The following is a 72089-nucleotide window of genomic DNA, read 5'->3' on the forward strand; positions in this document are numbered from 1 at the left end:
TGGCCTGTAGAAAATTTGCGTCAAGTTGTAATTACACTTGTAAAAGGAATCAAGAACCACACCGAAGGATGAATTACGTAGCATGTTGATGAATTTGTAATATGTGCATAATAAGTAAGCCAATTTTAGCTTTTATTCGGGTGATTAATTGTATGCATTGTAATTCATGGTATTCATATTGCAAAATATAAAGCCAAGAAACGTTCAGAAATCAGTCTATTAGGATATTTAACCAAGCAATTACTTTCTTTTATAGTTAGTGGTCTCTCCTATTTAGATTCTAGACGCAGATATATAGATATGTTTGGCATGAAAAAATATCTCATTACGATTAAAGTGGAGATTCGTAAAATTCAATGAAAGTGATAGTAGGGCTCGTTGTTGTAATGGACTATTTACTTTAATAAGAATGTAAATACCGAAAAATAAAATTTGGAACCATATCATTTCGTCATCTTGTCTATATGTTAGGGTGCATTTGATAGGTTCCGTTCTGTTAAAAATAAGATCGTTAGAGGTCGTTTTAAACGGAAGGAGATATTAAAATGCGTCAAGATTAATTGGGTTGATTGACGCCGTGGTGCATTCGTGTTTTCATTTACTGTCAAGCGCAAGCAGAATTTAACATAACAATATATTAGTTTGTACTAAAATAAAAAGTCTAAAATACATAACGATGAAATACATATGTAAATGTCAATTTTAGAATGTTACAATCGGAGCATTTTGTTGCAAGTACATAGATTACGTGTGCACGCCAGTTTATATAGACTAGGCATCAACCAAATACACTTGGTCACACGAAAAACAATGTAATGCAAAAGCTAATGCAATATACTAGTTTACCAGTAACTTGTTCGTACATGTACATAAATCTGTGTTATTTTCAAAACGTGACTTTTACAATATATGAAGTTTCTATTGTTATTGTTATCATTTTATTATTATTATTATGCATTATTCTATAAGTCGTTTCCAAATAACAATTTGTAACCAAAACAAATGTGTTAAGCAATAAGTGCATAGCCCATATGGACCAGTGAAACAATAGTAATAGCAAGAAAATTGCTAAAATGGCTATGCAATACACTTGATATATATAAACCTTGAAACTGATCACATATTTATGCTATAATTAAAACAATGTATAAGTAAATAACGATGTTTAATTCAATTAACAGATAAAGTATCACTGGCCTGATTATCTATGACAGCAATAACTAGATTAATCATGAGAATGACGTCAATTGCTCATTTTGCAAATTCTACTTAATCTTGATTTTAGATTGGTTGTCACGCTTATTTACGAAATATAAATGATAATTAGAAAAGATATGAATATAATTCGTTCCGTGTGCTTACGCCAAGCTTTAGTTCACGTAGTAAACGCATTCCAAAGCGCAGTCAATGGTGAATCAATGATATGAAAGGCAATAACATTTGCAAAGATATAGTATGGCATCATTTAATCATTATTCTATGTTGTACATTTTAATTTAGTTATATGGTCACAAGTTATATCAATTTTGCGTTAGATTTTTTTATATTGCGATTAAACTGTTATACGTCTTACCTGATTGTATCCCTTGAAAACTTTGCTGAAAACACCAGGTTAATTAAGCAGATTATAAACACCTTTTCAAAGCTGGCTTGATTTTTTTTCTAATAACAGGTTTTAAGAATACATGAATGTTTTAACAACAAGCTATCTAAGATTTATACAATATACCCCCAATTTGCTCAAGACTTTGTAAAATATCTGGATATGGAGATCCTTCGGTACTACCTACATTGTACATTTTGTGTAAAATAAACAGTAGTTCAGACTACATGCTTTTGTCTCTTAAAGCTTCAAAATTTATGTAATATGTTCTACCCTCTAGCTGAATGAACGAGCATTGCGTACTTTTGTAAGTAATGATCAACAAATCTACATTAAGTAAATGATGGAATCATCTAGTGCGTATTTTAATTCATGTACTAAACACGAAAGGACATATCGTTTTATATCGTTGACCTGGAAGGTAAATACTATAGAAGAACATTTTTTAACCTAACGTCAATTATATGAATTAAGGTCATTTATAAAAATATCGGTTTATATTTTGGTCAGTTGATGTTTTTTATTCTATTTAATTTATTCCAAAATGTGAATTAAGACTGATTTACGATGCTAAACATTTTATTGTGAACATTCTGAGAAAATTTGTGTCATTACTTGATGACACTTAAGTGAAAAAGTAAAGAAAATGTACGATAATGAGATTTATATAATTTATAAAACCTAACATTATAAGTATAATAACAACTTCTTTCTTTTACTTCTTTTTTCTTGCTGATAGTATTTGTTTACCGTTTATCTTGAAAATAGTTTTACAATAATTACATTATCGCATACTTGTATCAACCGTTATCCTTTATCTTAAAGTGATATTAAATAAGTTCACATTTTGCCATTGTTACTTTCAAATATTCCTAACAATGCAGGGGTATTTGATTCGGCGTTATTAACAACTTGCCCTGCGTATACTTCAACTATATATTGCAACCGCTTTTTGCTGTATTATTGCATCCTTAAGACTGGGTTAGTTTGAGGCAGGTATACGATGATTGATCAAAAAGTTCTCGGTCCGATGTACTTCCGGTAGTCAGAGAACCAAACTAATTGTCTTTCACATTTTAATACAATCGTCCTCTACATCAATGCACTTTGATCACAAGTGATCCAATTTGTTTAACCCTTCAAAATAGAATTCTCTATTTTGGTCCTCAAAGAAATCTACCACGAAGCTTGGTTTTCAGTTTCGGAAACAGAAAAAAGTCAAAGGGGGCTAAGTCCAGAGAATATTGGGGATGGGAAGAATTTCAAAGGCACAGTTTGTTGCAGCAGCCATTGCAACTTGGGATATGTGAGCTGGAGCATTGTCTTGCAGGATCAGAACGCCTTGAGTCAGTATGCCCCTCCCTTTACGCACGAATTCTTGACGCAGATGTCTCAATTCGTCTGCATAGTACGTACTGTTTATAGTACAACCTTCCTCAACTTATTTTTACTGATCGAAGTGTGTTTTATGATATTTATTCTTTGTAAAACCGCGTGTAACTTGGACAGTAATCTTCAATAAGATATCGGTATCGACGTACCGTGCGTGCGTAAATGTCAGTGTAGTGGCTATAACTATATCAGGCCGGAACGTTTTGATCATACCTCGTACATTTCTGTTCATTCTAAAAGCACAGAATATGTTTGAATAAATTATCGTCTGAAATGGAAACAAAAGACTTATTGGCACTTAAATATTAGTGTCCATTTAAATAGGGATATTTATTTGCTTTGGTATAAAAGATGCATAATTATTATAAATATTCCACAAATGACTTTATTGACACAGTGTAATGGTATTACAAAAAGGTAATAAATTGAATTTAAACGGGTTTACATCAGAACAAATAATACCTTCTCTTGCTTAAGAAAAGAAAAAAGATATAAATTCGCTTTTGATATTGTTTTGTAATAATTTTTTAAGCAATAATTTGAACATTTTTGCCGGTACATTTAGAAAAAAAACATTAACACTCGTAATAAGCACCGCCTGGTGGGTTATTGGGGGTACTTAAGGTTAATTTATATCCTCCTTTATTCTGACTGAATGGCTTTTCCCAACAAACATGCATTTTTAGCTTTTACTGTCTAAATTCTTGATTAAAATGACTTCTCATGAAAATTAATTGGCATTTATTTCTTCTTTCTGTTAGACTAAGAGATTACAAAAATTGAGTTCAAGTAAACATTTATGATCACTTCAGCCTCGTCAGCAGGCTTTTTTTTCTCAAAAATATAAACACGTCCTTGTGGGGTGGAAAAATTCCAACTTTAACCATTATCATTGCTAGCCTTCTCGATAATATGCACATGTGTGAAACTGAAACAAATTTATATCAAATGTTGTCATGCTTTACCTTGTGAAAATGATAAGTCATTTTTTTTATTTACAATGAACTATTCCAAGAAATAAGAATTAAAGCCTGATCCTTATGATCACATGGACGTTTTGCATACAGCTTGACATGTGAAAAAAGCTGAGCATTGGGGAAACCATGGTGTAGTTATTGTTTGGAATGTAAATTTTGAACGAAATGAAGCTTACATTGTGCCAACATTATTCAACGCTATATCAATATTGCGAGCCAGTTACATATTTGTAACGAGATATGGATGAGTTCCCTGTTTGTTATAAATTTAAAACATTTGACAAAAACCAACATAATGGGTTTTTGCGACCAGCATGGATCCAGCACCAGCCTGCGCTGATTTCAGGACCCATGCTGTTCTTACATACCCTATAACAAGTAGAGAAACTGATAGCGAACAGCAATGGATCCTGATCAGACTGCGCAGATGCGCAGGCTGGTCTGAATCCATGCTGGTCGCCAACAATTATGTTGGTTTTGTCGTTTGCGCGGCTCATTTGTAAATTATAATCCATGTAATTCCCTTGATTATTTTTTTTAATGGTAAATGTGCTTTTTAGTCATAAAGCTTGATCAATTTTATTTTCATTTTGCAAGCAACCACGGAACTGCAATTATACTAGCAGTGACGTGTATGTAACGTACTTCTCTATCTTAGATATCACGAATTCCATTGCTTTCATTTCGAATGTCAAGTTTTTGATATCATGAAAATACTATTATAACTAATGGCCTATTTTTTAGATTATTGTTTGTAAATACCAATTGTCATTTATTGTCAATTACACTGGGTTAATTACAGTTGATTCTTTTCTACTCAATGGGCATAATGTGAATACCTTAATTATGAGGAACAATATGTGTACTGTTTCTAAACCTTGGAAAAGTGCTTAAAACACATTGTTTTTTTAGTTGACATGTTTTTTTTTTAAATAAAGACATGGTTATCATCTCAAAATAAACGATCATAAAATGCTGGGCATTTGAAGCTTTTTCGAGACCTACTTATTGGCTTCTTGTAAAATATTTTTTAAGAAGTTGTAAATTAACATGACGGAAAGCTTTTGACAACGGACATCAATCGAAAACAGATGTTATGATCAAACATTTCTTTTTATGTGCATCTGTTGTCAGATAAGCAGAAAAAATGTGTACTAGTATGGGGAGATCAATAAAAACAACTAAATTTAAAAATGGGCAAAATTTTATATGGCATTAGAACAAATATCTATTAAGCAAAAGGATATTCCCATATCTGGCTGAAGAAAAATTCGCCATTGCATTAGCAATATAAAATACAAAATAAAAGACACATAGGAAATAATTTTAAAAAAGTTCAAAATAATTGCCAAACAGAAACACCTGTTATGTGAAATTAACGAGGAGGTGGAAAGGAAGGTGGTGGATGAGAAATTAGTCAAAACTCAAGAAAATGTCTAGCGATATAAAACAAATAAGAACTTTCTGAAAAATTTCTTTGTTATGAGGAAGCTGAACGCTGATTGGTCGATAATGATCACGTGTAAGCAGATCACCTTCTGATTGGCTATAGAACTACATAATAAATTAACAGAAAAGCACAATTGGTGTATAATTACCGAACTGATTACTTATGTTAAAGAAAAGTAATAAGCCACAATGACATAAAAGATTGTATCTAGCTATAACATATATATCTGTTTCACGGGAAAGAAAACATAGTAATTATCTTTCCGTGAAATTTCTTTCAATTAGGTTAGTAGACGCAAATAAATAGGTATATGGTCATTTCTTTCACTTAATGCTAGACAGAAAATGGCCTTCTATTCGATAATGGGGGTAATTAAATCAAACATAAGAAACTTAATCACTCACTAGAGGGTATTCCTTATTAACAATTTCCCAACGGATATGCTTCAGAACATTACTATATACTCCTATTTCTGTTCAGTTCCTAATCATATGATATTGATTAATCAGTATTGTTTAGATGAACAAAAAAATCGTTGATTTGATTTTTATTACTAATCTTGTTTATTACTTGTCACTCACTTATATGATGATAAATGACACAAAATATATGAATTGCTTACTTTAAAGCAATATATATAATATCAACGGAATATTTTAAGCCTGATTTTAGGCGACACGAGCGTCGGCTTACGACAAAACGTATGAAAAATGTTCGGTAAAGCTCTAGTTACACTTAATCTTGAATCGTTTACATTCATAAAATGATAATTGTTATGTCGTATTTAAAGCATATCACAAGTTATGCAAGCATCAGCAAAGTGATCGTTTTTTTTTTAATATGTTCTTTTACGTGTTCAGGTACAGTTACTCATTTTTAAACATTTTAACTACTGAAAGTACATCTGTAGAGATTTTAAACGGATACTTTGTTATTAGAATATTAAGTAATTAATAATCTTTTATATATTAACATTAATCTTTAAGTAAATGGTTTATTTTGCGTCGTTCATAATTACGATCTTACAAATGCATAAACAGCTTCAAATTTCCCCCAGTAAATAGGCATCAGAATTTTTGATTGAGTCAAAGCTTATTAACTTATCCAGCTCAGTTTCTGTAATAGACATGTCATGCTTTAATTTTTGAAATTGTCCATTATTATACTTTGGGGGATCACGATTAACCATCTAAGTCAATTAACAATCAAACCATGGCCTGACTGCGCTGATGTACATGATGAACTGATTCTTTAATAGTGGCAAAGAATCTTTCGAGTTATTCATGGTAAGTCTTAAATACTAATGATTTGTATGTATTAACTTAAAAATAATGCATCACTATTTCGAAATCTTGCAAACATATTAAATAAGATCTTAATGAAATTTAAACAATTACGGAAATGTCTACAACATTTTTGTCTGATAATTGGATTCCCAACAAATAACCAAAGTGTTTGAAATGAATTAATGTTAAGAAAAAGGTCAACAGACTGATAAATCAAATTTAATCATCAAGATCTGACAGAAAGTGTTCTATTGGAGATGATTTGTTCTTTCTATTCGGCATATATCACTTATTGGTCTTGAGACGATGTCAATTATGTCTGTTTTTTAGAAGTGTTTTTCCTTTGGTGTGCTTAATTTGTTATTGTAACACTTTTTTTAAGCAAATGAGATTTGTTGAACAAGTATTCTATATTATTGTTTTCATGGTGATTAGCTACATTCTTAGCAAAATGGATAGTGAGTTAATTCGTTAATTAAGGTAAAAGTTGCTGTGCACTATATATAAGTAGAATACTTATTTTTTTATTTCTGCTAGTTTTACATGCTTTGTTTCTGAAATCAGTGTTGGCGTTTTTGAAATTTAGATAATAGATCTAGTATTTAACTGAAAATAACAGTATAATTTACAAGGAATGACAATGTTAATTACATATAAAAAATAGTTACAGTTTATTTTGTCAAAACTTGACATTCGGAAATATGTATTATTTGTAATTATAAATAACCACAAGTTATATTCATTTCTTGCTTACATTTTTCATTTCGGACTTGAATAAAGTTTAGATGATGAACAAATAAGGGTTCAAGATAATTTAGTTACAAAAAAAAATAAAGGCTTATCAATGTGCCTCACCAGCACAAGAAGTTTTAATTACCAAATAGAAATTTAAAAATAAGTAAATGAACGCGGAAAAGTACTGTGTTCAGCAACATCACATTGATATGTCGTTAACACTAAAATCTCTCCTACTTTCAGTTTTGTTTTTTGAACAGTTTTTTTTACAATATTGATTTAGAAAATAAATTTTTAATTTTTGAGGAATAATAAGTAATTTGAATAATTCGTTAGGTTGAATTTATCAAGTCGCCAATACCCTAAATAAAATCCGATGAGCATTTTTGTCGCATTTTTTTTTTTGGATCTTAATATTAATTTGGTTGTGTTTAAAAGTCTTATTTAAACCAAATAATGTCATAAAGGGGACCCACCCGCTTTAAAAGGAAAGAGAGGCCCCGGCGATCCCCCGTTTCTTATTTAGGGGCCCAAGGGGTAAAAAGAAAAACCATTTTTTCCTAGCAAGGGTGGTTGGTTTCTTCATCAAAAAAGCCCAAAAGCTTGTCGCTTTAAATAAAAAAAATAATAAAAAGGATTTGGGTTAAAAAAAACTAACAATGGGAACATATTTAATTTCGTGGGAAAAATTTTTTGATTTAAAACTGCAATTACTTTTTACGGGGGAAAATCCCTTGAAGCAAAAATGACATTTTAGTCTACTTAAAAGAAAAATGCCCCTTCAGAAAAAAAGGGATTCAAAAAGGATTTAGGATCTCGGGTTTGACCTTGAGAGTTACTTTGATTGATCGTCTTTACGATTTTAAGCCTTTTGGGGGAAAACGAAACATTTGTGTTTAAAACATTAAATGTAAACGAAATATGTTGTTTCTATTCTGAACATTTATGTTAATTTACTACTTATAATTGAAAATACTTTTTTGTGATATGTAAGGTATTCGACTTTTCTTTTATTAAATTTATTAGCGTTTCCCAAAAAGATGCCTTTTGATTTGTTTATATAAATTGGTCATATAATAGGGAAAGAAATTCACATAAAAATTTGAATGTTACCATATTAAAATTTTAAAGCTTTTTTGTGTTTTCGTATTAGTTAAGTGTTTTTCCCCCTTTTGTAAATTTTTATATGTACTAAGGGGTAAGGGGTATTAAGTCCCTAAATATTTCATCCTTTTTTGTTTGTAGTGCTGTTCTCCTTTTTCGTGTTCCATGAATTATTGCTTTAGGTTTTTTTTTTTTAATTATCACTGAAATGATTTTCATGATGATTTGATTTTAAAACCGTTTTTATTTAAAAAATTTTGTGATAATTTTTTCATTTTTACGGGGCCCTGATGTCCCTTCTTTTTTCTGCAATAAAAATTCGAATTTACTGCATTTTGGTCAGTAAAAAATAAAAAATTACTTTAACCAAAACTTAACTTAAAAACCCTACCCCTTTCCAATTTTTTGGGGAAAAAGGGGGGGGAAGAAAGATTTTGGGAAAAATTTCATATAATTGTAAAAAATGATCCCTTTTATGATAATTTTAAAATTAAAATAGTATGTGCCCAAAATTCTGCCCTTTCGTTTATCATAATTAAAAAAAAAAATGTTTTGGTTGATGTACGTAAATTTTTTAAAAATTTTTGCGAACCTACTTTGCTTACTTTCGTTAAATGTGCAAAAAGTACATCATGTGTGTTTTTAATTTTTAAAGGAACATAAAAGTTCTGTGATTAATTGGGGAATTTGTGGTATATTTTTTCATAAATTTATGTTTTCAGGGTTTTTTTTAACCCTTTTTTTTTCCCAAAAATATGCCCATCCAATAGGGTTGTTAGCTATAAAATATTTAAATGCAAAACCCAATCCCGGGGAAAAAAGTTTTTAAAAAAACATAAAAGGAACTTCAGTCACAATTGCCAAAATTTTAAAGAAATTATTTTTAAAAAAGAAAATAAGTCTAATTTATTTGGGAAGCATATCTCAATTTTTTTTCCATAATAGACCAAAAAATAAAGTTTTAAAAAAAACCAGCATTTGGCAATTTTATTTTTCTGGAAAAATAACGCCCCTTTTTTTGCATTGCTCTTATTCCCCCTTGTTTTTTGGTGCCTTACTTGTCCTTCCCTTTGTTTTTTGTTGCTGGGATTTTTTAGGAACTGTGTTTTAAAATTCTGTTTTCCTTGTTTATCTCTGTTCTTTACGGGAAACAAAAAAAGTTTCATGAATTCGTTTTTAGCTCGTAAAAAAAGCAAACGGGGGGAAAAAAATTGAAAAACTAGAAAATTTAGCATTCGGGTGTTTATTTTGTATTAAATTTTTTGCGCAATGACGTCTATATAACATGTAAAAAAATAAAATATGTTTTTCTTTTTTTCATAAACGAAGGCCTGCCCCTAAAAAATTTTCTGGTTTTGAATATTGGAAAAACGATATATTTTACCTTTTTTTTATTTATTATGTTCCCTTTTAAATATTGTTGGGCTTCTGTCCTGAAAGGGGGAAATTTTAAAACATAAAAAACTGTTCCCATTTGCCTTTTTGTTTTGGGAGCTTAAAGACCCCAGTTGGGGGCGGAAATTTTGTTTAAAATTTATTTTAGTTTACTCAGACGGGGGAAAGAATTTAAAAGAAATTTGGGGAATCTTAATAAGAGGAAAGTTAAACTTGGGGGTCCCCTTAGATATGATTATTATTTTTAGTTTATTTTGGGAAAACCCTGTTTTTGTATTAGGGGGATTTAGTTCTTTAGAAGTAGAAACTGCATGATTGTTTTTAAATAAAAAAAAGTGTTTCTCTGTTTTAAAAAAAATGATTTAAAAAAACCCCCCGGAAAATTGGGGATATTCAACGTGTGAATTTTCAAAATTTTATGATAATGGGCGTTGAATTAAAAAATATTGTAAATTACATCCTTTCTTAAAAGGGTTTGGGTTTTTTTTTTTTTTTTCTTAAAATTCAAATTTTGCTGTAATATTTGTTGTTCCTTTTTTATTAAATGTAGAAAATGAAGCAAATGAAAAAAAGTAGAAAAATTTGATAAATATGCTTTGTAAGTATTGTTCAGTTTGTATTAACCTGCCAAGGGATTCTGATCATCGGTCAAGCATGCAAAAAAAGGGGCAAACATAAAGAAAAAAAAAAAGAAATAGGAAAAAAAAATTTTACCCTTTAATTAAAAGTTGAAAAAAAGTAATTTAATAAGAAAAAAATTGACTAAGCAGTCTTGATTTTCCAAATTTTAAAAAGGGAATTTGGAAAATTTTAAACCCTTTTTTATTAAACCCCCCTTTTGCTATTTCAGTGGTCAATTTTAAACTGAAACAAATTTTAAAATTTTAACAATCTTAATTTAGGGAAAATCTCACGAATTGATGCCCTAACAGACGGAAAAACGGGTCAAATACCCTTTTCTAAATAGCTTATATCCGGGGTAGAAAAATTTTGCAGCCCTTTGGGCCAAATTTTTTTTTTTTAAAAAAAAGATAATAGGGCTTTAAAAAGTGCAAAGGGAGGGAAAAACCCGTCAGAAATTCCCCTTGATAAGGTAAACATGAACAAAATATTTTTTATTGGGATGTAACGGGTGACCTCATCGTCGGTACCCCCGTTGATAAACATGTACTAACATTCAAAAATTTGGGATTGGTTCGGCCCTTTGGGATCCGACGATGCGATGACTATCGTCAAGTAGGTACCTTTTCCAAACAAATTTGTTATTTTACTCCATATTTAGTTTAGTAAACTTATACCCCAGAAACAGAGTGGGATCGAATACTTAAAATTTTTTGTTAACAGGGTTTTTTTTAATTCAAAAATTTTTAAAGGGTTTAAAATTAATTTTTTTTATATCCCTTTTGTATGCTATTTTTAAGCATTTTTTTGTACGTTAAAAATTAAAAAAATTTTCATTATTTGGTTGTATATTGGGTGTGCTCCGAACACTGTCGCGGAGTACGGGTGCGTTACGTTTTACATTGTTGAAGCGGTCAAGTTTGTACAAACGAATGTTCACCTGTTTGCGTATAAGTCTAGTTTGTGGTGAAATTTGATGAATTTGAGCACTGTGCATTGAAAAAGATGGGGGGGGCTTTTGTTCACTACCCGTTATTTTTGATGGGGGGGGGGGTTTTGTCCTATGTGTAAATTTCATGGGGGGGGGCTTTTGTCCCCTTGTCATTTTAAGGACGGGGGGGGGGGGGGGTTTCGTACTGAGGGGCTTTTGTCCTACACTCCTCTTGTATACATTAAACCTTTTTGTGTATGCTCCTTGCATTAAAGCCGTAAATTACATTCACGTCTAATATGAAATACATTTTAACTACTAGGATGAAATAGGACCCAGTTTTAAAAGTACCCAATAATGATTTTGTAGGGTGCAAAAAATACGAACACACAAAGACACGACATCATTAGCCAACTTAGTTATATGATTTTTATCTCATTGAATGTTTTTCTGTCTATCACAGGAAGTTTCAAAAGGGTCCTTGACGTCAAAGGGACGGGGAATTCCCTTGATACGAAGTATGCCAGATCTATCGGCCAGTGCTGTAAAATATGTTTCATAACACAAGACTGTTTGGCAGTAACGATGGACAATTTTCAATGTTCTTTACTGGACTCGGATAATTACTCGACTGCACTCGGACAAACCTTGTATGTTATCAACTGATTGTTTTAAAGGGGTGATGTAACGACAGTGGTCGCACTGCGTGCTTTGTGACTTTTCTTAATCACGGGGGAGGAAGTGTTACACGAAGGATGGAGTTCTTATGATAACTTGTTTGGTTCTTATGTAACTCTGTCACGGAGTTCCTGGAAAATGTTACGGATTTCTGTGGAAAACTTTTCTATATACTTGGAGAACTCGCCTAAAAAATTGGTTATTTTTAACTTTAATGGGGGAGTTTGAGGTGCTAAATTAAACTTTGATAATTTAAGCTTGCCCTACATATTGTATTTTGTTTCAGAAAAAATCTTTTAGTCCATATTTTGTCGCCTTTTTTAAAAAATCTGCATGTTTTGAGAAAAATTGCCCCAAATTACTTGCTAATTCGTACATATTGACCTTTTCATTTGTGATCTTCTTCGTTGCTATACTTAATTACCTAATTATTATGGAGAGTTTCAAAAATACAAGCCCCGGGCTAATAAATTTATACCCCGAATTTTTCAAATGTTACGCAGTTCTTGCCGATAACCTAAAATATTTCCCTGGAGTTCTTATCGAAACTTTGTTACTGCCAGCGTGTTTTTGGGTGCTTAATCACGGGCGCGTTTAACGCTGTATTTTATTAAGACAATAAGTGTGTAAATCATTATGAAGGCATAGTACGCTTTATCAAATTTGCCACAAACATTGGGTTATATAACGTTTTGGGTTTTGATCGTGCTTCAGTTCAAGAGATATTTTTCTTCCTCCGTTTTTTGTTTCTTTTCGTGTTTTGTTTTGGTCCTTTTTTTTGTTGTGTTTTTTATACTTTTAATTTTGGAAATGTACTGTAAACATTACTCTGTGATTTAGAGCATTTACTTACAGGATAAGAAATGCTTTGCAATCCATGATTTCGTCATATATAGATTATCTCCTGGCAGTTTTATGAGACAACATTAAAATAACTATTCTATTCGGTCAGCATGTATAATGCGTTTTTCCAGACAAAAAAAGGAGGTGTATGCACTTTCCTTTTTTCTAAATTAATGAGGTGGGGTGGGCGTCTTTAAAGTTTAATGGGGGTTTAATTTTTAAAAAGGTATCCCGTTTTTTGCATAGAAAAGTATAAAGTTTTTATGGGCCCAATTTATTTAGGTTTCCCTAAAAACCCAAAAAATTTTGGGACCCCTTTTTTCGAAAACTGCTCAAACGGTACCTCCCGAACCCTGCACCCGGGGCATTCTCTGCCCAAAAACAAACCCAGCGATGGATAACAATCCAGTAAAAATTTTTTTTGTTTTAAGGGAAAGGAGGTAAAGACACGTAAAAAAAGATGTATACCCCCGGAAAAACTTAGAATGTTCATTTTTTGTGCTGATTTTGCCATGGGCACCCTTTTTCATGTACTGCCAAATTCCCCAATAAAATAAAAAAAATCCCAAAATATCTTGCCTCGCCCATCACATCGACATTTTTTTTTTTCGGGCCTTAAAAAGAACCCATGGCTTGATTTATATTGGGATCAAAAAATTTTAATAAAGTTTAAAAACATATCCCCCTTGGAAAAAAGGGAGTTTTATTTGTCAAAAAAAAAATGGAAAATTCATTTAAAAACCCTACTTTCCTTTTGGGGCCCCCCCCCCCGGGGTTTCCTCCCCTTTATTTTAATTTTCATATCACAGGTTTCCCCTTTATTTTTTTAAAACAAGGGGACCTCCAAAAGACGAAAATATTTTTTATTTTGTTAATCGCTAAGTTTTTAAATTTTTCATTTTAAAATAAGAAAAATTACTACATACTTTAAAAGATTAACGCCCAAAAAAAAAGCAATATGTTACATATATTGTGTTTTCTACAGCGCTTTATAATTATCAACACAAGTTATGAGGCAAACACAAGTGACTTTTGACTTTTGTGCACCACAAAAACAAAATTCTAAAAAATCACCGATTCTGGTTGGCATTTTTTAAAATATCTTTATAAAAAAAACTCAAAAGATATTTTGAAATGAACCTACGTACATATCCGTATTGCATTCGAAGTAACTCTGCTTGCTATCATTAATTATTTATTTCAGAGTTAGCGTTCTTTCAGAGCTATCGGCAACAATTTCTACCATTACATTTCCCCCGATTCCAATATAATCATTGCACATATTCTATATTTTTTCTTATTGATTGTCTATGTTTTTACAAAAATGTAGTTAACCATGGCCCAAGCTATAGGTTTTAAGCCTCCGCTCCGCCCCATTCCGAACCCGAAAATCTATGTGTGATAAGAAATTAAACATAATTTACCGTAGAAAAGACTTCCCCGCATTGCATATTTTGACTTTACCGACCTCATCGACCCACCAAATATCCCCACGCATGAAAATCGGAAATTAAAACCATTTGCTAAATATTTTAGACCCCACAAGGAAGGGCATGTATATAGAAATACATTTTAAGATTTTCAGAGGAAAAATTACACCTTAGAAATTTTCCATTCAAAATTTGGAGGGAAAAAAAAACCAACAAATAATGTAATTGATTTCATAAAAATTTTTTACTGATTTAAAGTTTAAGATCTATAGGAGTTCATACGCGAGTTCAGCCCCGGGGGGAAAATACCAACTTAAAAGACCCGCCCCAGAGGTCCCAAAAACCTATTTTGCAGTTTTTGTCCCGGCTTTATTAAAAAATTTTCCCTTTTAGTGCTCAAAATAAACAACTCTTTATTAGCAAGTGTAAACGGAATAAAACCCTTTTTTTTTTAAAAAGCTATTTTTGTGAAAAACCGCTATGATGAAGTGTACTTATTAAATTTTTAAAATGTGGCTGATGGGGACTCGAGCGAATTATCTTAAATTTCCGTAAAGCCAATGTCGTAGTTTGCGTAAACGAATTTTGATAATAAAATAGTTCTCCCTTAAAAAGGTTGGGCACGAATGTCGTAAAAGAATGGTAATAAACAACAATCAATTGACCTTGTACCCTTCTCATTTCATTTTGTGATTCAACAAAGTTGAAAATACACCCATAAACGTAAGAACTACATGATATAAATGACTGCCTGATAAAATTTATATGACCATATGTAAGATATAAATTTCTCCGGGATAAGAATATAACACAAAATTTTTTTGCGCTCCTGAAATGTTAATTATATTCCACCCAAATGTCAAATATCACAGTTATACGAACAGATGTTCTGTTCCCAGACAAATTGACCACTTTCGTCTTCCGTAATAAATATTTATCTTCTTAGGAAAAGACAAACTGCCAAAATTCGATGAGGAAAATTTGATTGATACCTCTTTTATGTTATCTTTTCTAATAAATAAAACACACGTTTTGTCATATTATGGTTGTTCTACTACTACTTCTTGGCAAAATAAACATTAAAGTTATCTTTTAATACTGTTTTGGTTTTTAAAACAAAAACCTTCTTAAACAATGAAATTGAACGTAATTAGGGGGAAATTTTAAAATTTATTTTTTTTACATGGGACAACAAAATTTGGCCCCTTAAAGTCATTTCCAGATGCTTCATTTTAAATTATCCAAAAGGTAGCCGAATTTCGTTATAAAAATTAGAGGGTAAAATAAAAAAGCTTAATCTTTTGTATGGTTTTAAAATGACTTTTTTTAAATTAAAAGGGCACATTTACTTGAAACAAATAGATTTTTCCTTCTCTAGAAAGTGCAAAGTTAACGTGAGTTTGATCGCGTGAAAAGTTTGTCAGATGTATATTCTGGAGAAAGAAGCGCTGAGTGTAAACTTATTTGTCATAAAAATACCCAAAAGGGTAAAAAAAGGGTTAGTAGTTTGATTTTCCCCAAACCCATCCCATTTAATAAATTAATGAAAATTTATTAATTGCACAATTTTGGTTCCTTTTTGGCCCCTTTGTGTAACTTTTAGGAAATATAACACCAAAAAAATTTAAAACCCCTTTGTGAAATCCCAAAGTAAAACTTTGACTTGACCTTTTTATTCCTTTTGATTCGGGAAATGTCAATATAATATAAAATTTAAATAAGAAAATTTTCTTTTCCCCTTCTTAAAATTTAGTTTGTATCGAAGTTTAATACCATTTATTTTTTTTATTCAAAACATGTCCGAAACATTAAATGTGTTTTAAAATGGGCGTACAAGTAATTTGGACCTTTTCCCAAAAAATTACCCAAAAAATTTCACCCTGATATTATATTGATTTTTTAAACTATTATTTTTATGAATCAAAATTTTACCCCTGAAATTTTCTCTTGGGCCCACATTTTTTTCAACAGAATTTTTTAAAAACTCAAAATTCACGGGGTGAGTATCATATATTAAATGGCTGAATGGATTTTCCCAGTCAAAAATTTTGATTAAACCCTCATATGATGTAAATTTTACCGGCCAGAAAGTTCATATTGCCCCGGGGCCCCTATCCCCCTGGGCCCCAATATTTTCATCCCCCGGTGAATATCACATCATTTTCAATTGGTTTCATAGCCCAAAAATTTTGGTATAAAACCCCCAGGAAAAAAAATTTTTAAAAATGCAAAGGGATGATTAATCATCATAAAATTATGTTCTCTATAGTCCCCCCCAAAAAAATTATCTTCACTGAAATTTGCTTATTAAAAAACTTACTTAACTTTTTATTTTTAAAAATTTTGGGTTTTAATTGGCAAAAATAATGGATAATTAACAAAATGGGAAATTTTTCCTTTTTGGCCCAGCATTTTCGGGCCCAAATTTACTACGCCACAAGTTTTAAAAGTGCCGTGGGAAATTTACCTAAATTTGTAAAAAAATCACAAAGGGATTCCTTTCGCCCTTTTTCCTATATATTCCGTTTAAAAAAATTTCCAAAAAAGTATAAAAATGTTTTGAAAAATATGGGGGGAAAAACATACATCTCCATTTGAGAGATCCCTCTAAGAGAGGAAAAAACTTTTCGAAACATAAATTCAGGGTCAAGGGATGTATGGGAAAAGCTTATGAATGACCCCCCAATAGCTTTTTCATTGAAATGCACGTAAATTCGGGAATACATAAGCTGATTAGCACCCTTAAAAATATCTGGGTATTTTAGAATGAAACCCAAGCATTTTAAATTTAAAATAAATAAAGGTTTTGGGTAGAATACCAAAATTTTAAATTTAAAATTTAAGTGTTTACAATGAAATCTTTATCTTTAAAGGAGCTCCACTGAGGCATGGCTGTAATTAAACCTTGACTGAGGTTAAAAAGTCTAAAAATTTGACATACATCAACTGAAGCAGATAAAATGGAATATTTGGTATAATTTTACTCAATACAAATGATTATTCTGATAAAACGGGATGAAGGAATTGTCTAAAAATTTCCACTAAAGTATTTTGTTTTGGTCAGAACTACACCAAATGGTATACAAAGCTCCGAAATGTTCCCAGTCCCGTCATGTAAAAAAAATCTCAGTGATGCCCCTTTAAAGGGGTTTACGCATGCACCCGAAGTACCTTGATGTTCTTAACCAGTAAAACATCTTCTACATTGCACATATTGCAGTTTTTTTCAATTGTCCCCCAAAAGGAATAAAAGAAAAAAATTTGAAAATATATATATATACATGAAACATGAGTTAGGGGGGGTGGAAAAAGGGAATATCTCGTACTTTAAACGGCCATTGACCCTACAACCCGGGCCCCATGCATTTAACCGTTTTTGGGAAATTAATCAAAAAAAGTATGTTGCCCCCAAAGATGGATGCAGTCCCCAATTTTCCCTCATTTTTAAACCTTTTTATACATGTCGGAATTTCCCTTCCAGTTTTCCAAATTATTTAAACATTCCATTTCCTTTCCCTTTTTTTCCTTTGTCAAAATTTAAGGGTTTTTGGTGTATTAACATTAGCTTGATAAAAGTACAGAGACTTGCATCTTTTATGTCATGTCTGGCAACTGATACATAGGTCTTATTGCATGACCTGAACTTTAGCAGTCCAATCAAAATTAAAGGAATTTCAATATCAAACTTCAGACATCAGGCTACCAAAAGTTGAAAACCTGGTCAGACTTCACTATGGCATGGCTCAGCTAATTAGTTTTGGTTATGCATCAACGGACAAAAAGTAATTAAAAACAAAAAAGATTTTTGTTGTTGTTTTTCATATACATTTTAATACAATAGAACAATAATAGAATGTAAAGCTATAAAAAAATCATACAAAACTTGTTGCAAAGAACTAAAAAGTCAACCAAAAATCAAATAAATATAAATATTGCATCCCTAACAATTTGCATCTAACACAATTTCATTGGAACACTACTTAATCACAGCTAAGATAGCATAGTTAACTATTATTATGGTTCAAAAGTATAAACTTCACTGGTTCTAAAACTCTTTTAAAATAAATAACATAGGGTGTTATCACTTGAATGAGGAAATATTATAGATTTAAGACAAATGTAACTTTAATAAAAATAATGTACAAAATATGATTAACAAGATCAACAAGGAAAGGCGGCGTTCAATGAACGCAACCCCCACATGACCCAAAAAATTGCACACTTTTTTAAAAGGTAAGTCACAATTATGGGACCTGTGCCTGTCATGTTGGATCATCATAGAGGTAAAGTGTGTAAAATTTCAGCTATTCACTCCAGTACTTTGCAGATACCAAATCGTGTGGCAAACCTTAACCCAAAAGGTGCTGCTGATATTGACACAGATGTCAACTTGAGTACAATAACTTTCCCTATTAGTCAAATAGTCGAGCAAACAACTTATATCGTTATTATGTCAATATCTAGAATGGTACATTATATTAGTAAATTTATAAAAATGCCACAAAACAGCACAACAATGATCAGCAAATGATAAATCAATAGTTAGATTATAAATTATTAAATAGATGAAGTCAGAAGTTTGAACAAAGTACAGTTCAAATGTGACGGTTTCACAAACCACCTGACTAAACCTTGCTATTTGATAGGTTCAATTCAGTTTATCATTCAAAGCTACATACCTTCACCTAATTATTAGAGTAAAATGAACATAGCAAAATTAGAACCTAAATCTAGTGTACAGTAACGACATAATTACTCATGATTCTAGTAAATGTTATATAAAGGTATACTTGATAATAAATGTTTTGGTTTTGGTGCATGCACATTTCACTTGTTTATGAAACATACCAAATGAATATAATTATTTCTTTCATATGGGCATTTTGGAAGTATTCTTTTCACATTATGTTTTGCTGCAGATATAATTTTACACACTTTAAGGTGGAATAAAAATTTATGTACATCAATTTAAAAAAGACATTCAAATATGGCAGTGACACTTAAAAAAAATATGTTTATAATTTATGTAGTATTTAAATCAAACAAACAAGACACAAAATGGCTAGTTATAAAACTAAACACAATTTTCTGTAAAAAAAAACTTTTAACTTTTGAAAACAAAAAACTGCAGAAAGGTAATGATTGTAATAAAATGTTACATATATTTTTCAGCACTTTTAATGCAAATTATTTATATTTCATATATTATAACAACAACAACAACAACAACATTCTTTTATTTCGTCAAGGTTACTTTTGTAACAACAGACATTACAATAATCAAGTAAATAAATACATGCGTGGGTATCAAATAGAAAACAATTACATGTTTCACGTCAAGTATGATAGATAATCAAGCGAAAATTAGTACATGTAATACAACAAGAAACATTTTTTTTTTAACCTTAAAACTTAATATAAATTTAAGTATGGGGACAGCGATATTTAACTGTCTAATTTCTATAGGAGATAAAGTGGAGCACGTGGAAAGCGTGTAAAACTTATTTACGTCATTCATTAGTGTTACTATGGAATGTCATTGACGGAGTAAAATATACTATTTCAAAAAGTAAAACTAACGTGTAAATGTGTTCATGATGTGCGCTATAAATATACTAAGATTTTTTAGGATATCGCTGTTACTACTTTTAAGGAGTTCTTGGTATTTAATGATATTTGGATATCTGTGAAAATAATTTGGAATAAGCTGCTTTCTTTTTTCGGTGAAATAATTACAAACCATCAAATAATGGAATTCATCACCTAAGTCATTTTGGCATAGTGGACACTTTCTATTAACATATGGGATATTAGACCAACGGCCAGTTTCAACAGGGAATTTATGATTTGCAGTCCTAAACTTGAGAATAGGTAAGTATAAGTGTTTTGGCAATGATGTCAAATAGTCTTCACGCTCAAACTGATATTTAAACAAGTTATAGAGTTTGCCTTTATTTGATAGTTGCATTCTACTAAGCCAGTCGGTAATAAATTGATCAATCAGTGTTTGTTTAATTAACAAATGAACGTTACGTAACAATTATATCCTAGTTAGACAATAAATTTAACATTTAAACAAAAAAATTATTTCTGGTCCATAACATTCAATTGAGAAAACTGCTCGGCAGTTGACAATATTGTAAGACAAAAAACAGCATATAAAATAAATTGTTATAGAAAAAATGTAAATGATACCTATATCAGAATAATTGTTCAAGAAAAAAAATTGCAAAAGGAATGTATGCATACATGAAATATAAATTAAACAAATATATGCAGCTTTAACAATATAAAGATTGAGTGAAAGTAAGTAAATAGTGTAAAGCAGCATGCCTCCAGTTCATTTTCATGAAGTTCATGTCATGAAAAGTTTGAAATGAAATATTTTTAAGTAAACAGAGAAAATGGTTCATACATAACAAACAGAAATTTAAATCTCTACGTAAATTACAAAACAAACACCAAAATGTGCCAAAAGCCTTTACTACATTAGTCACTCAGTACAGTAGAAAATATGGTAATTAGTACAGCAAAATCAGCCATTCATTGCATGTAACGTGTAATTTATTACCGGAATTGTAAATATTTTTACTTTTCTTGAAATTTGAGTACATTTTTCATCAAGTTGATTTTCTTAAAATTTTTGGCTCATCTGGAGGTGTGCAGCTTTAACCTGGATCGAATATCTTGAAGCATTTTAAGATAATTTTATCTTACAGATATACCATTTTGACTTTGAAAATATAAAATCAAAACTTTAATAACTGGTATCAATAAACATCTATAAAGTTAATTCATCATTTTCACAAATTATTAGAAATTGATAGTTATGTCATAATTAAACTAAATTGTTTGAAATCAAAAGTTACAGCATAATTCAACCATTTTGCTTAGATATCGCTTGTTAAGGCATAATTCAACTAAATTTTTAGAAATTGATTTCTAACTTTTAGGCATAATTTAACTAAATAATTACAGTTCTACAATATCACTCATCTAAAAACTGATCACAAACGATATAAATATTCTATCAAAGTATTGAAATACCCTATCCTTTAACTGGATGGCAGATCTTTATCAAAGTTCAAAATTGCGCATCCCTTAATGCTGTTGACGTAGATCAAAACCCATTAACATCTTTGCAATTGGTTCACAAAGTGAGAGCAATTTAAATGGATCATGTGTACATATATCCACAGCATGGGGAATCGAGTCAGTCACCCAGAAATTTTTAAACTTAAACTCTCCATCGGCGAACTTTTTCCAACTTTCCTTGGGAAACACTGCATGTGTAACGTAAGCGCTCACTCCCACTGCTCCTTTTTCAGTCAGTGCCTGAATGATAAACGTTATAAACAAGAGCTGTCGGTAGGACAGCAACGCTCGACTATTCTTAGTGCTTTGTACAGTTACCTCCTCCTGTCTACAGGTTGGGGTCATGATGGTGAACAAGTGTGCAAAGTTTCAAAGCCATATGTCAATGGACTTTGAAAATATTTGAACTATTACAAAAACTTTAACATAAGTGGTTACGCCGACGCTGACGCTCGGGTGATTACAATAGCTCTACTTATTCTTATCGACTAGTCGAGCTAAAAATGAGGTTCATACCAACACTGCTAATAACTAATATGGTGACTACCAAACTTTTCTGTTGGAGGCAGATCTCTTGAGTTCCTTCATGTAAGACCTCGCTCCAAAGAAGAACAATCAACCTTCAAAATGTAAGCAGGATAGCTTGCTCACATGAAATAATCCAAAGTCCCTGGCAGGATTTGAACTCTCAGCCTTGAGGGGCAAGTGGTTTTAAGTATACACCCTGAACATCTTTGCTACAGAAGCCCGAGAGAGATTATGCTTATAGAAGCCCGAGAGAGATTATGCTTATAGTTTTGACAGAACTTTTGAATACTCAAATCTAGATATTCAAGAATGAAATTTCTTTTTCACACGGAAACTGTATAAGATCATAATTCACTTTTACAGCTTTAATGGTGGAAAAAGATTGCAAGCCCCCCCCCCCCTTTCAAGGATTTTTTAAGACATGAGTGGGCATCTAAGTAGAACCACAAAAATTCAGTATGCTGACTGAATAGCCTCTATACATGAAGGATTTTGTTTGTTTGTTTGTTTGTTTAATTTTACGCCTTTTCCCAACAGTATTTCAGTCATATAGGCGGGTAGTTTCCTAACCATCGTTCTTTAAAAGTTACACCAGTACTAGACTACCTTCCTCCGCGCTAAACTACCAAAGCATCTCCCGGGGATAGAACCCATGCCAGAGAGGTAACTGGATTAGAAGTCATCGACTCTAACCCCTAGACCACGGAGGCGGTCCTATACATGAAGGAAACCAATATCTCTGGCAATATATGAACCCACAGTAGTAAGGAGCAAGGGGTTCAGAGTCAATGTCTTTTATCAATCAGCCACGATATGTACTCTATAATATTTCAATTATCACAAGATGGAAGCAAGATTGTTCTAGTCATACCCCCTGAGCAATTATTTTAAGTTTATATCCCATCCATTTCAATACAACAATTATAGAAATTCTAATGCCTCTGCAAGTGCACTAAAAGTTTCAAATTAAACAGATCATTAAATCAGAGTTTGACTTATTGAATCAATTGTTATGTGGTAATCCACATTAACCAAAATAATGCCAATTAATTTGCTAGTTTATGAAGATGTGTCATAATTGTCTCCAATCGCAATAAACAAGTAGTAATTGCAAAAGCAATAATTGTTTATCATACCACAAATACAGTCATGGTACAAAAATAACATAAGTTTATGTAATACCATGAACTAACCATACATATATATGCCATCCCTTCCTACAAGAAATACCTCCCAGCAATCATGATAAACATAATATACAGTACATGTATGTACAAGAAAATTTAAAAATAAAATAATATAATTATGCTCATCAGATGCTCGCATAATATGATTTTATTCAACTTGTTCAATAAATCAAGTATTAAACCTGCACTCATCCAATATTCTTAATGTATGAAATATCTGCCTGCATTTATATCTATATTTTGTTAAGAAGCTAAGGAGGATACCATATAGAGTAAAGCTACATTTATCAATTTCATCAGATTATACCTATATCAATATTACATAAATTAAATAAGTTCAGAATGCAGACAGACTTGACAAAGTCATTGCAAATAAATAATATATATACTCCCAAAGGAAGACAATTCATCCACAAGTGACTGATTTCTGTCAAACCTTGATTATAAATATTGTTGAATCAATCTGTTGACCATTTGAAGTTTAGACAAAAACAAGAGCTGTCGGTAGGACAGCAACGCTCGACTATTCTTAGTGCTTGATAGTAAAAGAGCCTTGATAATGTAAAATTTTCAGAGTTAATAACAAATTTAAAGGACAAATTTTTTCTTTAAATCCATGTTAAAGTTATAGGCCTTGGACAGAGTCCTATTATGTTCTCAAAGTATAAAATATCAACTTGTTTCAATAGAATATGAAAATATCTGAGGTGGAATGTAAACCTAAAAGTAAATTCTTAGTTGAAAAAGGGGTATAATTCTGTCAAAATGCCTGATACAGTTACCTCCTCCTGTCTACAGGTTGGGGTTATAATGGTGAACAAGTGTTCAAAGTTTCAAAGCCATATGTCAATGGACTTTGAAAATATTTGAGGTATTACAAAAACTTAAAACATAATTTCTAAGTCGAAAAAGGTGCATAATTCTGTCAAAATGCTGGATACAGTTACCTCCTCCTGTCTAAAGGTTGGGGTCATGATGGGGAACATGTGTGCAAAGTTTCAAAGCCATATGTCAATTGACTTTGAAAATATTTGAGATATTACAAAAACTTTAACATAAATTCTAAGTCAAAAAGGGGCATAATTCTGTTAATATTGTAGGCAGAGTTATCCAACTTGTCAATCTGATGTACCTTGTTACTATAAATAAGTATTGTAAGTTTCAATTGAATATCTCAAGCAATAATTGAGATAATTGACTTTACAAAAAACTTTAACCAAAATTTCTAAGTTAAAAAGGGGCATAATTCTGTCAATATTGTAGGTAGAGTTATCCAACTTGTCAATCTGATGTACCTAGTTACTATAAATAAGTATTGTAAGTTTCAATTGAATATCTCAAGCAATAATTGAGATATTTGACTTTACAAAAAACTTTAACCAACGCAGACGCCGACGCGGACGCTAACGCCGACGCCGGGGCGACTACAATAGCTCTCATATTCTTCGAATAGTCGAGCTAAAAAGCAAAAACAAAAACAACCATGCAGTCTGACCTGACTAGGATTGAAATCGATTTTTTATATATTGAAATCCCTAAATCTTTTAATAAAGTCTTCCTAATTCAAAGCTGGTCAAATACATTTATACCAAATTAGCATGGTAAGGCTTACAGAAACTCCACTTAGGTCCAAAAGCCTTAAAACATAGAATTTGAATAGCCATAAATTAGCTGGGTCACTTAAAACAGAAAGACAATTAAAAGATTATTAAGAAATATACTCAAATAAATTGAAAATTGTATTTGTGTGCTACTATAAATCCAATCTGAGTGAAAAGCATTGCAACGCTTTTCAATTTTGTTGGTCATTTTTCAGAATAGGAATAATCATTCTGGAAAAACAGAGAGAGTGAATGATTTAAAAATTTGCATACAAGTTATTTATGTAGACCTTCATCAAATAGAGCATTTATCTTGAAAAACTTATTTCCAGTTCTGTCATGTCAAAAAAACTCAGTGGAGTCCCTTTTATGTCTATTTGAACATCCTGATTTAAGAACCTGATAAATCAATAAATACTGCTATGAATAAGACTTGATGCTAATAAGTTATTGAACCAAATGTAGCTGACTGCATGTCTATAGGCAATTAATACCAATAATATTTTCATGGAAGACACATTAAATTGAGATTTGTCACTCACTGTCTTATTTCTATCACACAGTTTCTGCAAGGTCAAATGCAGTTTTTAATATTTTCAGTACTTTTCAAGTTACCGCGGGATCCAGTTTTGTGGACGGACAGACTTACGGACTGACAGACGGACTGAGGGTAACCTTAAGTCCCCTCCGGTAAACCAGTATGGAACTAATAATAGACATAAATATTAATTGATCTTTACATATTATTTGATAGACACATCATAGCTCTAAGAGATGCAACTCTTACTATTGGGAATTATTATCTTCTTTAATCAAAGGGAGACAACTCAGTCACCATACAAAAAGCATTTATAAAGAGTAACTTACCTTGCCACACTGGATAAGTGTTCCCCCTGTTTGAACGAGATCGTCAACAATTACAACATGCTTGCCTTCTGGATCGCCTATATTAACAGAAACATTAATTTTATGTTTACAAAAACTAATGGAAAGTTTTACAGATACATAATTCATGTACAGCCATATGTTATTTATCTTTTTGATGATTATAAATATCAAGGCACAAAACTTTAAACAGAATGACTTTTATAAAAATGCATTATATTATCAGCTTTTCTCGAAAAAAAATGTTTAAAGGACCATTTGGCTTCAAAAAAGTTATAATTTTTATTTTTAAATAGCTTTTTATATTTGATGCTTAAGAGTTTTCAAAAAATAATTCTTTTAAAGCAGAATGATCAATTGCTTCCTTGGCCTGTTCTTTGGTATTTTGTACAGTTGTAAATTTAGTATTTTGTATTAATTATCCTTATTTCACATTCTGCACTTCTTTCAACCAGTGATGTGCACCTAACATGTGTTAAATTCATTATCAAAAAACATTTTAAATGCATGTTTTTACCTTCTGAAGTATAGTTAATTATTTATTTCTAAAGCATTATGTGCCTTTAATGAAATCAGAAATTAGATATTAATCTTAAACCAAGGTGTAACTGTGACACAAGGTTAAGTAAGATTTTGTTTCTGTTTTGTTTGGTATTATGGTACACCAACACGATTTGGGTCATATATGGCGCTGTAACAGGAAGGATAACCATAACATTGATCAAATAGTAGAGATGAATATCTATTTACCGTCTTTCACTTTTACTATCCTTTTTCCACCATCTCTTATCTTTACACAAGTAATAGTATCAAACTCTGGAAAGAACATATGGAATCGTTTGAAGGCACCATCATCTGGGAAGGCTATGGCAATGTTACCTTTATCTGGTAAAGTCTTGATTGTGGACAGCAGGAGGGGTATGGCTGACTCTAATCTATAATATAAACACATTTACCTTTATAATCTTGCCTTGCAACATCATTTTCCTAATCAAAGAATTCATATAAAAGTTATTTATAAAATTTTAATTATACAATAAAACAGGTATGCACTCACCACGGTCAATATAATAATTATATTCTTTTTCAGTACAAATCACATATCAAATACATATCACATCATATTCACCAGCTAAAAATTCCATATTTGAATAAAATTATGTGACATGAGTCAAAATACATACATCATCATGTGCAATTTGACACATATTATATGTGCTGTGTGTCATGATACCTTTTGCATATTAAAATATATTCATAAAACATATTTATTTAATTTATATACATGATACATATTGTTTCATAAAATTATACATGACATATATTGTATATTGTAATATATGCATGATACATGATATATAAACATGATGCATATTGCTATATATGAATGATACATTTTATTATATTTATATGAACATATTTTTATATATATATGCATGATACATATTGTGATATATGAATAATACATATTGTAATTTAAGAAATAATATATCCCAAACTGTGATTTTATTGCTCAATAACATCACTGTTTGGAGTTCGGATGCGGGGAATTATATCACGAGGGCGTAGCCCGAGTGATATAATGATGCGCATCCGAACGACATGTTAGCATCTTTTTTTTTAGAGGACAAAGTGAGATTTCTTCATGTATTGACAGTAGCTGTGTACATAAAACTATAAAAAAAAATCATGATAATCCAATGAAAAGCGATGTTACAAATGTGCAGTATCATAAACTGTAATATATGAATGAAACATATAGAGGATAATGAATGAGTCTAGGTTTAATGCTAAACTTATCGAGTGAGTTGAATAAAATCATATTATGCCAGCCTCTGGCGAGCATAATATTGTTTTATTGAACGAGTTCAATAGTATTGAATCTACATGAATATAATATTCTATTTCACATATTTAACAAGAGGGCCATGATGGCCCTGAGGTCGCTCACCTGTATATAGTCCCCCCAACCCCCCCCCCCCAATGTTGCAGGGTCAATTTAACCCAAGGGCTTTTATTTGCACAAACTTGGTAGACACCCATAAGAAAATGTTTCATGCTAAACATCTAAGCTCTAGCTCATTGGGCTTTTTAAAGAAGATTTTTTTTAAGTTTTTACTATACACATATAGTTAAAAACAATGACACCCCTGAGGCCGGGCCAGTTTTGACCCCAGGGCTTTTATTTGAACAAACTTTGTAGACACTTACTAGAAGATGTTTTCATGCTTAATATCTTAACTCTAGCTATTTGGGTTTTTTTCAAAGAAGATTTTAAGTTTTTGCTATACACATATATAAAGAAAATCAATGACCCCCGGGGCGGGGCCAATTTTGAACCCCAGGGCTTTATTTGAACAAACTTTGTAGACACTCACTAAAAGATGTTTCATGCTTAATATCTTAACTCTAGCTATTTGGGGTTTTTTTTCAAAGAAGATTTTTTAAGTTTTGCTATACACATATAAGGAAAATCAATGACCCCCTGGGCGGTGCCAATTTTGACCCCAGGGCTTTTATTTGAACAAACTTGGTAGACACCTATTAGAACATGTTTGATGCTAAATATCTTAGCCATAGCTCTTTGATTTCTTTAAAAGAAGATTTTTTAAGTTTTTACTATATGCATATAGGGAAAATCAATGACCCCCCGGGGCGGGGCCAATTTTGACCCCAGGGCTTTTATTTGAACAAACTTGGTAGACACTTCTTAGAACATGTTTCATGCTAAATATCTTAGCTCTAACTCTTTTGGTTCTTTTAAAGAAGATTTTTTAAAGTTTTTACTATATGCATATAGGAAAAATCAATGACCCCCTGGGCAGTGCCAATTTTGACCCCAGGGCTTTTATTTGAACAAACTTGGTAGACACTCATTAGAACATGTTTCATGCTAAATATCTTAGCCATAGCTCTTTGAGTTCTTTAAAAGAAGATTTTTTAAGTTTTTACTATATGCATATAGGGAAAATCAATGACCCCCCGGGGCGGGGCCAATTTTGACCCCAGGGCTTTTATTTGAACAAACTTGGTAGACATCCATTTGAGTCATATTTCATTGACGCGCCAATAATGTAATGCTAACATTAGCGCTCTTTAACACTATGTTTAAATATATATATATAGCTCAAATGATGGCACATCAAAGTGTTATTACACTAGTGTAATATCATTTTTATTAAAAGGCTTTTAATTATTACACTCTTGCCCATGGTTTATGTGATAAATTGTTACATATGCATGATACATATTGAAATATGTGCTATATGTCATAACATATTTTTCATTCTATGTTATGTGTAAAGATATAATTATATGTATCATACATTGTGTGTCATAAAATATGTTGTATAATGTGCTGTGTGCTATGTTATATTTTTGTCATGTGCCGTATGACATGATTCATATTGAGACACAGTTATAGGTGAAATTGTTAAATAAAGGATAACATTATTGTTATTGATTTACCATGTAAAAGTTTTAGACTTAGGTTTTTTTGGGTTTTTTTCCTATTTCTGAGAGAAAATATTCAGATATATGCATAAAAGGATAAACAGAAATTGTTTAAAAAATCTTTGTCAAAGTAATTCCAAAAAAAGTACAAGAAGAGGGCCATGATGGCCCTGAAGTCGCTCACCTGTACATAGGCCCCCAGAGCAGGGCCAGTTTAAAGCCCAGGGCTTTAATTTGAACAAACTTGGTAGACAACCATTAGAAGATGTTTCATGCTAAACATCTAAGGTCTAGCTCGTTGGGATTTTTAAAAGAAGATTTTTTTAAGTTTTTTCTTTACACATATAGTTAAAAACAATGACACACCTGGTGCAGGGCCAGTTTTGACCCCAGGGCTTTTATTTGAACAATCTTTGTAGACACTTACTAGAAAATGTTTCATGCTTAATATCTAAACTCTAGCTATTCGGGTTTTTTTCAAAGAAGATTTTTAAGTTTTTGCTATACTCGTATAAGGAAATTCAATGTCCGCCGGGGCGGGGCCAATTTTGACTCCAGGGCTTTTATTTGAACAAACTTTGAAGACACTCACTAGAAGATGCTTCGTGCTTTATATCTTAACTTTAGCTATTTGAGTTATTTCAAAGTAGATTTTTCAATTTTTGCTATAGTTTTACACATATAGGGAAAATGAATGACCTCCGGGTGGGGCCAATTTTGACCCAAGGGCTTTTATTTGAACAAACTTTGTAGACAATCACTAGAAGATGTTTCATGTTTAATATCTAAACTCTAGCTATTTGGTTTTTTTAGAAGATTTTTTAAGTTTTTACTATATGTATATATGGAAAATCAATGACCCCCTGGGGTGGGGCCAACTTTGACCCAAGGGCTTTTATTTGAACAAACTTGGTAGACATCCATTAGAAGATGTTTCATGCTAAATATCTTAGCTCTAGCTCTTTTGGTTCTTTAAAAGAAGATTTTTTAAGTTTTTACTATATGCATATAGGGAAAATCAATGACCCCCTGGGGCAGGGCCAATTTTGACCCCAGGGCTTTTATTTGAACAAACTTGGTAGACACTCATTAGAAGATGTTTCATGCTAATTATCTTAGCTCTAGCTATTTGGGTTCTTTAAAAGAAGATTTTTTAAGTTTTTACTACAGTAGAACTTCTATAAGTCGAACTTCGATTAGTCGATTTTCTCGATGTGTCGAAGAAAAATGAAAGTCCCGACTTTTCCCCCTATATGTTCCTTATAAAAACCTATTTATAAGTCGAGATTTTATGTGTCGAATTTTTCGATGTGTCGAAGTTTTTTCGTGGTCCGTATAAAGTAAATCTAGTGCACTTTACCACAAATAAGTCGAAGTCGATAATTTTGACACCTTCGATCTCGAGACATTTTTCACACCTTATCTGGCTGCGAAGACGATTTCCAATCAACTTGTGTGACAGGTGTTAATTACACAGTCGTGTGTGTACAAACAGCCTTTGTTTGCGATAAAATGTGTGATAAAATGCTTTAATCGTTTCTATTTCAATTGCCGTAGTGGTATTTGAAAGTAAACAGCAAGAACTACTTTCATTTGGAAACATCCTTGACCTGGTGTCGCGTGAGAATAACACGCGAAATATTTACTATAAGCTGGTTTAGTTATCGCCATTTCGTACTGTTACGCCTTTTGTAACTCTACGGTATACGTCAACGGGAAGTTCAAATAATAAGCCGTGTTATTTAACATGCTATATTTATCATTGTAAAATGTAAATATCAGATTAATGATGGAAAAACATGAAAAAGGTTTCGTTATAGATCTTATAATTAGGACTAGTAATTGGTCGAAGTTTTGCCATGGAATTGAGAGCGATCTATGAGTCGAAGTCCCGATGTGTCGAAGTTTTTACGTAAGTCCCTTCAACTTCGACTTACCGAAGTTCTACTGTATATGCATATAGGGAAAATCAATGACCCCCTGGGGCGGGGCCAATTTCGGCCCAAGGGCTTTTATTTGAACAAACTTGGTAGACACTCACCAGAAGATGTTTCATGCCAAAAATCTAAGCTCTAGCTCTTTGGGTTTTTTACAAGAAGATATTTTAAGTTTTTTCTTTTGGTTGCCATGGCAACCAGAGTTCTGCATGGAATTAAATTCTTTGAACAATTTTCAAAGGTGACCACCAAAGGAACATTCCTGTGAAGTTTGGATGAAATTGGCTTAGTGGTTTATGAGGAGATGTCATTTAAAGTAAAAGTTTACGGACGCCGGACGACGGACGGACGACGGACAAAAAGCGATCACAAAAGCTCACCCTGTCACTTTGTGACAGGTGAGCTAAAAAAGTAATTGATTAAAAAGCACTACTGTTTCTGTAACAGCTAAGTCACGTTACCTTGGTATAACATTATCTGAGAAGTAGAACCTCTCTTGTAAGGCATGAATATCAAATATACAGATCTGTACAGGGCCCCTAGCTGTTAGAGGAATTGAAGACATCATGATGGCCAAAGTCTGAAATATTAATTGATAAACAGTAAACAATACAGGTAACTTGGGGATATCCTTCGGGGTGCCTGTGGCCAAGTGGTTTAGGTCATTTGCTAAAGTTGTTGACTTCAAACCATTTGCCCTCACCACTGTGGGGTTGAATCTCTTAAGGGACTCTTAAGGGATTTTTTCATGTGAGGAAGCTATCCAGCTAGCTTACAGAACATGGGCTGCCCTAACTAAGGTGCCCATTTGTTTCTGAAATAATGCCCAGAGAGGCAAGTAATTAGGTCATGACCATGTACCCTCATATGATACCATAGCTGATTGGTTCCAAGACAAAAATTCTGTAAGTTGCATTAAAGATCCTGTATGTTGTAATGATTGTAAAATTAGAGACAGATAGTAAAGAAACGTTAATAATTTTCTAACACAACAAGTTTTTTCTGCCTTAAATGGTAAAGTAATAATAATAAATAGAAATATCACATTATAACTTTGTGTACTTAATAAGGTGTAATTCTCCAGAGCTAAATCAGCAAAGTAATAGAAAACAGTGTTAGAAAACAGCTAGGTTTTCGAAAATGTTAACTAACCATAATAATATGCATGTACATTGTATATCAGTTTCCTTCCAACAATTTTAAAACATTCAAGGATTTGCTAGTATATTTACATAAAAAAATAAATTAATATGTTTTAAAAATAATATACAAAGTCATACATATTTAATGAAAATATGACTATTGGCAAGATGCTACAAGAAATATATTTCTAATTAACTCCCTTTATTTACATGTAACATTTGGTCAAATCTTTGTATGTAATGCTTTTTGTAACTTATAATTATGATCAACTTTATTGAAATACCAACATGCAAGCAAAAACAAAACAAAAAAATGTTGGCAAGCCTGGTTAAGCACAATAGCTCTCCTTATTCTTTGAATAGCCAATATAAAAATGTTACATGTAGCATCTTGATAAACTTGCCTTTGCTGTAGCTATCTGGCCCTCTGTATCAACTCTTTCCATTGTGCCCGTCGGAAAATATGGTAAGATGAAATGAAATGATCTGGCCAAGTACCTTTAATAAAAAAAAATCTACTTTTATGGCAAATAATTTTAGATTTGTCACGTGATAAGCAATTAACATGCTCTAAAACCATTATTTACACAGTATATAACCTATTTTGACAGTTCTAAAGAAGGAAAACATTGTGTCTTAGCCATGATGTGCCTTTAAGATATTAGTATGCTTTGAAAGATGTATGTGTATGGGTATCACTAGCATTAAACTATCACAACAGTTGGAATAATGAACAATGAATTATCTGTGGCAAGTTAAAATCCAACAAATATGAGAACACACTGTTAGTGGTTAAACTTCTTACCTTGGAAACATGTATAACACTGATAGTTGTTCAAATATTACACTTGGGTCATGGAAACTTCCTATGAATATAACTGAAATTAAATCATATAAATTGACAATCATAATTGCATTTGAAAATATAACAATTCTTCATTCTGAATTTAGTACTTCTGTCCTTCTTTCAGTTGATGTGGCAAACAGATAAGTTTTAACTTGCTACCCCACCACAAAATAATGGAAGTCACAATTTTGCGGTTACTTATATTTCAAACCCTGCAGTAGAATGTTTACATATCTTCTCCTCATCCTGCTAGACTCCAAAATGATTAACAATTGCCATCTGAATTTAGTATAAAGCAAGATCAATCTGAACTTTCCTGCAGTCTGACCGGATTCTATACTGTTGCTGACAATGAAATCCCTTAACCTTTGAAACATCTGTTCTCTGCACGCCTAGGAATTACAGTACTAACATTATCCTTTCAACACGTTCAATATGGTCCTAAAGTAAAAAATCTGGTTATCCAAAAAGTAAAACTGTTCAGTATATTACCAATCTGATTAAAATTAACTCTAAATAATGCTCCGCTCTTTGATCTTATTGTGACCAAATACGAAGTCATTTCTAGTGGCCTTTCACGCAGCCAATCATTGGCGAGCTTTCATAATTTTGAAAGCGATGTTGTTTTTACTGTTAACCCTCAGAAAACCAATAATGATTGGTAATTTTCACAATTTTGAGAAAAAACGTGGCGTTGTCCATATAGCCGGTGGTTAAACTGGCAAAACCATCATGCCCATTAAAAATTGACTCTACAATTTGTTTAACTTTCACAGATAACTGTATTTTGATACTTCTTATGCCTATGTAAAAACCTTTTGATTGCATGGCTAAAAATAACTCTCGGAATTCCGAATTATAAAGAAGGCGAATTATATATGATCGACATCAGATCTACATAAAAGAAATAAGTAGATCTGAACTTTAGTCAGACAGATTGAGTATCTTACCATCTTTTCCAGCCAACACATGAACATCTTGAATAAATAGATTTGGAAATCCATCTTGAAATCTGCCCCATGTTATAGTGTTTCTATAAACTACACCTCTGCTTTTGTTTCCCAATATTGCAGCAGTAGAAAGGGATCTGTGAAACTGACAAACAAAAGAAATCTAATTGTATCTTGTTAAAGTCTAAATACATGTAGAATGTTTTTTTAATAAAAAAATTAAAATCAACTGATGATGGATACCCTTCTTTACACTCGAATGTTTCGTTACTTTTTGCTTCTTTTTGAAACTAAATATTTATCTGTCTATAAAAAAGTATACACACTGACATTTATAATTTACTTTTATGCATATTCTTAACATAATAGAAATTAACATAACAATTGAAGAATATGAATTTCAAATGAATCAAACCTTTAATTGGCTAAACAAATAAGAACACTGTATGTTAATTTATTTCTTGCTCACCCTTTTTCAAGTATTGATATCAAGAATCTTACACTGGCTGCCAGTACAGACAGAATATCTAGCTTGAGGGAAACTTTTTACAGTGGTAACGAGGCTGTGCCAAGTTTCTGCTAAACAGTTACCTGAGTCTAGAGCTAGATATTCCCATTTGTAGCAACAGCAGTGTTTGATTCTTTTTCTTGCATATTACATATCAACAATTTTCAGAACAGAAATTACGAAAATTGATAATCTCATTATGCGCATTTTTTCCTGTAGGAGGTAATGAACTTACAACTTCATTCATAACAGTAAAATGATGTCATCCTAAGAACACTATTCATCCATAAAAGGCATGCGGCAATGATGTCATTTAAGCATGCAACTTGTCTTACATGGAGGGGGGTGTAAGACAGGTTTTTCTAGCACCGGTGAAGATAATACTGTCTGATAGGCAACAATATAGAAAATAAAACTATTAAAAATCTTGTTGTATGTGTCACAGGATGAGAAAAATGGTTCAGCCTGACCAGGACCCCCAGAATATCATTCCGTGGCTTTACCAACTGAGCTATCCAGCCACTTACACACTAAATAGTGAACAGTTCTGAATCATGATTACTGATATACTACCCCGTTATATTGCACATCTTCTCTGAAGTTCTCTCCTAATTAATGAACAGTTCTAAACAGTGACTGACACATGGACATTATAACCTGCTAGTTTGCTTTTAATCAAACCAGGGTTAGTGTAATAATGTTTAGCATTATTTATTTTATAGCATCTAGATAATGCTCTTTACAATTTTCATTTAAGGTATTGAAAGTTCTCATTCAATTGCTTAATTTGCTGAACAGCAATGTCAATAGAAAAAAAGATCAATGAAATCAATTTTGTGCAAATTAAAATTAAAATTACCAAACAGATGCAAAATTAAGCATCTACCAATGGCTAAGTGTAACATTTTAAGACAAAGCGTTCCATTCTAAATACAAATATACAGTGTTGACGTGCCACTTAGTCATGCATTTTTATCAAACAACATAATAATCTTACAGGAGCTTTTCCATTTGGTAACTTTCCTGGTTCTAATGTGGTTGGCGAGGAAACTGGAGATGTTGTCTGCCGACAACCTTCAACAATTTGCTTAGCTAAATGGTCCATACTTGGATGAGCATATAGCAACACGGGTTCCATAGGGTCCGACATTTTAACACCTAATGAAAAATCCATTTTGAATAAGAGAAAGTACAATCAAATTACCAAAATTTTAAAAACAGTGAATCCAAAAGTTACTTAAATTCAGATTTAATCTGTTTTGTCTCCAGAGGAGTTATTCAAGATTGATTAATTCAATCAATAATATAAAGTCTACTATATTGGAAATCGAAGATAAAAAGCTTTCCTTGTATTATAGTTTAATCAATAACTTTTATTTCCGCTGACATAAACAGAAAGTAGAAAACTAGAAATTCTAATTAACGTCTATAAATAGAAGTGTTTTGCAGCTAGGTCATGTTTACATTTGTCAATGACATAATTATAGATGATGATAAAGTCGGATTTACCTTCTAATCTATCTTGACAGCAATGTAATCTAGGAAGAAAACGACCTGTTTTTACGAAGGTTGATTGTTTACATTTGACAATAATCTTCTTTTTGGAGAGTATTCTTTTCAAGGGAGACTACCGCGATATTTTTTTTTAACTAACCCAACGTTTTTTAAATGGAAGAACGAAAAGTGAAAGCGTCGTATTCAGATCTTAAGCGACAGAAAAGCAGTTTATAAATTATAAATATTATATATATATTATATATATTATATTATAAATAATATATTATTTATAATATATAATATGATATGAAATGTTATATAAACTATATTATTATGTCACGGAAACATATTGTATCCACTAGTACTAACCTAGGAAGCTATAAGGGCCTTTGGTGGAAAGATTTTTAAAAGGTCACTTAAAATCACTTACCCCTTGCCGCTATGGAGTTCAATCCCGTCAGGAACATTGGATATTTTCGTATGAAGGAGCTTTTTTCCAGATAGACGGTGATTCTACACATGTGCCCGCTAGTGCCTATTTAAAATAATGCAACATAGATCTTCCTCAGCACCACCTGTCATTATTCTGATGCATGTATTTCGAATTCGTGAACTATTTCTCAGGGCAACGCATTCTAATCTCTACAAATGTTCTGAATTATAACAGTCATGCAAAAACGATCTGAAATGAAAAACAAGCGCCAATTTAATTCATTAAAGAGCACAATTGATTTGTTTTGCATATTCTTACTACTTTATCACTACCAAGAGTTATTTGCAATCATGCAGCAGCTTGTATGCCTTCTTTGTACTTTCTCCAGTTTCTGGTTTTTGTTCTGCTTGGTACTTTTGCAGTGGTCGCTCGGCTTCGTTCATGTTTGTTCTCAAATTTGATTTTCAAAAATTACTTTTGTATGCCAATATCGTAAGTCACTTACGTACGGACAAGTGATGGTTTTCCTGATTTAATATATATGTTCATAATGCAAGCAATTAGCATATATTAAAGTAAAAACAAATATAGTTTGACCGGTAAATTAACTACATCTCAACTTCTACGTTATTTTCATTTCATATTTTTAAATTATTGTGTGTGTAGTTAATGTGCCGCTAATGAAATAATTACAAAAATGATGTTAAAAAATTTTTTATATCTCTTGAAACCGAATACATGTATGTTACTTTTTATGTACTTACGGCAAACTCTGTTTTGAATTTAATGATAAATTCAATTTTGTAAACATGCTGTTACTTTATATCAACTGTAACTCAGATATACAATACGGATTATTACTTATATTTCTTTCTTTATCTATTTATTTATTTATCTATTCGTTCGTTCGTTCGTTCGTTCCTTCCTTCCTTCCTTCATTGATTGATTGAATTGATTGATTGATTGATTCATTCATTGAATATTTGCATGATTTATAAATCAGTCATGCTAAAAGTTCAGTATTTGAAAATGTACATTAATTTACAGTTTAATTATATACAATTTCACCGTTAAATCGGATTAAAATAAGAATTCAAAGGGATTAATTAAATAAATGTGATTATTGATATACATTATGTGTGCAAATTAGATTACGCTGCTTTTGATTATGCTATATAAATTAAGGAACATATCGTTAAAAACAAAGTCTAGGATTTACTCATTCATATAAAATCAGTGAGTAAGCTATTTATATTCGAATAAATACGTTTGTCATAAGAAAAAAGTTTTTAAACTTTAAATAAATAAAGGATATTCAAGTTTCTTCTATGAATACAGAATTTATTTCATCGAGGGGTATGAAAATATATATTTCATGAGTGGCAGCAGCTGATAACTTTAATACCAGAAGATGAAAATAAATCCTGTAAACACTTGAATTTTCTGCTTATTATATTATAATACCTTTTCTCTTTTTTAACCTTATGAATAGAAATAATTCCTTTTAAATTTTGTATATTGGCTGGATTTAGAAGAAAGTAGTCTGGCAAGACACCAGTGAAAATACAGAAAATATTCTTCACTGCAGTGAAAAAGACTTGCAGTGAAATACGGAAAGTTAAAATACACATTTTTGTTCATGAACATTTTTCAATATTTCATTTTTTAGTATTTAATACAGAATTAATGTCACTAAAAGGCCAATGTATCAGATATGCTATCAATTTTATTTCTCAAAAACATTTTATTTTTTGGTATCTTGTTACAGTTTCCAAAAAAGTAATTAGTCATTTGCTATAAAGATGAACTATCTCAATGTGCTTCTTTTGATCTGTTCGTCTTTGGTATACATATAGTGAATTAAAGGTTTGTATGGCAGTCAAAATACTACTTTTTGTACAGTTTGTTACATGTCTGACACATTACTTCAATTACAAACAATGCTATTCTCTTCAGTTGTTAAAACATCTACCATGTTCTAAGTCCATTATCATAACTTTTTAAACACATTATTGACATTTCAAATATTTAAAAACAAACATGGATTTCTAAAGCATAGTGTGCCTCTTACATAGCAAAAGTGGCTTATAATATTCATATCTAAAATTGTTGTTTCGTTGTTTAACTACTGAGCAGAATTAAATTAGGACTAGTAATTGAACATTGCGACGCCTTCTTTATACGAGAAGTTACATCGTTCAAAATTTTCCACGTTTTCGCCATTACAATTTGTAGCGTTGCTGTTATTTCCAATTCTAATGAATGTGAGTAATCACAGAAAATAAACGCAATACTCTACTCGTATGAGTCTTATAATTTTTCACACCTGTCTAGTCAAGGAAGTACAAAGTCTGATAAATATTATATTATTAGTTATAAAGATTAAGTGCAGTGTTATAATCCTAGTAATATAAATAATATTATATAAATAACACATGGGTTTGTGGGTAACAGTAAAAATATCATCCCGAGGAAAATACTGTTACCCGAGGCGTAGCCGAGGGTAACAGTATTTTTACGAGGGATGATATTTTTACTGTTACTCACAAACCCATGTGTTATTTATTTTATTACCCCGAACAAAAATACTGAGATGATCTGAAATTGTCAACTGAATCTAACTGTAACAAAAATAAACCAAGAGTAACAATAACTAAACTGTCCTTACCTTTTAAGTTTTAAGTGTACTTTACTGTAGGCCTACTTGAGAAGTTTTCTTTTTCTTTTATCCTTTAAGCAAGTGATGATATCTACAAATCATAAACATACAATAAGCTAGGTTTTTGTTTAGAAAACAAAACACTAACCCATTTACACGGTTATGATCTGTGAAATCTGATCCTTCTGTTTCCAGAATATTCTTCGCATGGTTTTTGACAAAATAACGATGATATCCTATGTCTGTCCACCATATTTGTAACGTTTCACTGATTAAATTTGTTAAATAATCCTTTGTTGCATGCTTAAATCGTCTGCATGTTCCAGTTTGACACATAATTATTTACATTGCAATTACTTCCGTTGAAAACGGATGTTCACTTTTTGACTATTCAGCAAAAAGATATTTTATACGCGAAAAGCACACCAGGGTGCAAACAACTAAATTTTATGAGTGTCATAGGGACTCCAGAGGAGAAATTGATGTTCTATCGTGGTTTAAAGTTGAAAATAAGAATGAATCGAGAAAAAAATGGCGGCCATTTTATGTCATTTTATTTAGGAAATAGACCACGTGACCTCTTAAAAAAATACTGTTACCTATGTAACAGTACAAAATTCTTAGTCACGTGGTACACTTGCATTAACAGTAAAAATAACTCCCAGAGGCCTATGGGAAATTAGCATTACGAAAAAAGTGAGGGGTAATAAATACTTTATATGATTGTGAGCAGATATGACATTAATTATTACATGTTGCAATGAAAGAATACAATGAATGCAAATACAGAAAAAAGTACCGGAAAATAACAAGGGCGGTTATCTGATACAGGAGATATACAAATAACATAATTTAAAAGCAAACTGACAAATTTTAATACTGGAAATGCACTAGGGCATAATACATTTGACATAAAGACGAACAATATACATGCATTACACATGTCGGTTTAATACCCTCGTGAAGTAAACGTCATGGTTATGCAATAAAAATCAGCGTAACAAATAAATAGTACTGGAGACCTTCTGCCATGCTTTGTTATAGTATAACCTGAAACCTCTCTCAACAAAAAATGTATTGATCTCACTTAAAACAATGAAATGTCGATATTATCTTTTCATTAGGCTACACAGTTCATATATTACTTTGTATCCAAGGAGATTCACTATATCTAAAACCGAGAAACAATTAAATCCCATTACCACTTTAAAAAGTAATTAAGCAAACCATTTTTCCAAAATAATCAATCAATAAGAATAGCAAATTGTATAGGAAGATCTGACCTTAATATCTCAACATGATTTTGTTTTGTCCAGAGAGATTTCATCATTCACATCAACATTCCATTTTACTAAACAATTACAAACTGTTAATAACATTTTATATAATATTCATCATAAATCCTCTGTTTATTTTAAAGGCACAAATACGTGACTGTAATGATTTTGATTTCACTAAAAGTAATGAAATGAAAAGAATAATGTTTCAAAATCCCGAGTAGAAAAAATAACCACTATTTTTATGTCTTAAGAAAATTAATGTCGTATGTATTAACGACAGACGAACAACAATTTGGGGACAATTCTTTAAACGAAAATAAAATAGCTTGCACGGATAAGGAATACATATGAATAGTTTGTCTGCATTATTGGAGATTTAAGGATTATTAAAGAGTTTAATTTGTACATTGTTGTGTCAAGTTTGACACATTTTGACTTGGGACAAGGTAATAGGATTTCCTATTGTGATGGTTTAAGAGTACGAGGCGTGGTCAACAATTACCCGAAATGTGTTTCTGATAAAGGTCATGCTGTTTTCTTCATAAAACTGTTTGTTTCATCTATTAAATTAATAATTTTTCTTAGATATACACGTGTTGACCATAATGTGTTTAATTGTTAAGATTTTTGTTTCCTTGTAAAGAAGATATATTAGGCAACAATATAGTGTTTATTATGTCAACATTTAATAAATGTTCAGTATATACAATTAATATAATTAAATAATTAATAGCTTTATTTAAATTTCTGGGTCATCTCTCATATATTAATGTGTAAGTGCATTTTGATTACTTCTAATATTCAAAACATAAAGGTGGCATTGCAATGGAATTCAAGTTTTATATTTTTTTAGTAAAATCTTGAAGGTATGAGCTCTTCTTCGGTTACATTGTATATAATTGTGGTTTATTTTAATAGTTGTTTTGTTTGGTCCTAGTATTCTGTTTACCATTTGACTCTCCTAATCAATATGTACGAGCAGATCTTGATGTAGGTATAAAACATCTCCATTTGTAGAGTATACATATATGAACTATCTCTTGCTCTTCAGGCAATTTGGCTATTAGTAAAGTTATTATAATTTAAAATTGTATATGTTTGTGTCTGTGTTATTCTTTGATAAAACTTTCAATATTTCAGGATTATAAAACGTACAGATATGACCAGCAATCACGCATTATTCTTCCAAGGCATTGTTTGCCTCTCCTTATTAATCAGCAGTATCTATTGTCATAGTGCAAACGATGCAAAAAAGCTGCTAGCTGATAAATTGCTGGGTTACGAGAAACGTTTAAGACCTGTAGTAAACCAATCCAAGCCGTTAGAATTATCTGTAAGCTTCGAACTGATGTCAATTCAAGAATTCGATGAAGTGAAAGGACAGCTAACTATTACTGCAGTTCTTCTATTAAACTGGATTGATGAGTTTATGAGATGGGACCCAAACGACTATGGAGGTCTTGAGGCAACTCGTGATCGCAAGTGACAGTGTATGGACACCGAATTTGGTTTTAGTAAACAACGTTAATAAACTTGAGAAGATAGGCGATGATTGGCAGCTGATCCGCGCTTTACCGAACGGTGAAACATTTTATTATCCTGGTGACGTTTTCTCTGCTTCGTGTCGGGTGGATGTGACCTTTTACCCATGGGACAGACATAAATGTAGCTTTAGCTTTGCTCCCTGGGGCCAAGTTAACACGGAACTAGTTTTAGGTCCAACAGACGACAAAGTGCTTACATCATACTTTTCAGAAAACGGGGCATGGGCGTTTTATCATTCTGGTGTTGAAACAAGTTATGGAGGCCATTCAATTGATTTTGTTTTATATCTTAAAAGAAAACCTATGTATGTTTTTGTTAATGTAATTCTCCCAATTATTTTCATGGCGTTTTTGAATACAATGATTTTCGCTATTCCAGTAGAAAGTGGTGAACGAATATCTTATAGCATTACAGTCCTTTTGGCTATTGCCGTTTTCCTGACGCTCGTCGGAGATAACCTTCCAAAAACGTCGAGTCCAATGTCATTTTTCGGTTACTATTTACTAGCAGTTCTGATAATAAGCATAGGAATAACTATTGTTACGATTCTTAATGTGCATCTGTATTACAAAGATGAAAACGATCCTGTTCCTGAATGGATTGCCGGTTTCACAAAACTCTTGCAATGCAAGTGTAGAAACAAAACTCACAAACGTAAACATTCGACAACAAAATCCAAAACAGGAACCAAGAGAGCAAAACCGTATGCAAACCATATTGCAAATGTTGAAAATTACACTAATAACATAGGTGTAATAACTGAATCTTATTATCAAATACATAGGGGAACGGTTTACCGTCCTATGATAAATGGTAGATTACCTTTTCAGAGAAGGTCAATGACCAACACTGTTGAAAGCAATAACTCAGTAGAAGAACAGAAATATGAAGGTACACAAAATGACAAAACTATGTCATGGAAAGATGTCAGTTCAGCTCTTGATAACTTTTTCTTTTTGGTGTCATTTGTTGTTATTGCTGTAGCAACTGTTTCATTTTTTGCATATATATCCGGTACTAACAAGGATAACAAGGAATAAAGTTGCTGACAAAACGAAACATAGACTGTGTATAAACAATGCATCTTCGGATACAAATTCTTTATATAGGAACGAACGAAAACTATATTATTCTCTTCATAATGTCAAATGGTCTATAGAAGGTTTTTTTTTCAGCTAAAGTGTTCTTTGAAGTAGATTTTTTTAAAGATTATGATGTTAATACTTTTAAAATATTCTGACTGGATAAATGGGAGACTTAAACACAAAGAATAAGGAAAATGTAATCGGACGCATATAACATGTTTTCTTTTTAGGATCTTCTTTTGTGGCATTTTTTTCCAGACGAAATCAAAGTTTAATGACTATTTCGAGAGCACGCAAACGCACAAGCTTGATAAAGAAACACAAAAATCAATGGATATCTGTCATTATGTGTTCTTCATAAGCAAAGAGTTTTTTCTTAATTTAATTATACATATCAAGTTCCGGAAGAGTGTCAGGACACTGAACATTAATTGTCTCGGGTGAAGTATAACACTACACAGTCATGTGGAATAATACTTGTACACATATTTGGTATTGTAGGTGTATAACTATGCATTACGTATCTACTCATAGAAAACACCAAAAACATTACCAACATATATATCAAAACAAGAATAAAATCATTTTCAATATTTACTGTCCAATTTAATAAGCAGAGTGGATATTTAGTATGATGTAATATAAGTATTTGCGTTTTGCACCAATTTGTGTTGAAACAAAATAAAGTTTTCTTGTTTTAAATATATCTAACAAAAAAGTAGAATTTGTTGTTATTAAAAGAATGGCTATTAATATTTTTTAATAAATATGTCTATACTTTGTTGTCAGTTAAAGCTCCATAATGTCCGAGAAATGTTGAAAATTGTATTCTTTTGAAAGCCCTTTAAATAGTTGCTGTCCTGCTATAGTATCCACCGGTCTTTGGTCTATTTCCTGAACCATCTTTTGGTATTGTTGCCTTTTAACATTTCGTACAGTTACTGTGACAGTGATTTTGTATTATGTATGGAAACCAAACATACTACCTTGTTTACATTTTGTTACTTTTATTACAAATACATGTATTTTCACATTCAGCATTATGTTCTTCAGGTGATAAGCATCTCAAATTCCCTGAAACCATTATTTCAACGTAAAAATAAAACTCATGAACCTTCCTTAACACAAATAAAGATACATTTGTTTCTGGGACAGACTGTGCCTTCCAAGTAAATAGAAAACACTTGAATTTTCTGTTTATTATATTATAATACTTTTTTCTCTACTAGGAAGAATTTCTTTTTAATTTTGTGTATTGGCTAGATTTAGAAGAAAGTAGTCTGGCAAGACACCAGTGAAAATACAGAAGATATGTTTCACTGCAGTGATAAAAAATACAGTGAAAATACGGAAAATAAAAATACGCATTCCAGTTCATGAACATTTCTCAATATTTCATTTTTAAGCATTTAATGAAGAATTAATGTCACTAAAAGGCCCATGCATCAGATATGCTATCAATTTCATTTCTCAAAAACATTTTATTTTTTGGTATCTTGTTACAGTTTCCAAAAAAGGTAATTAGTCATTTGCTATATAGATGAACTATCTGAATGTGCTTCTTTTGATTTGTTCGTCTTTTGTATACAAATAGTAAATAAATGTTTTGTATGGCAGTCAAAATACTACTTTGTGTTCAGTTTGTTACATGTCTGACACATTACTTCAAATACAAACAGTGCTATTTTCTTCAGTTGTTAAACATCTACCATGTTCTAAGTCCATTATCAAAACATTTTAAACACATTATTGACATTTCAAATATTTAAAAACAAACATGGATTTCTAAAGCATAGTGTGCCTCTTACATAGCAAAAGTGGCTTATAATATTCATATCTAAAATTGTTGTTTCGTTGGTTAACTACTGAGCAGAATTAAATTAGGACTAGTAATTGAACATTGCGACGCCTTCTTTATACGAGAAGTTACATCGTTCAAAATTTTCCACGTTTTCGCCATTACAATTTGTAGCGTTGCTGATATTTCTAATTCTAATGAATGTGAGTAATCACAGAAAATAAACGCAATACTCTACTCGTATGAGTCTTATAATTTTTCACACCTGTCTAGTCAAGGAAGTACAAAGTCTGATAAATATTATATTATTAGTTATAAAGATTAAGTGCAGTGTTATAATCCTAGTAATATTAATAATATATACTTTATATGGTTGTGAGCAGATATGACATTAATTACTACATGTTGCAATGAAAGAATACAATGAATGCAAACCGGAAAATAACAAGGGCGGTTATCTGATACAGGAGATATACAAAAAAGATAATTTAAAAGCAAACTGACAAATTTTAATACTGGAAATGCACTAGGACATAATACATTTGACATAAAGACGAACAATATACATGCATTACACATGTCGGTTTAATACCCTCGTGAAGTAAACGTCATGGTTACGCAATAAAAATCAGCGTTACAAATAAATAGTACCGGAAATCTGCCATGCTTTGTTATAGTTTGCTGTAACATGAAACCTCTCTCAACAAAAACATGTATTGATCTCACTTAAAAAAATGAAATGTCGATATTATCTTTTCATTAGGCTACACAGTTCATATATTACTTTGTATCTATGGAGATTCACTTTATCTAAAACCGATCGAGAAACAATAAGATCCCATTACCACTTAAAAAAGCAATTAAGCAAACCATTTTCCCAAAATAATCAATCAATAAGAATAGCAAATTGTATAGGAAGATCAGACCTTAATATCTAAACATGTTTTGTTTTGTCCAGAGAGATTTCATCATTCACATTAACATTCCATTTTACTAAACAATTACAAACTGTTAATAACATTTTATATAATATTCATCATAAATCCTCTGTTTATTTTAAAGGCACAAATACGTGACTGTAATGATTTTGATTTCACTGAAAGTAATGAAATGAAAAGAATAATGTTTCAAAAACCCGAGAAGAAAAAATAACCACCATTTTTATGTCTTAAGAAAATTAATGTCGTATGTATTAACGACAGACGAACAAGAATTTGGGGACAAATCTTTAAACAAAAATAAAATAGCTTGCACGGATAAGGAATACATATGAATAGTTTGTCTGCATTATTGGAGATTTAAGGATTATTAAAGAGTTTAATTTGTACATTGTTGTGACAAGTTTGACACATTTTGACTTGGGACAAGGTAATAGGATTGCCTATTGTGATGGTTTAAGAGTACGAGGGGTGGTCAACAATTACCCGAAATGTGTTTCTGATAAATGTCATGCTGTTTTCTTCATAAAACTGTTTGTTTCATCTATTAAATTACTAATTGTTCTTAGATATGCACGTTGTGACCATAATGTGTTTAATTGTTATGATTTTTGTTTCCTTGTAAAGAAGATAATTAGGCATCAATATAGTGTTTATTATGCCATCATTTAATAAAATTTATTAAATGTTGACATAATAAACACTATATTGATGCCTTATATTCATTACATACAATTAATATCATTAAATAATTTACAGCTTTATTTCAATTTCTGGATCATCTCTCATATATTAATGTGTAAGTGCATTTTGATTACTTCTAATGATAAAAAACATAAAGGTGGCATTGCAATGGAATTCAAGTTTTATTCTTTTTAGTAAAATTTTGAAGGTATGAGCTCTACTTCGGTTACATTGTAAATAATTGTGGTTTATTTTAATAGTTGTTTTGTTTGGTCCTAGTATTCTGTTTACCATTTGACTCTCCTAATCAATATGTACGTGCAGATCTTGATGAAGGTATAAAACATCCCCATTTGTAGAGTATACATATTGTTGATATATACATGAACTATCTCTTGCTCTTCAGGCAATTTGGCTTGTAGTAAAGTTCTAATAATTTAAAATTGTATATGTTTGTGTCTGTGTTATTCTTTGATAAAGCTTTCAATTTTTCAGGATTATAAAAAGTACAGATATGACCAGCAATCACGCATCAATCTTCCAACGCATTGTTTGCCTCTCCTTATTCATCAGCAGTATCTATTGCCATAGTGCAAACGATGCAAAAAGCTGCTAGCTGATAAAATGCTGGGTTACGAGAAACGTATTAGACCTGTACTAAACCAATCCGAGCCGTTAAAATTGTCTGTAGGGTTCGAACTAATGTCAATTCAAGAATTCGATGAAGTGAAAGAACAGCTAACTATTACTGCAATTCTTCTATTAAACTGGACCGATGAGTTTATGAGATGGGACCCAAACGACTATGGAGGTCTTGAGCAACTCGTGATTGCAAGTGACAGTGTATGGACACAGAATTTGGTTTTAGTAAACAACGTTAATAAACTTGAGAAGATAGGCGATGACTGGCAGCTGATTCGCTTTTTTCCGAACGGTGAAACATTTTATTATCCTGGTGACGTTTTCTCTGCTTCGTGTCGGGTTGATGTGACTTTTTACCTATGGGACAGACATAAATGTAGCTTTAACTTTGCTCCCTGGGGCCAATTAAACACTGAGCTAGTTTTAGGTCCTACAGACGACAAAGTGCTTACATCATACTTTTCCGAAAACGGGGCATGGGCGTTTTATCATTCTGGTGTTGAGACAAGTTATGGAGGCAATTCAATTGATTTTGTTTTATATCTTAAAAGAAAACCAATGTATGTTTTTGTAAATGTAATCCTCCCGATTATTTTCATGGCGTTTTTAAATACAATGGTTTTCGTTATTCCTGTAGAAAGTGGTGAACGAATATCTTATAGCATTACAGTCCTTTTGGCTATTGCCGTTTTCCTGACGCTCGTCGGAGATAACCTTACAAAAACGTCGAGTCCAATGTCATTTTTCGGTTACTATTTACTAGCAGTTCTGATAATATAAGCATAGGAATAACTATTGTTACGATTTTAATGTGCATCTGTATTACAAAGATGAGAACGATCCTGTTCCTGAATGGATTGCCGGTTTCACAAAACTCTTGCAATGCAAGTGTAGAAACAAAACTCACAAACGTAAACATTCGACAACGAAATCCAAAACAGTAACCAAGAGAGCAAAAACGTATGCAAACCATATTGCAAATGTTAAAAATTACACTAAAAATAACGATGTGTAATAACTGAATCGTATTTTCAAATACATAGGGGAACGTTTTACCGTCCTATGATAAATGGTAGATTACCTTTTCAGAGAAGCTCAATGACAAACACTGTTGAAAGCAATAACTTAGTAGAAGAAGAGAAATATGAAGGTACACAAAATGATAAAACTATCTCATGGAAAGATGTCAGTTTAGCTCTTGATTACTTTTTCTTTAAAGTGTCAGTTTTTATTATTGCTGTAGCTACTGTTTCCTTTTTCGCATATATATCTGGTACTAACGAGGAATGAAGTTGCTGACGAAACGAAACATAGACTGTGTATAAACAATGTATCTTTGGAAACATATTCTTTATATAGGAACGAACGATACTATATTATTCTCTTTATAATGTCAAATAGGCTATTGAAGGTTTTCTTCTATTCAGCTAAAGAGTTCTTTGGAAGTAGCTTTTTAAAGATTAGGATGCCAATACTTTTAAAGTATTCTGACTGGATAAACGGGAGACTTAAACACAAAGAATAAGGAAAATGTAATCGGGCACATCACATTTTCTCTTTTACGATCTTCTTTTGTGACAATGAACTTTTTCCAGGCGAAATCAAAGTTTAATGACTATTTCTAGAGCGCTCAAACGCATACGCTTGACAAATAAACACAAACAGTAAAGAATATCTGTCATTGTGTGTTTTTTAGAAGCAAACAATCTTTATTTACATAAGTATACATATCAAGGTCCGAGAGAGTGTCAGGACACTGTACGTTACTTGTCTTGGGTGAACATTGTGTTCCAAGACTAGCACCCACAGTTGGATGTGATATGTATTTATATAACACTACACAGTCATGTGAAATAATATTTATACACATATCCGGTATTGTAGGTGAATAACTATGCGTAATGTATCTTTTCTAAAACATTACCAACATATACATCAAAACAAGAATAAAAATTATTTTCAATCTTTACTGTCCAATTTAATAATCAGAGTGAACATGGATATGGATGTATTTAAACGGAAGTATTTTCGTTTCGAATCAATTTGAGTTTAAACAAAATAAAGTTTTCTTGTTTCATATGTAACTAACAAAATAGTAGAATATGTTGTTATTAAAAGAATGACTATTTATATTTTTTTTAAATATGTCTAAAACTTTTTGTCAGTTAAAGATCCATAATGTCCCCGAAATGTTGAAAATAATTCTTTTGAAAGCCCTTAAAATGTTTGCTGTCCTGCTATAGTATCCACTAGTTTCGTTATATTTTGTTGTTACTTTTATTACAAATACATGTATTTTCACATTCAGGATTATGTTCCTCAGGTGATAAGCATCTCAAATGCCCTGAAACCATTATTTCAACGTAAAAATAAAACTCATGTTTACTCTTCCTTAACACAAATAAACATACATTTGTTTCTGGGACAGACTGTGCCTTCCAAGTAAATGAATTTTCTGTTTATTATATCATAATACTCCTTTCTCTTTTTTAACCTCATGAATATGGAGCATTTCTTTTTAATTTTGTGTATTGGCTGGATTTAGAAGAGAGTAGTCTGGCAAGACACCAGTGAAAATACAGAAGATATGTTTCAATACAATGATAAAAAATACAGTGAAAATACGAAAAAAATAAAATACGCATTTGTGTTCACGACCATTTCTCAATATTTCATTTTTAAGCATTTAATTAAGAATTAATGTCACTAAAAGGCCATGCATCAGATATGCTATCAATTTCGTTTCTCAAAAAAAAAATTGTATTTTTTGGTTTTCTTGTTACAGTTTCCAAAAATGTAATTAGTAATTTGCCATCTTAATGTGCTTCTTTTGATCTGTTCGTCTTTGGTATACGTAAAGTGAATATTATTATACATGTCTGTATATTACCCTCGTGAAGTAAAGGTCACAGGTATGCATAAAAATCAGCGTTACAAATAAATAGTTCTTAAATTGAGACCTCCTGCCAAGCTTTGCTGCCGTTTCCTGTAACCTGAAACCTCTCTAAACAAAACATAAATTGATCGCACTTTTGTAACAAAAAAATGAATTCTTGATTTTATCTTTTCATTACATAGTTCATATATTACTTTGTATCTATGGACATTCTCTTTATCTCAAACCGCGAAACAAATAGATCCCATTACCACTTTTAAAAAAGCAATCAATCAAACCATTTGTTCCATAATATAAATCATTCAGAATAGCAAATTGTATAGGAAGATCTGACCTAAATATCTAATCATTTTTTTGCTTTGTCCAGAGAGATTTCATCATTCATATCGACATTCCATTTAAATTACTAAACATTCACAAACTGTTAATAACATTTAATATAATATTCATCATAAATCCACTGTTTATTGTAAAGGCACAATGACTGTAATGATTTGATTTCACTGAAAGTAATGAAATGAAAAGAATAACGTTCGACATGTTGAGTGGAAAAATAACCACAATTTTTATGTTTTAAAAATTAAATGTCATACGTATTAACGACAGATGAACAACAATTTTTGGACAATTCTTAAACAATTGTACGAAAACGGAATATATATGAATAGTTTGTCTGTAGTATTGGAGATTCAAGGATAATGAAAGAGTTTAACTTGTACATTGTGGGGTCAAGATTGACACATTCGTTTTGATTTGAGACAAGGTAACAGGATTTCCTATTATAAAAGTTTATTAGTACGAGAGATGATCAATAATTACCCGGAATATGTATCAATTCTGATACATGTCATGTTCTTTTATCAAATTTATAACTTCATTACGTTGTATGTTTCATCCATTAGATTACAAAATTAAATATAACTGAATAAATGACATCTAATATACCGTATCAGGCTTTTTTAATGATCATAAAAAGTTCACAGCGGTGCAGCTAAAAAATGTTTTCGAGGTATGCATACGCTTTCTTTCTAGAAAGCTGGACTAATTTTAAAGATATAATTGCGCATGCGCATGATGTTAACGTTCTACGTCGTCGTGGCGCTTTAAAAAGACAAATATGCTGTTGTGTGCGAACTTGAAATATTGTTTACAAAATTTACAAAATAAAATATAATTGTGAATATCATGATTACAGCTAAGATTTGTTTTAAGTATTTATTGTATTTATCTAATTTAAAAACTTATTCTTATAATGATTAGGATTTAGACTCCTTAACAGAAAGACTCCTTATAGTACCGAAACACAATTATTCACCCACTGGGTTTACAGACACAGACCTTATACTCCACAAAGCGCCAAAGAGTTTGACTTTAGTATATTTTTGACGTCACGGCTTATAGCCATGTGACAACATTCAGATTGCGCCATGTTCACATTTCTATGTTTTCTGATGATTATAATGTGTTTAATTGTAATGATTTTTGTTTTCTTTTAAGAAGGATATATTAGGCATCAATACAGTGTGTATTATATCAACTTTTAATAAATATTCATGATTAATAATAAATAATTACTAACCTTATTTCTTGCACTTCTTGTACAGCCCTCGTATGTAAATGCGTAAATGAATTTTGATTACCTGTAATAATAAAAACATAAAGGTGACGTTGCAATGACATTCAAGTAATTTTTAATAAAATCTAGAAGGAACGAGGTCTTCTTCGGTTACATTGTATATAATTGTGGTTTATTTAGATAGTTGATTTGTTTGGTCCCAGTATTATTTTTACCATATGACTCTCATAATTAATATGTAAGAAAATATTTTGATATAGGTTTAAAATATCCCCCTTTTTAGAATATACTTATTTCTCATATAAACATGAACTATCTCTTGCTCTTCAGCCAATTTGGCAATTAGTCAAGTTATAATTATTTAGAATTGTGTATTGGTGTGCCTGTTGTATTTTTGAATACATTTTTCAATATTTCAGGATTATGAAACGCACATAAATGATGACCAAGTACGCATTAATCTTCGAACGCATTGTTTGTCTCTCCGTATTAATAAGCAGTATCTATTGTCATAGTGCAAACGATGCAAAAAAGCTGCTAGCTGATAAATTGCTGGGTTACGAGAAACGTATAAGACCTGTAGTAAACCAATCCAAGCCGTTAAAATTGTCTGTAGGGTTCGAACTAATGTCAATTCAAGAATTCGATGAAGTAAAAGAACAGCTAACTATTACTGCAATTCTTCTATTAAACTGGACCGATGAGTTTATGAGATGGGATCCAAACGACTATGGAGGTCTTGAACAACTAGTGATCGCAAGTGACAGTGTATGGACACCGAATTTAGTTTTAGTAAACAACGTTAATAAACTTGAGAAGATAGGCGATGATTGGCAGCTGATTCGCGCTTTGTCGAACGGTGAAGTATTTAATTATCCTGCTGACGTTTTCTCTGCTTCGTGTCGTGTGGATGTGACCTTTTACCCATGGGACAGACATAAATGTAGCTTTAACTTTGCTCCCTGGGGCCAAAGTAATACGGAACTAGTTTTAAGTCCTACAGAGCATCAAAGTGCTTACATCATACTTTTCAGAAAACGGGGCATGGGCGTTTTATCATTCTGGTGTTGAGACAAGTTATGGAGGCAATTCAATTGATTTTGTTTTATATCTTAAAAGAAAACCAATGTATGTTTTTGTAAATGTTAATCCTCCCGATTATTTTCATGGCGTTTTTGAATACAATGATTTTCCTTATTCCTGTAGAAAGTGGTGAACGTATATCCTATAGTATTACAGTCGTTTTGGCTATTGCCGTTTTCCTGACGCTCGTCGGAGATAACCTTCCTAAAACGTCGAGTCCAATGTCAGTTTTTGGTTACTATTTACTAGCAGTTCTGATAATAAGCATAGGAATTACTATTGTCACGATTCTTAATGTGCGTCTGTATTACAAAGATGACAACGATCCTGTTCCTGAATGGATTGCCGGTTTCACAAAACTCTTGCAATGCAAGTGTAGAAACAAAACTCAAAAACGTGAACATTTGACAACAAAATCCAAACCAGGAACCAAGAAAACAGAAATGTATGCAAACAATATTGCCAATGATGAAAATTACACTAGTAACACCAGTGTAATAACTGAATCTTATCATCAGATGCATAGCGGAAAAGTTTACCGTCCTATGATAAGTGGTAGAATATCTGTTTTGAGAAGCCCAATGACCAACACTGTTGAAAGTAATAAATCAATAGAAGAACAGATATATGAAAGTACACAAAATGATTCAACTATCTCATGGAAGGACGTCAGTTCAGCTCTTGATAACTTTTTCTTTATGGTATCATTTCTTGTTATTGCTGTAGCTACTGTTTCTTTTTTTGCATATATATCCGGTTTTAACAAGGATAACAAAGAATGAAAATGCTGACAAAACGAAACATAGACTGTGTATAAACAATGCATCTTCGGATACATATTCTTTTATTAGGAACGGACGAAAACTATATTGTTCTCTTCATAATGTCAAAAAGTCTATAGAAGGTTTTCTTCTATTCAGATGTTCTTTTCAAGTGTTCGTTTGAAGAAGATTTTTAAACATAATGGTGTCAATACTAATAAAATTATCTGACTGGATAAACGGGAGACTTACACACAAAGAATAAGGAGAATGTAATCGGACACATATTATATTTTCTCTTTAAGGCTCTTCTTTTGTGGCATTTTCCTTTTTCCCGACAAAAAAAAGTTTTTAAACTTTTTAGAGCCTTTAAAAGCACAAGCTTGAAAACGACACACTTTTATTACAAATACTGTATTTCACTTCAGCATTATTTCTTCAGGTAAAACATCTCCATTCCCTGAAACCCTTATTTCAAAAGTAATAAAATCATTTTACCCTTTCTAAAAAAATAAAAAATTTTTTTCTGGGTAGAATGTGCCTTCCAATACATTCTGAAAAAATAGGCTTTATGTCACATATTTAGTTAAAACTAATTTAACATTTGTTTTTTAAAAAAACATTGTTTGGGAAAATATTTTGCAAACAGAATTGTGTTAAAAAAATCATTTTGAACCAAAAATTTACTTTTTTAAAGGGTTTTGGACCCCAATGGGGACTATCAGGGAAATAAAAAATTGAATCATAAGTAGATGTATACCTTAAAGTACACCTGTATGCAAAATTTAAACAAAGTTTACCGTACGGAAATCAAGTTATGGCCACTTTTCTGAACTCAAGCTAGGATGTTATGAGGGCCCTTTTTAGAAAGTAGGAAACTTTAAATAATCTGCAATAACATTCTAATGAAAAATGTTTTCCCATTAATTTTTGGTAAGAAACAAATAGTACCAAACAGCTAACAATCCAAATAAGCAAAATTATGGTTTTTACTTAAAATTAATGAAATCTGTATAAAAATGTTACCCTACCCCACCCATTTTTACCACGTGTCTGACCATTTTTCTACTTAGGATGCCTAATTTAAAAAGTTCTTAAAATTTACCCAAATGGGTGCCTGTTTTCAAAGTTTCCCTAAATTTTTAAAAAAGTATATTGGTTGATCTTGTAAAATATGAAATACTTTTACCGTCTAGTTTTGATTATATTACACTTTGAAAATATCAGGTACCATATTTATTACTATATTTAGCATAATTTAGCCAATAAATACCTATATAAATTAAAAAATCAAAATTAAACACTTTTTTTCTTTCCAAATGGGACATGAGAGATACATAAATAATGTTAAAAGAAAAAAAGAAAGAAAAAAAAAACGTTGACCCTTCTGGGGATTGAACCCATGGCCCTCATTTTCAATGTAGTTAACAGTAGTTCTAGCCTATTTGAATACTATTCAAAGCGGAGGTAATGCATTAGGGTGCTAATACCTTAAAAGGGTAAGGGGATTGTACTGAAAGTTCGCATACAAAATCTATTTAGAAAAAAATTGTACGTACAAGTTGCCTTTTAGAGAACCAAAATGTATTAACTGTTAAAATATCTAGTCACATGACCAATTTTAAACAAAACATCGTTACTATTTTTGTTTCAATTTCTGTTTTAAATATTGCAAACATTGCAACTCAAAAGTTTGACGAGTTCGTTAAACACACGTATTTTTGTTTCCTATCTACAATTAATAAAATAATTTTAAAACACCTATCATAATTTTCAGCGAACCATTGATGGGTGTTTTACCAAACACAAACTTGTTATTAGCTCGCTCAGGGTTAGCTATTAGTATCAAATGGGGAATACTCCGACGTCCGTCGTCCGTCGTCATGCGTCATGCGTCAACAATCGTCTTCTTCTCGGAAACTGCTGGGCAGATTTACTTCAAATTTGGTCTGTAGCATCCTTGTGACAGTCACACTGGAATTTGCTCATGTCATTTCAATTGGCCCCTTTTAGGGGTCAACAGAGCTAAAAATAGAAAAAAAAACCTTTTAACATCTTCTTCTACATAACTAAATGATGGATGATCACCAAACTTTATCTGCATTCTTGGCTAGTCTTTTATCAAATTTGCTCATGTAAATTTGATTGGCCCCTTTTAAGGGTTTTCTAGGGAAAAAAAAAAAAAACAAAAAAAATGTTACACGTTGAAAAATGAAAAAATTTGTAAAAAATAAAAAATAAAGTAAGGAAAAAATAATTTAGGGCGTTTAAAACTCCCTAAAGAAGATTTGGCCCAATAAAAAATTAAAGCCAAAGGTGACAGATACGGGAAATTTGGCATTGGGACATAAAACTTAAGGGGACAATTGAACAAACAAATATTATTAAAAAGGGTCGAAATTTTCCCTTTACTAAAGAAAACGAAAAAATTTATCCAAAAAAAAATCAGCTTTAAAACAAATAGGTAGCATTTTGATTCCCTGTCTTTGGCTTGCCCCCTAAATTTTCCTGGGGACCTAAAATTTTTCTTTTTTACAAACATTTTTTTGTTTGCTTTTTCTCCCAAAAAGGGGCCATGCCCGTAAGGGAAAATCACTAAAAAAAATGTGGGGGGAAAAATTTAATATGCTTCAAAAATTTTCAAGTAAAACAAAAAACCCAACATTTTTATGTCTTTAAACAAAAATTTTGTTTATGGCGCAAAGGGAGTTTTTTTGCGAAAAGGAAAAAAACAACGTTTTTGGGGTGCCAGTTCTCAAAACAAAAAAAAAATTTAAACTCTCAACGAAAAGGGAAAAAAATATACCCAAATATTTCGTCTTTTTAGTATTGGAGTTTACAGGAAATTTAAAAAAGGGGAAAATTTAAAAAAGTTGGGTTTGGTAAAAGTTGGGGGCCCCAAAATGACATTTTTTTATTTGGAAAAAAACATACCCAGGTTTTTTCCCTTAAATTAAATGAAAAGGGTTTTGGGGTTTTAAACAAGGGTTTGATCCTAAGAAATACCAGGAATCTGTTTATTATTCAGATAAATATCATGTAGTCTTAAAATTTAAAAAGTTATACCTACATAAATTGGGAATCCCTTTATCAATTAAAATTTGCGAACTTTAAACAAATTAAAAGGGGTGCAAAAAATTTAAAAATTTAATATTTTTTTAAAATTTTAAATGTAAAGTTTTTAAAAAAATTTTTAAAAAAAATTAATTTCATAGCAAAACTTACAAATGAGCGCCCATCAATTCTGACTTTTCCAAGAATTTATGACTCCTTAGGGTTTTTGAAAAACAAAATTTTTCCCCCCTTTTGGATTTCGGGAAAATCAAACTCAGGGGGGACTGCGTACCCCTTTTGAAAATTTCCCCCTTTTTGATCCCCCAATAATGGTTTAATTTTGTTTATAGTTTTTGTTAAATTGGGTAAAGAGGAAAATTTTTACAAAAAGAAAAATTTTTTTTAGTTTAAACTTTTTTTTAAAATAACGTATTTATTATAAACATTTTAAACAATCGATGGCTTTTCCCCGGGTATTTCTGGATTCATTTCTCGTATTATTAAAGCGGAAAATACAATTTTTGATTACTTCAATATAAAAATAAGTTAAATTCAGGGGTGGCCATTGCAATACAATTCAAGTTTTTATGAAAATTTTAGTTAAATCTGGAAGGTGTGAGCCCTTCTTCGGTTTACCATAGTGGGCATTAAAATTGGTAGTTTAATTTGCAAAAATTGAATTGTTTGTCTCATTTTTTCTTGCTTACCATTTTACTCTCCTTAATTAATACGTACGAGAAGATTTTTGATATAGGTCTAGAATATCACCATTTTTTTGCTTGTTTATTCTTTATAGTTATGAATCTTCCCCGTGGCCAGTTTTATATTACTATTAATAAGTTAAGTTATAATGATTTTTGGAACTTTGTTGATGATTTTTTTAATTTTATTTTAGGTTTAAAAATAAAACGCACGGGGTTTTTGACCAGGCAATACGCGATTATTTTCTTCGAACGAAAAATTGTTTGGGGCCTCTCCTTTTTTTTCATCCAAGAAAAGAATCTATTTGTCAAAGGGGGCAAACGAGCCAAAAAAAAAAACCCGGGGTTTTTACCCCTGAAAATTAAAATTGGGACTTCCCGGGGAAAACGTTAAAAAAAAAGACCTGTAGGTAAAACCCAACCCCAAAGCCCGTTAGAATTTAATCTGTAAGCTTCCGATATGATTTTCTTTTCAAAATTCGATAAAGGGAAAAAGAACACCCTAACAAATTTACTCCCAATTTTAAAAATAAACTGGGATTTTGAGTTTATGAGATGGCCCCAAAAAAGACTACGGAGGTCTGGGGCAACTCTTTTGTTTTGGGAAAAGTGAAAAATTTGTATGGACACCAAAAATTTGGTTTTAGGTAAAAAACGTTTAATAAACTTTGAAGAAGATGTTGGTGATTATTGCAGCTCTGATTGTTTTTTCTAAGCCCGAATGGTTTTTAGCGTATTATGTTTCCTGGTGACGTTTTCTCTGCTTCGTGTCGGGCGGATTGTGACAATTTTACCCATTGGGACAGGACATTAAATGTTTAGATTTAATTTGCCTCCCTGGGCCCCAAACAAGAGACGGACTTAGGTTTTAAAGTCTAACAGACGAACCAAAGTGCTTACAACATACTTTTCCGAAAAACGGGGCATGGGTGGGCGTTTTTATCAATCAAAGTTGTTGAAAAACTAGTTATGGAGGGCCAATCAATTTTTGATTTTGGTTTTATATATTGAAAGAAAAAACCTATTGTTTTGTTCTCGCGTAAATGTAATGCTTCCCAAAATTATTTTCATTGGCGTTTTTATTAAATTTACAATGATTTTCGCTATTTCCCGTAGAAAGTGGTGAACGAATATCTTATAGCATTTACAGTCCTTTTGGCTATTGTCGTTTTCCCTGACGCCGTCGGAAGAAAACCTTTTCCCAAAAACATTCGAGATCCAATGTCAAATTTCGGTTATTATTTACCTAGCCAGTTTCATGATAATAAGCACAGGGAATTTACTATTGTCACCCGATTCTTAATGTCCGTCTGATTACAAAGATTGAACAACGATTTCCTGTTCCTGAATGGATTTGCCGGCTTCACAAAAATTTTCTTACAATGTAAAGTGGTAGAAACAAAACCACAAAAGTAAAACATTTCGACAACAAAATCCAAAAACAGGGAACCAAAAGAAAACAGAAACAATTGCAAACCATATCGCAAAAATTATTTGAAAAATTACACTTAGTAACACCAGTGTAATAACTGAATCTTTATCATCAGATTGCATAAGCGGGAAAAGTTTACCGCCTATGATTTAAGTGGGTAAATATCTGTTATTTGAAGAAGCCCAAATGACCAACACTGTTAAAAGCCCAATAACTAGAGAAAGAACCCAAGGGAAATATGGGAAAGTACCACAAAAATGAATTTAAACTACTTCATGGAAGGACGCAGTTCAAGCTCTTTTTTGATAACTTTTCTTTATGGTTTATTCCATTCTTTGTTATTGCTGTAGCTACTGTTTCCTTTTTTGCATATATATCCGGTTCCAACAAAGAATGAAGTTGCTGACAAAACGAAACATAGACTATGTCTAAACAATGTATAAAGAAATATTTTCGTCATGCTTTAATAACTTATCGAGAACTGCACTTGCATTGACAAAAGTCTCTTTTGATATATATTCTGTATATAGGAACGAATGAATAGTACACAGCTTCCTTAATAATGTCCCAATGGTAATTTCATCTATTTCCAGGTTTTATAGTTGCTTTGAAGGTTTAGGACCTTTTTAAAACATTAAATGGTTTAAATTTACCTTTTTCAATATGCTGAACTGGGGAATAATAACCAGGAGAAAAATGTTATTTAGGGAGAAAATTTAATCGGGAACCCTATTTTAAACTTTTTTTTTCACTTAGGATCTTCTTTTGTGGCATTGACTTCTTCCAGACGAACACAAAGTTTTCTGACTATTTCACGAGTACTAGAACGTACACGCTCAAACGACTATGGATATCTGGCAAAATATGTTCTTCAAATTCAAACCATCTATTAATACTTAAATAAAAACAGCCGGGACAGTCATCACTTGTCTCGGGTAAACATTGCGTTTTTCGACTAACACCCCAGTCGGATGTGATATATTTTTATGTATTTATATAATAAAAATGTGAAAAAAATGTACTACACATGTGCAATAATATGTATACATATATCTGGTGTTGAAGGTGTATAGCTATGCGTAATGAAAATACTCTAAATCTTTTCCAATATATAAATCAAAACAAGTATCCTGCCATTTTTAAACATAGTACTGTCCAATTTCATAATGAGAATGGACATTTTTCTAGCACGGTGTTTAATTATAGATGTGGGAGTAATTTGCATTTTCATACATGCGAGATGAAACAACCATAACGCTTTCTTGTCTCATTTGTATCTAACGATAAAAAGCTACATGTTGTTATTTAATGAATGGTCTGTTAAATTTCATAAAACTTGCCCTTAAAACATGTTGTCAAGGGTTAAAGATCCCATTATGTCTCCCAGAAATGTTGTGAAAATTGTTGTAAATTTCTTAAAATTTTTTAAAAGCCCTTTTAATGTTGCCTGCCTGTTAATTGTTTCCAGGCTTTATTTCCTGATTTTTTATGAACCATCTTTCCGCGTATTTGCTGTCTTCTGATATTTTGTAACAGCTACTTATAAAGTGATTTTTTAATAGAAATAAAAAAATTACTACAGGTAACCGTGTTTACATTTTGTTACTTTTAATATCAAAAACCATGGTTAAATGTTCACAATCCAGCATTGCATTTTTCAGGGGTGATAAGCCCATTCTTGGAACTTTATAAAAACTTATATTTGTCCGGTTTCTTAACCAGATACAAAAAAATATGGGTTCGTTTTTTTATTAAATTATGCTTCGCCATCCAAGTGACATGAACAACAGTCTAAATGAAAAAAGTAGGCTTTTAACACAGATTAAGTTACACAAAGTTATTCAACAATTTGGTCTTCCCCCAAAATGTTATGGAATATTATTTGGGCATGCCCAGAATTTGAGTTCCCCAAAAACTTTATTTAACTAATTATCTGATTATTTAAAAGCAAAAAAAATCTAGCTCCAAACTTGAAAGGGGTAAGCGGGCCGTGTGAAAACTATAAATTCGCATAAAAAAACTTGGTTTTTTAAAAAATTTAACGAACTTAGTTGCTTTTTCAGGAGAACTGAAACTTATTAATTATTAAAAGATCTAGTAAGTCACATCGAACTTTAAAAGAAATACGCAAACTTTTAAAGAAATAGGTTGCATTAATATTTTTGTTGACAAAACGATCCCTCTCCTCTTGTTTCCTATGTACATTTTAATTTAAATAAATTGATAGGCATTTATGTTGTTGTTGCTTGTTGGGTTTTATCATATAACGCACCCAACGTGTTCCCTTACACCACGCATGATTTACTAAAAACCAGTAGCAAAATTCGTTTAAAACACTCAAAGCACAAAGGCGCTGAATTTGTTGGGTCTTCAGAATGTCCCAGAAAAAGGTGGGAAAGGTTTTGTGAGATTTATAAAACCCAATTTGTGTTTTGTAAATAAGTTGCCCACCAAATGCTTTTCCCAGCTTTTAATTGTAAGTAAGAATTTTTGCCCTATAAGACTAATTGCAACACTGTGATATTCAAAAATCCCCAAATTTTTGGGTTTATTTGACTTAAACAATTTGAAAAAAAAATGAGTTTTGCCTTAACTTGGTATTTGAACTCCAGACCTTCTCGCTTCCCTTTAGCGAGCCGCGGCAAACCTGAAAGGGAAAAGCATATTATTCTAAATTAGGGGTTTGTTACGACGCTAACTGTTGTAAATAAACATGGCCGCTTACTAAAAGCACTCTCTCTATAATATCAATAAAGAATAAAAACAATTGTTTAGAAATCTTCGACCACTTCCGGGAATTATTTTGCTTCCCTTCATGTGGACCATATTTACGCAGTTGATCTTTTCCCCTTGAAATTTTTTTCGGCCTTAGGTTAACATATAAATGGAAGTAAAACCGCCTTCCCAAAAAAAGCCCCGGACTACTTTCCCCGGCCATTTTGCAATTAACCCAGCATTAAGAGTCTTTGAAAAATTTCGCTTTACCATTATTTGTTTGGGTCTGTCGACCTAAACAAATAAAAAAATGGGTTGTGCGCCAAAAACATTCTTAAATTAACATCTTTAGAGCAGACAAAAATGTCTTGCATTTGATGTGCATGTGATAATACATTTGAAAATATAAATAAAAACAGGGTTGATTGATATCAATATTGAACTGATATGGCAAAATGCCTGGACTTTCCACAATAAAATGAGGATTTTTAAAATTGACTTATATTATTGAAGCAATAATGAATATACTTTAAGACAATATGTGCAAACACTTAAAGCTTATTGGGTACATTGATTAAGGTGAAAATAACGATGTTGTTACACACCTGTTGAATACACTACTTTAATTTGATTTTGGACTTCTCAGCTGGACAAGACAAAAACGTCTCGTCCAATATAGGTTTTGCAGGTGCGTATCAACCCGATAGAATTAGTATTGTGTTCAACATTGTAAAATTACTTTATTACTGCACCAATTATGAGATTTTAGTTCTCCGGAATAAGTACCCGTAGGTTCAGACGATGCTATATAGATAGGTGGTCTTTACAAGTAGATCAGTAGTTAGATAATGTTATACTTCTTATTCAACATGGGATAATAAGACTAAACATACACATTGTAGTTAACAATCGTGTGCGAATATTTGTTTTCTTATTCAATGTATTGAACAAAACGAATCAAACGGAATCCGTTATGTAAACATTTTTGTGGGATTTTTGTTTTGCCCTCACAAATAAAGGTTTGACACATTTAATGTACGTGTAACACTACAATGCCGTGATTAATTCAATTGTAAAAGTGGTTACTTTCTGACGGGATTGATTTATCGTAGAAATGATAAGTTTTTGTTAATATACAAAAGACATCCAATGTTAGAGGCGGATTGTAAACTGTTACCAAGATTGATACAAGATTAAAGGGATTTTTTTTTCAGTGGAAATAATTCATGAGCGAGTGTACATTTTGATTAAATGAGAGTAAATTTCATTTCATTAATTATCTTTGTTAATATTTTTCATTGTATTTATATATTTATTTCATTTTATTGATTCCATTTTTTATTTTTTTTTTGCTACTGTGAATGGTCGTTACCACTGCCCCATTGGAGCCTCTATGGAAAAAAAACTGTATTGATATATACAAGGTGCGAAAAAACTCAACCGATATATAACAGTCCAGTTTTTTCCCTATATGAATCAATGAAAAAACTGTACTGTTATATATCAGTACAGTTTTCAAATGCCCATTGAAATGTACTGAGTATAATGGGTTAGAAAGAACAAAGGAAATGTTCAAAACCATGCGATAAGTAATAGTTATAGTACATGAAACGAGTTAGTTACGAGGATATAACACTGGCTGGGGCGACATCAAGGGGTGTTCCTGCTAAAAAATGGCGAGGCCGCAAGGCCGAGACAATTTTTTTTGCAGAAACATCCCGAGATGTCGCCCCAGCCAGTGTTATATCCCCGTAACTAACGAGTTTCATATACTATAACTGTTTTATCGCAATGACATAAAGTTTTCTCTTTTTTTTGTAATAGAAACAAATAAATAGATAAATAAATCGTTAGCTACATTACAGTTATTTATAATAAGGCAGTTTTTTCAAGTTGTTTTTGCTGCCGCAAAAAAATATACAAAAGACATCCAATGTTAGAGGCGGATTGTAAACTGTTACCAAGATTGATACAAGATTAAAGGGATTTTTTTTCAGTGGAAATAATTCATGAGCGAGTGTACCTTTTGATTAAATGAGAGTAAATTTCATTTCATTAATTATCTTTGTTAATATTTTTCATTGTATTTATATATTTATTTTATTTTATTGATTCCATTTTTTATTTTTTTTTTTGCTACTGTGAATGGTCGTTACCACTGCCCCATTGGAGCCTCTATGGAAAAAAAACTGTATTGATATATACAAGGTGCGAAAAAACTCAACCGATATATAACAGTCCAGTTTTTTCCCTATATGAATCAATAAAAAACTGTACTGTTATATATCAGTACAGTTTTCAAATGCCCATTGAAATGTACTGAGTATAATGGGTTAGAAAGAACAAAGGAAATGTTCAAAACCATGCGATAAAAATTTTTTATCAAACGAGATCCATCATAACGTGGCTATTACTACCATATGAAACTTTTATAATGCACATAATATACCACTATAGATCAAATTGATAAAGGGCGTGGAAGAGAGGAAATAACATTTCAAAATCAGAGAGTGGTTATTCGACACGTGAATCATTTGTGTTAGGAATTAATTTCTTTGTTTTGCTTTTATTGAAATAGGGCTGCAATATCTTATAATATAGTAAAGGTAAGTGGTGCCGTTCGATAAATGAAGATATTTTGTTGTTGTTGTTGTTGCTGCTGATGATGATTTCTGTTGTTTTGTATTTTTGTAAGTAGCCTACAATGCTATAATTTTATTTTTCAATTCTTATCCTTATAAAGTAACAAAAAGAGATATGCATTGGCTTAAAAGCCAAACCATCATTTTCTTCTTTTATATTACAGTGCATGTACTTAATTCAATCACTGTAGTTTAGTATTTTGACGTTGTAAATCTATAATTTCAACATTATTCAACAACAAATGATATCTGAGGCTAAATGTGCCTATAACAGCTAGTGTTTCATTAAGCCCAACAATATTATTACATTTTATTATCATGTTTAAGTACGCATTTGTGTGCTTGATTCATGTGCGATTATTATTTAATTTCTAGGAAAATAATTAAATATTTTCTTAAATGCAAATACATTACATATGAGCCGCGTCACGACAAAACCAACGTAATGCGTTTGCGACCAGCATGGATCCAGACCAGCCTGCGCATCCGCGCAATCTGATCAGGATACATGGTGTTCGCTTACCAACTCTATTTAAGTAGAGAAACTGATAGCGAACAGCATGGATCCTGATCAGACTGCGCTGATGCGCAGACTGGTCTGGATCCATGCTGGTCTCAAACGCATTACGTTGGTTTTGTCGTGAAGCGGCTCATGTATCGGACTTTCATGATTTATCAACTTATCGGAAATCAAGAATCATTGATATAATGCTTGATGTTTTTCCATTAGATATAATCGATATATTCGTAACTGTCAATTGAACTATTTCATAGAAATAACGAGATATTTACGAGATAGTCATAAGATAACATACATGGTAATTCGTTTCAAAAAAGACAAATTCATCTTGTGAATGTTTGTATTTAACAGATGTTATCATCTAACACTTTCCATTGATCATTCAAACCAAGTGAACAAAATCCCAAATAATTAACAGCACAATACCGGCGACCTGTTACTGGTACATATCATTAACTATCTAGATTCAGTTTAAAGTAGAAACATAATTTCAATGAGGACAGCGGGTTGGAAAGAAATGTATTGGAATTTTCTGTACTATAATTGTTATAATGTATGCTTTCTTTGTAAAAGTGTCATATCTGGCCAGTGTACAGTATTAAAAAAAAAACTTTTAATAACACTGACTCAGGCTAAGCTTGAATTAGGTATGTACACATGTCAGTGTATAACTTTTAAAAGAAGATAAAAGACCGTTTTTAAACCTTATATAATTACGGTTTAAGTGATTGTTTCTTTACTCGAGTATAAAAGGGAACTGAAAAGGCTATGCACATGTATATCGGGTTTGTCTTTTAATATACTTCTTTGTTTTATTGATATATGTTGATAATTCTATAAAAAAAAGGATATGTGTATACTTCTCCTTTTTCGTGTATAAATATCAAAGAGGTTTTTTTTTTAATTTTCTTTTACTAAAACTACCATGTAAGAACTTGATATATTGTTGTGAAACAGATTATCTAAAATGCAAATTAGTAACACTTTCAATGAGAAGATGGATTTCACGTGAATTAAGTTGACAGGAGTAGAGATTGATAACAAGTTGAATAAATTAATGTTAATCTCAACAATCTTGTATCTGTATGATGATATTTTATTATATACATATACGAGTAAATGAAAGATTAAGAAATATTTTTGAAATAAAATAAAATGCGTACTTGATATTCCGTATATTCACTGTTATCTTTTTCAAATGCAATGAAAAATTTGTTCGTACTTTCACTGGTATCTTGCCGGACTACTTTTTTTCTAAATTCAGCCATTACGCAAACTTAAATGGGACGTCTTGCGAATCGTATGGTCAAAATGGAAAAATAAACAAAAGATTCAAGTTTTTTTTTCTGTATATACGGGATTTATTTTGTATCAAGGTATGAAAATTATCATATTTCACTTGTTGCTACCGCCACAAATGCAATATGTACTTTTATACCACCTAATGAAAAATAAATCATGTATTTTAAGGGAAAAAAACTTGAATATTATCTATATATTTGTCATACCGCACCCGTTAACATTATTTAGTATTTTTTAATGCTACACGTTTGTAACGTCGTGACGACATCGAATATTCGTGACGTAATATAATTCGTCACGTTTATAATTGTGTTGCTTTTTCACGAGGTTATGTAAAGTAAATTATTTTAACGTCTGCTACCAATTTATGAAATTATTTTTTATCTAATAAAGGTGATTTGCTGTGTTATAATTTTGTTTAGAAATTTGAGCCGCGTCATGACAAAACCAACATAATGTGTTTGCGACCAGCATGAATCCAAACCAGCCTGCGCATCCGCGCAGTCCGATCAGGATCCATGCTGTTCGCTTACAAACCCTATTACAAGTAGAGAAACTGATAGCGAGCAGCATGGATCCAGATCAGACTGCGCGGATGTGCAGTCTGGTCTTGATCCATGCTGGTCGCAAACCCATTATGTTGGTTTTGTCATGACGCGGCTCAAATTAATGACAGGTTTTATTATCTAGCGGCTCGAGATATGTAATTACGCAAATCACCATTAGTACATCATCAGTTTTGGTTGAAAAGTTTTTTGCATTCTTTCAATTGGATATTTGAGAAAAGTTAGATACGTTTTTTGTTTTTAGATTAAGAATATTTATTCTTGTTAAGAAATGTGTGACAATCATTTTTAACTGTAAAAATATTGTATGAATTAATAAAATTAACAGTCACTGTGTGTTTTACGTAAAATATAGAGCAAATATGAAAGTAATGATACTTAATAACATCCAAACTTAAAATACTTGTACCTGTATTAGTGTGCAAACACTAAAATTCTAGTGCTCGTACTGGATATTGTGTATTGTTGTAAGTACTGGCACTGGTAGTCGTTCGTTCTACGTACTGAAATACTCCTAGTGCTGATGCTTTTTTGTTTGTTTCATTTTACGCCTTTTCCCAACAGTATTTCAGTCATATAGGCGGTATTTTTTCTAACCATCGTTCCTGGAGATTTACACCAGTACTAGACTACCTTCCTGCCCGCGCTAAACTACCGAAGCACCTATCGGCGGATCGAACCCACGCCAGAGAGGTAACTTGGTAAGAAGTCATCGACTCTAACCCCTCGACCACGGAGGGCTAGTTGCTTGATGTGTTGCCCCGATCATAATTTTCGTTATAAATATTAACAGTTTATGTGGCCTTGCAAAAATTAGTTGTTTTCTTATATTTTACAACAACAAAACAATAAAATTTTATTGATTTTTGGCCAGTGATAAAATTATTGTCATACATATATCATTGACATGCATGGATGCGTGCAAAGTAGAAGTAAAGTAAATTTAAAAGAAAAGTAGCTTTATGAGTATTTGATGGAGATTGAACATACTTATTATATTTTACTTTCTTTCGCGTCAATTGGGTACACGCAGAATGGGAATATTTAACCCAAATTTTGATAAGTCCGGGGCTTCAGTTTTTAATTAAATTTTTTAAAAGTATTTTGCAAGAAAAACATTTGAAACGGGCCATATGTTAGACAAAAATAAGTAACATAATATACTACTTCCATTATAGTGTATCACGTAACTTTCATTTTCTCTTTATAATTTTTTTAAACTGTAATTTATTTAATGTTTTGCACAATTTTAAGTTAAATTACTGACGGATAAACACAATTGAATGTATTTAATTTTAACTGTCACTTAATAGATTGACAGTATTAACTTTATTCTGTTTTTACAATTTTCGCTTGATTTATATAATTTATATATAATTACTTTAAATGTTAAATGCGAGTGTATGTAAAACTAAATGTTCTGTTATAATGTAAATTTTCTCATGCAAGTTTATAAATAAATATTGTAATTATACCCATGTATTTTTATGTTCATGTCATTTCAACTTCGTGTTTATTGTATGAGTAATATGTAATCATTTTTATATTTTTCCTTAAGTTAATATGGTCATGTTTAGTATCAAAATGATCATATTTTTTATAAATTTTTGTTAGAAACATTAATTACAGTAAATTGCAAGTTTACTTCAATAAGGAGCTTTTTCTTAAAAATTGTTTTTAAACATATAAAAATTTCCCATATTATAAAAACACCTATAAGCAAAGATTTTTAATACAATATGGCATTTTAAGTCTTCCTGCTTAATAGTGACACTGATTAGTTACAATTACTCTCAAAGGCTTTAGCCCAAGCCAATTTGTTTATTATACAAACAAGGAAGCCAGGGTGATAACTTTTCACAAATACAAATAATAAAAAGGTGATTTGTTGTTAACTAATGTTTGCAAAGTTAATGGAAATGGCTTCCTGTTATTTTTCACAGCTTTCGGCAGTTTTCTGTATAAAACATTTGTGGATTTTTCTATGGATATCATTCACCATCCATCGGTTGTGTTTGAATTTATATTGGATTTTGGAATTTTATATTAATTTTAAGTAAATTTATTTCTATGTTCTTTCATATTTTTTTTAAACTTATTTTGTACAAGATATTGTACTCTTTGTAATTATGATATTTCATTAATTTCTTAACATTTATTATTCTTAGTTTTATTGTATATAACATTGTAATATGTGTACAAGTTAGTTCTTGTAGTACAAAGAAGCATTATGCTGATAAATCTTTTGTAGCGAAATATCAAGCAATATGCTATAATATTCTATACTTTAATGAATTGCCTTGATATTTCTTAAGTATACAAAAGAAAAACGTTACAAAATATGAAATATAAGGATAGAAAATTTAAATCTAACATGCATTATTTATCAATTATTGTAACTAAATCTATTAAATTGCATCAAGCTAAATTTTTGTTACATGAATTATTTTAAACTATTTTCTTAAAATCTAAATTCTTACTGCAAACAATGTGTTTTTGATTCAATAAATTATTTTGTTCGTCGTGCATATTAAATACATTTTAAATAAATTAATCTTGGTCAATAAAACAAGATAATTCGGCTAATTTCTATACCTAATCGCTCGGGTTAAGTCATCGACCAAGATCTCGGTATACCTTTTCACTGCGAAGCTAATTAATAAATTGTTACTTTAATTGTGTATGTATATCATTTTGCTTCTTTCCCTATTATAAGAATGTAATGTATACCATAAATGTTACAATTTCAATTAAATATTAGTTTTACTTAATTACATACTTATGCAATCATTCTATAATTTACCTATGTTATTATAAGATATATTGTTATGATCATTCACCATCCATCGTTCTAAAAATAAAGTTATGTATAAATTTATATAGAATTTGGGAATTTAATATTGATTTTCAGTTTCCCCACCCAGTCCAAATCAGCGTTATAACAGTTCTAATGGTCTCAAATAGGATTGTGTGAATGAAATTCATGAGAACTAAAATGTAGTTCGTTTTAAAAAATCTAAAAACATAAAAAATATGAAAAGAAGATCAAATACGAACTGAGTTATTGTTTAGCTAGCGATCAATAGTATACTTTTATAAAACAATTATCGACACCCCTATTTGTCAATTTTGATGTAAATAGATAATGAAAGAAATTATAGCGAATTCGAGCTGTTAGTCTATTGACAAGAACGTGGATAGCGTCCTAGTTGGTTATAACAATGTATTTACTAGCGGCTGTCTTCTTATCAAATCTCACCCATATTTGCTTAAAACGACCAATTAAACCCGTGAAGAGTCTCGTTAACTAATAATCCATATCATTTACATTACCTAACCATTAAACTATTGTGAAAACCAGTAAACCGAGAAACATACTCAATTCTTGTACACCAATGCTGGTGTTGATTTTAAATATTTCGTTGGAAAACATATTGTTCTCTTAAAAGCTTCAAAATTAACAAATCGACAAAAGAAATGGCATGAAATGAATATGGCTGTAGATAACAATACTCTATTTTTCTACATGTTTACAAAGTTATCTGTAAAATATGCATTTGAATTTGCATTTTTATCGGATCATATTTGTTTCTAGCAAAGCATATTTTTTATCAAACTATTCTTTTCAGAGAAATACAAGATGTCTAACAAGTGTATTGTGCTCGACGTTTATATCCTGTTTATCTTAGTGTTCATCCACGGTGTCAATTGCCACAGCATGGACGATGCAAAAAGGCTACTTGCAGTTAAGAAACAAAATTACAAAAAAAAATTTCAGACCTGTGGCCAACCAATCCCAACCACTTCAATTATACATTGGCTTTGAACTTGTTACAATTCAAGAATTCGATGAAGTAAAAGAGCAACTAACTGTCGCTGGAATTGTTACCGTATACTGGACTGATGAATATATGACATGGGATCCCAAAGACTATGGCGATCTTGATCAGTTAGTTGTCGAAAGTGACAATGTTTGGACACCGAATTTAGTTTTAGTAAACAACGTTAACAAACTCGAGAAGATAGGCGATGATTGGCAGCTGATTCGGTTTTTTCCAAACGGTTTGGCTCATTATTACCCAGGAGACGTTTTCTCTGCATCCTGTCGGGTTGATGTAACTTATTATCCTTTAGACAGACACAAATGTAATTTTGCGTTCTCGCCATGGGCTCAGTTCAAAACTGAAATTATTATATCTCCTATTGGAGTACAAACAAGTTATTTTTCGGAAAATGGGGCATGGACATTTTATAATTCGAGCATTTCGTACAGCCCGGAGGCTAGTTATATTGACTTTAACTTATACCTAGAAAGAAAACCTCGATTTGTTATAGTAAACGTCATTCTCCCAATGATTTTCATGGCTTTTTTGAATACAATTATTTTTGCTATTCCAGTAGAAAGTGGTGAAAGAATTTCTTACAGTATCACAGTTCTTTTGGCGGTTGCTGTTTTCCTTACGCTTGTGGGTGACAACCTCCCTAAAACATCGAGCCCAATGTCTATATTTAGTTACTATCTATTAATAATTTTGATAACAAGCATAGGCATCACTCTGGTAACGATACTTAATGTGCGTGTGTATTACAAAAATGAAAAAAACCCTGTCCCAGAATTGATTGCCAGTTTCGTAAGACGCTTGGGATGTAATTGTAAAAACAAGGATAACAAACGAAAACGTATCCCATCTAAATCCAAAACAGAACGCAGGCAATGAGAGGACAATGTAGTGCACAACTATATACGGATGTAGAAACATACATTAATAAAACAGACATATCGAGACACTACAATTATTATGTACCTAGGGAGAACGTTCGCCGCCCAATAATAAATGGCAGAGCTCCATATCAGATTTTCAGACACTGTTGACAGCGAAAGTTCAACTGAAGATATAAAAGAAAATGATGTTGTAAATGATTCACTTGTTTCATGGAAGGATGTCAGCACAGCATTAGATAAATTATTCTTCATTCTGTCTTTTATCATAATACTGACAACAACAATTATATTTTTTGTGTATATATACACTTCAGGCAAATCAGATAACTTTAATTAAATTGAAGGGTCTACACTTAGGTTGTTTTGACATGACGGGACTATTTTTCCGTATTTTGTGTACCATTCATTTGAGGAAGGTCTTAATCAATAACTGGTATTCATATTTTAAAATCATTCTTTCATTGCTTTTCCAAGAATAATCTTTTTTTTTTGTACAAAATGACTAAACAATAAAATGCGTTACAACGATTTTCTCTCAAATCGGACCAAATATCGCACAAAAATCGATATACAATCTCATTATGATTTTATTCTTTCATTATATATTATAGATTTGTATTCCCATTTTAAGTTCTTCACTTGATTTATGATTTATAAAATAATAATACAGACAGTTTACGTGAATATAAAATGCATATATATGTACATGTTTATTCGATATAATAGAGGATACTTATTATCTTTCAGTGTCAACATTATTATATGCAATATCACAAGCAATGGTTTTGATACTTTGTTTATTCGTCCTTTACAAGTTGCCATTTGTAAGCCTCTGCAAGTCATTATTACCTTTACAAAAGACTATAGACAAACTTTAAATATTTCGTATTATAATAGGTTTGAAGATAGCCAGGTCAACCTCGTATATAACATATAGAAATGTATAATATGTGGCATGCGAAAATCGGCGTCTAATACA

General features: G+C 31.5%; 3 protein-coding genes across 3 annotated transcripts; 2 read left to right on the top strand and 1 right to left on the bottom strand.

Moving 5' to 3' along the window:
- Nucleotides 1-21098: 21098 nt before the first annotated feature.
- Nucleotides 21099-36187, bottom strand: LOC132733618 (uncharacterized). The gene is made up of 9 exons (XM_060720279.1): nucleotides 36088-36187; nucleotides 35576-35736; nucleotides 34071-34215; nucleotides 33079-33151; nucleotides 32678-32771; nucleotides 31593-31711; nucleotides 26492-26676; nucleotides 25724-25800; nucleotides 21099-21780 (listed from the first exon to the last, which is right to left on the bottom strand). The coding sequence occupies exons 2-9, from the start codon at nucleotides 35726-35728 to the stop codon at nucleotides 21547-21549; spliced, it is 1080 nt and encodes a 359-aa protein (XP_060576262.1). The 5' UTR covers nucleotides 35729-35736; nucleotides 36088-36187; the 3' UTR covers nucleotides 21099-21546.
- A 5686-nt stretch (nucleotides 36188-41873) lies between these two features.
- LOC132733621 (acetylcholine receptor subunit alpha-like) lies at nucleotides 41874-43032 on the top strand. Its single transcript, XM_060720283.1, has one exon. The coding sequence runs from the start codon at nucleotides 41899-41901 to the stop codon at nucleotides 43030-43032; it is 1134 nt and encodes a 377-aa protein (XP_060576266.1). The 5' UTR covers nucleotides 41874-41898.
- A 9763-nt stretch (nucleotides 43033-52795) lies between these two features.
- Nucleotides 52796-53476, top strand: LOC132733622 (acetylcholine receptor subunit alpha-like). The gene has a single exon (XM_060720284.1). It carries the CDS (start codon nucleotides 52796-52798, stop codon nucleotides 53474-53476), a length of 681 nt encoding a protein of 226 aa, XP_060576267.1.
- The last annotated feature ends 18613 nt before the right edge of the window (nucleotides 53477-72089 follow it).

This window comes from Ruditapes philippinarum, unplaced genomic scaffold (assembly GCF_026571515.1).
Source record: "Ruditapes philippinarum isolate M1 unplaced genomic scaffold, ASM2657151v2 ctg1089_1_1_1_1, whole genome shotgun sequence".
Taxonomy (NCBI): domain Eukaryota; kingdom Metazoa; phylum Mollusca; class Bivalvia; order Venerida; family Veneridae; genus Ruditapes; species Ruditapes philippinarum.

What these genes read in the sequence shown, in the direction of transcription:
- LOC132733618 (XM_060720279.1), bottom strand. Translation starts at nt 35,728, where the DNA reads ATGTCGGACCCTATGGAACCCGTGTTGCTATATGCTCATCCAAGTATG. An exon ending in GTGTTATACATGTTTCCAAG is followed by an intron (nt 32,772 to 33,078) that starts GTAAGAAGTTTA and finishes TTTTTATTAAAG; the next exon opens with GTACTTGGCCAGATCATTTC. An exon ending in TCAGATAATGTTATACCAAG is followed by an intron (nt 26,677 to 31,592) that starts GTAACGTGACTT and finishes TTTATATTATAG; the next exon opens with ATTAGAGTCAGCCATACCCC.
- LOC132733621 (XM_060720283.1), top strand. Translation starts at nt 41,899, where the DNA reads ATGGAGGTCTTGAGGCAACTCGTGATCGCAAGTGACAGTGTATGGACA.
- LOC132733622 (XM_060720284.1), top strand. Translation starts at nt 52,796, where the DNA reads ATGATTTTCCTTATTCCTGTAGAAAGTGGTGAACGTATATCCTATAGT.